The sequence below is a fragment of the Schistocerca piceifrons genome, chromosome 2 (assembly GCF_021461385.2).
Source record: "Schistocerca piceifrons isolate TAMUIC-IGC-003096 chromosome 2, iqSchPice1.1, whole genome shotgun sequence".
Lineage (NCBI taxonomy): Eukaryota > Metazoa > Arthropoda > Insecta > Orthoptera > Acrididae > Schistocerca > Schistocerca piceifrons.
Genome location: NC_060139.1, coordinates 231,824,430 through 231,896,518, shown reverse-complemented (window position 1 = coordinate 231,896,518; position 72,089 = coordinate 231,824,430). Strand labels below are relative to the sequence as shown.

The 72,089-nt window shown below is 42.9% G+C and overlaps 1 protein-coding gene across 1 annotated transcript; it reads right to left on the bottom strand.

Annotated features, from left to right (window-relative positions):
* Positions 1–12,526: 12,526 nt before the first annotated feature.
* On the bottom strand, positions 12,527–71,040 carry LOC124775275 (the record flags this gene model as incomplete). Its single annotated transcript, XM_047250113.1, has 4 exons — positions 12,527–12,952; positions 20,591–20,889; positions 57,659–57,803; positions 70,945–71,040. Coding segments are annotated over 4 exons (966 nt in total), but the record flags the coding sequence as incomplete, so codon positions are not given.
* Between the last annotated feature and the right edge of the window lie 1,049 nt (positions 71,041–72,089).

Sequence of the window (72,089 nt, the reverse complement as noted above, 5' to 3'; positions counted from 1 at the left end):
AATCTAGCATATTAGTGGTTACTACGAAAGATACCTGTTTTAAACAATTTAATAACTGCAGTAATTGCTACTATGCAGTTCAACCTTCTAAGTGTATCTCTAACAAACATGTTTTTCTGGTGTGATGTGAAAAGGAATTGTATCGATATTGTTTATTGCTGATGTCACCAGAACTGAATGAAAATAGCTATTGCTGAATGTGGTTCGCACAAATGGTAGTGGTGGTGGTGGTAAGTTCCTATGGGACCAAACCGCTGAGGTCATCGGTCCCTAGGCTTACACACTACTTAATCTAACTTAAACTAACTTACGCTAAGGACAACACACACACACACGCGCACGCACACACACACACACACACACACACACACACACACACACACACACGAACGCATGCCCGAGGGAGGACTCGAACCTCCGACGGGGGAGGCGCGCGAACCGTGGCAAGGCCCTCATAGACCGCGCGGCTACCCCACGCTCCGGTTCCTACAAAAAGGGGTCTAGCTGTCTGCAAACAGTATAGGTTACTATAAGTGTCACCTAATTCATTAGGACGGTCCCTTATAGAATTACGCACTTATTCGTAACTGATGAAAGAAGTAAACAAAACATCCTGAGGAAGACGATCTGAAACTGTGGCCGAAATGTCGGAGAATTTCAGGTAGTGACAGTGTGGTCACACGCCTTGAAGAATTTTATGGACAGAAGGAATATTTTGTTTATCTGGAAATTTTCTTCCTTTTCGTGTCAGTAACGCGGTATTGCTGTTGGTTAACGTGTATTTACGCACACCGAAGCTGGTCTTATAACATTCCTGCTTACAGAAGCACAACAATATTACCATAATTTCAGAATAGCTGTCCAACTTCATTGTCCGTTACTTTGGACTGGCGACCAGCCATTTTTGCATCGAGATTGAATAAATATATGTGCGAGAGCTTATGTATTGCTCGTGCTTGACTACTCGTCTCGATCGTTATACTTGTCTATGGCAGTGGTTTACCCTAATCTTAGGTGGGTGATGAATAATAAAATGGCATGTCATATTTTACGGACAATATTACACTACTGGCCATTAAAATTGCTACACCACGAAGATAACGTGCTACAGACGCGAAATTTAACGGACAGGAAGAATATGCTGTGACATGCAAATGATTAGCTTTTCAGAGCGTTCACACAAGGTTGGCGCCGCTGGCGACACCTACAACGTGCTGACATGAGGAAATTTTCCAATTGATTTCTCATACACAAACAGCAGTTGACCAGCGTTGCCTGGTGAAACGTTGTTGTGATGCCTCGTGTAAGGAGGAGAAATGCGTACCATCACGTTTCTGACTTTGTTAAAGGTCGGATTGTAGCTTATGGCGATTGCGGTTTATGGTATCGCGACATTGCTGCTCGCGTTGGTCGAAATCCAATGACTGTTAGCAGAATATGGAATCAGTGGGTTCAGGAGGGTAATACGGAACGCCGTACTGGATCCCAACGGCCTCGTATCACTAGCAGTCGAGATGGCAGGCATCTTACCCGCATGGCTGTAACGGATCGTGCAGCCATGTCTCGATCCCCGAGTCAACAGATGAGGACGTTTGCAAGACAACAACCATCTGCACGAACAGTTCGACGACGTTTGCAGCAGCATGGACTATCAGCTCGGAGAACATGGCTTCGGTTACCCTTGACGCTGCATCACAGACAGGAGCGGCTGCGATGGTGTACTCAGCGACGAACCTGGGTGCACGAATGGCAAAACGTCATTTTTTCGGATGAATGCAGGTTCTGTTTACAGCATCACGATGGTCGCATCCGTGTTTGGCGACATCGCGGTGAACGCACATTGCAAGCGTGTATTCGTCATCGCCTTACTGGCGTATCACCCGGCGTGATGATATGGGTTACATGTCTCGGTCACCTCTTGTTCGCATTGACAGCACTTTGAACAGTGGACGTTACATTTCAGATGTGTTACGACCCGTGGCTCTACCCTTCATTCGATCCCTGCGAAACCCTACATTTCAGCAGGATAATGCTCGACCGCATGTTGCAGGTCCTGTACAGGCCTGTCTGGATACAGAAAATGTTCGACTGCTGCGCTGGCCAGCACATTCTCCAGATCTCTCACCAGTTGAAAAGTGGTCAATGGTGGCCGAGCAACTGGCTCGTCAGAATACGCCAGTTACTACTCTTGATGAACTGTGGTATCGTGTTGAAGCTGCATGGGCAGCTGTACCTGTACACGCCATCCAAGCTCTGTTTGACTCAATGCCCAGGCGTATCAAGGCCGTTATTACGGCCAGAGGTGGTTGTTCTGGGTACTGATTTCTCAGGATCTATGCACCCAAATTGTGTGAATATGTAATCACATGTCAGTTCTAGTATAATATATTTGTCCAATGAATACCTGTTTATCATTTGCATTTTTTCTTGGTGTAGCGATTTTAATGGCCAGTAGTGTAGTATTAAAAAGGTTTTTCTTTCAGACGTATGAACTCTGTCTTTAGTCTTACGACTTTTGAAATTTCTGTAGAACGCCACTCTCCTTTCCCAGAATATCAGACGACGTTCAAGTTTCCCTTTACGATTATTGCCGCAGGTATCTCGCGTTCCTTGCATGACGCCGTGCGAAGCAAGGGAAGAAGAGCAGAGATCGTTAGATACAGCGGCAATGGCTACGACGAGTAATACCTGTGTAAAGGACTTGCTGAAATGAGAACATCTTTTTTTAAAATGATTCTTTTTTATTAAGCAGTACACGATTTTCTCAAAACAGAAAATATTTGTATTCATTCTTAATTATGTAGAGCCATTTGCTTAGCAAATACAGAGGTCTCTTATGAATAATTATTTACAAAATCCATAAGGCATTTCGCCACTTTAATGTCATTAAATATGCACCTTAAGGAATTAGAACACAGTGGCAGCGTACAATTTTCAAAAATAGTGAGAAGAAAAAAAACTCGGTTAAAGAACAACGTTGGACGATTGTCAGTAACTTTACGACTGGTGCAACATCTGTAACTCTAGTCACTAAAGTGGGTTGGAAATAATATGCTACACATATCGAAAACTGGAGCGTAATAGATCTTCCTGATGAGGTGGCCTAATTATTACAGCCATGGACTCGTTTTTTATTTTAGCGGCGTTTGTCAGTAAATCGCCCTGATAGGGTCCTGAGTGGTATTTGTGAAAAATAGAGGAATGCAGGTAGATTATTCATGTGCGCTTCCTCTTCTGTGTCTGTCAAGTGAAATTTTCCTCTATAGTGATCATTTTGTCCAGGAGATATTACATTCTCCCTCTGAGCGAATACTGAGAATCAGATAACTCGCTGTACACTAGAACGTCATATACCATCCAGATGGACCACACAAATGGTCAGTACTTGTCATTACGTAATCTCCTCTTATCTTTACTGTATCACACAGAGTAGTTATATTTTCAGTGAAGTTCATGATATACCGGTAAAATCCTCCAAACCCTAAAACGATGAGGGAGCTGGTGGTGTGGTTCAAGTGGCATTCTCACAGAATGCACAGTTTTCGCAGCAGCGCATTGTTTAGCTGTGGCATATACAGTGGATAGTCAAAATAATGTGAACAGTGGTAGTTACGGGATGGTTGTGTTTAACAGTCAACAGTGCAGGTAAGGCACGTGTCGCGCTGGAGTGTGCGTGTTCAGTACGGACTAGGCGTCAGTGCAGGTTCTTTACGAATAGTGCACACTTCGTATTTGCATTTAGAGGCCAAGGTCGACGGGCAATGAAAGACGTAACAGAGTTCCAAAGAGGGCAGATTGTGGGGGCCCGATTAGCTGGAGCAACCGTAACTAAGACAGCCAACTTCTTGAGCGTTTCAAGAGCAACTACTTCAACACTCTTGACAGCCTACACAAAACATGGAAAGACATCATCGTGTAAATGTAATAGTGGGTGCAAATCGAAATTAAATGGCACAGATCGTCATACGCTAACACGAATTGTGTCAAAACAATACAAAACTATGGCGGCTAAAGTGACTGCAGAGCTCAATAGCCATCTTCGAGACCCTGTATCTATCAACATATAGCGACCATTCATGGATAAGTAAGTTGTTGTACCGAAGCCATTAGTGTCGACAACCAACCCAAAGAAGCGTAAAAAACTGTGTCAGGAGCATAAATCCTGGACGACTGATCAGTGGAAACACGTCGTATGGTCCGACGAGTCAACGTTTTCGTTATTTCCAACATCGGGCCGGGTTTAGTCTGGAGAACGCCAGAAGAAACCTACAATCCTGATTGCTTGATTCCAACGGTTAAGCATGGAGGTGGGAGAGTGATGGCGTGGGAAGCCATATCATGGTATTCTACTGGTCCCATCATTACTCTCAAAGGCCGTGTTACAACCAACGATTATGTGAACATTTTAGGTGATCAGGTGCACCCTATGATTCAGATGTTGTTCCCCAACAACGATGCCATATCCCAGGACGATAATGCATCCATTCACACAGCCAGGACAGTACAATAGTGGTGTGAGGGACATGCAACTGAACTGCAGCGGCTTCCCCGACCAGTACAGCCCCCGGATTCGAACAGTATCGATCCCTTGTGGGCGGTATTGGAGCGCAGACTCTGGGGCAGATTTCCTCCTCCCTCGTCATTACAGGAGTTAGAAGAGGTTCTGATCGAAGAGTGACACAACATACCACTGGAGACTATTCAATCATTATATGCCCTTATTCCAAGAAGAATCGCAACTGTATTACGTGCAAATAGGGGTCCACCCCCTATTAATAAACCATTCCCAAGTAAGTGCAGGTGTTTACATTATTTTGCCTATCATCCGTAAGTTTACAAGCATACCGTGCTCTATGAATATCACTAAAAATGATTCATATTAACACATACAAAATGATTCTGAAAATTTATGAGTAGTTTTTGTGTGACTTACAGAAACTGGTGACCTCAGTTTTCACCCTCTCAGAAGTCTAAATATTCTGCAAAAATATGGCACCGTACGTTTCATGTGGATTCCGTGGTTATGTATATCGATACATACGTCCGAACGTACAATCTACGAACCACAAGGCTATTTGATATGCGTTTTAGCAAAGGCTGGGTCAAATGCCTTCCGAAAGACGTTGCCTTTTAAGTAAAAAAAAAAAAAAAGCGCACACACCTTTTAATCTACGCAGCCCAATTTATAAGAACAATTTTCGTCCCTCGCTTTTACATTCAGTAGATTTCGTCCCAAAAGTGCGATTGTGGAACGTGCTCGAAATACACACATACGACGGCCATATCCTCTTCATCGGAGGCAATATGTTCTCCAGCTACAAAGTCCTTCAGTTATGGGAGCAGTTTTTGAAAGCAATAAGTCTCCTGCATTGCGCATTTCTTTCAAAAGTTTATCGTGGTTGTGAACCCAGTTGCAACTAAATTATCTGGGAGTAGTCACGAGGGCAACAAACCGCTCATTAATCCTGTATGTTTCAAACTGAGAAAGTACCTTCCGCAACCGATACATTCTCCTTGAAGGTAGATGATTCTTTTGTTTTCTTTTGTAACTCATTTATCTTTTCAAGTATTTCATCACTCAGTTGCCCCAGCAGACTTACACACTACTCACCAGTTATGGATTTACCTTTGAAAAGCAATAAATGACAAGAATCCCTTCTACACCCCAGAAAAATATAACAATAACCTTCCTGACAGATGCAATCGACTTCTTTTTTTCTCTGTAGATCCACCGGCTTCCGCCCACTGTCTTGATTTTCGTCTCGCGTTCAGTGTGACTTGATGGACCAACGTCTCACGGTATTAAATCAGCGTACGAAGTTAGAAACCTTTTAATTGTTGGCGCACATATCACTCACCGATCCGTTTTCACATTTGCCGTTCTTTACTCAAATTTTGACAACTTCGGCAGCCAACTCGCACAAAACTTTCACATAGTAAATTCACGCAGACTGAAGCGTGCTCTTCTTTTATGTGTGTCGGTAGTGTCAGCTATTTCATACATCTTTAAAAGCAGATTCACCAAAACAACGTTGTACACTTTCACGGTGTTTTCGTCTGTGGTTGTAGTTCTTCCAAATTAATTAGCGTCAAGTACGGCCACACTGAAATTCCCTCACTGAAAATGAAGGAATATACTTCTTATAAAACTTCACCGACTTTGACTGGATTACCACTGGGAATAAAACGCCGGAGAAAAACTAATTTTTGCCTGCGCTGTATTTCTGTATATTCATTTGATCGAAACACGCAAATCTGACTACTACAATCAGTCGTATAAACAATACTATATCGGAGTTCAAGGGGGACACTCGATTTATAATATTGTACAACGCGTCCCAAGAGCATAAAAACGATGTTTCAAGCATGCCAACCCCATCTCCGTGCAAGACCAGAAAACTGTACGTTGTTCTGCATGTCATCTGTCGTTATTTTTCTGGACTTTAAGCTCTAATTTTCCTTTTCTTCCCACAAACTTTTCAGTTGACTGTTGTTGCGAGCGACGAACTTGCCCTGAAACGCTAATTTACTTGTAAAGTATTTCTCTTTGTCTGTGTTGTGTCTGTGCCATGCATATGTTAGGAAAAATAATAAATTGTTTGAATAATCTTTAAATACGATTTAATAAAATGAAGAGCTTGCAGTGCCCGACGACTTCATTGTTAGGTTACCCATTTGAAGGAGTGGAGTATTTCGGTAATGGTGACCTATAAGTCACACTGAGCCGGCACAGACTGCGCATTTCTTGATCATTCGTAACAGAGCTGCGTACCAACCTTGTGCTTCTATCACGCCTATCGGGCGCTACGTTCTTCTCACTAAACCTTTAGAGCTAGTCACGAACACTTCGACTTTTCATTGACACTCTTCCGACACTGCAGCACTTCTTGGTATATGTTTGGTCAAATGTTTTAACAGAACGAAAACAAGACTCCTAATAAATTATACAACGGATTTTTGTCCTTATTTTCATAGCCAATCAAAGAGCGGAAAACGGAGAAAAAAATGGTTCAAATGGCTCTGAGCACTGTGGGACTCAACTGCTGAGGTCATTAGTCCCCTAGAACTTAGAACTAGTTAAACCTAACTAACCTAAGGACATCACAAACATCCATGCCCGAGGCAGGATTCGAACCTGCGACCGTAGCGGTCTTGCGGTTCCAGACTGCAGCGCCTTTAACCGCACGGCCACTTCGGCCGGCGGAAAACGGAGAAACGGGGTGTTAAGTAGACCAGGGTGAGCCCGAGTTTTTCTTTTTTAAGGGTTTATTTGCTTGAATAAGAAGCCATTTAAGAGAGGTAGGACGTCAAACGGGCCGACTTGGAGCAGGAGAGGCATCACGGGACATTTTAATTTAATTTCCACTGTCTATACTTTTACAAATAAATTCATAAAACTTTGTCAGCATGACCAGGAAGGATTCAGAATTTACACTCACAGCAGTGAAAGTTCGAAAACATAACAAAATAAATTTTTTACGTGTGAAATTTCATCATTTTTTTCACTTACTAATGGCAGCATTTGTTGCTATAGGTACACTTTTCTTCATAAGTAAGAGAGATTCTTCGATGAATTTTGCACAGCATACAAACCATACTCAAAGGTGTATGAAACTCTAGAATTTTACAAAACTATTAAAAGCTGTGGTAAAAATTGAGGTAATTAACTAGAAAATTTGTGTTTTTTCTAAACATGAAGTTTAAAATATAACAGCTCATTCGTTATTTCACAAATTAAATAAATTCTAGAGTTTCATACACCTGTAAGTATGGTTTGTATGCTGTGCAAAATTCATCGAAGAATCTCTAACTTATGAAGAAAAGTGTACCTATAGCAACAAATGCTGCCAATAGTAAGTCAAAAAATTGATGAAATTTCACACGTAAAAAAATTTTATTTGTTATGTTTTCGATCTTCCACTGCAATGAGTGTGAATCCTGAATCCTTCCTGGTGATGCTGACAAAGTTTTATGAATTTATTTGTAAAAGTATAGACAGTGGAAATTAAAATGTCCTGTGATGCCTCTCCTACTCCAAGTCGTCCCGTTTGACGTCCTACCCCACTTAAGAAAGAATTAATGAGTGATTGAAGGAAAAATTTTGTCCGAATTTTCGTAGCCAAACGAAGAGTGGAAAATAGAAAAATAAAGAATCAAATTGAGCAGCGTGTGGTCTAGTTTCGCAAAAAATATTTAGTTGCTTTAAAGTACTCAAGGTAATTAAGCAAAAGTGAGGGAAAAGTGAAATATTTGACGAACGCTGCCAGCTAGCTACGTGAATAAAACATCAAGAAATTCATTTCTTCAAGGCCTTAGCGATTGTGTGCATAAAAAGTTACACTGATGTGATATTCAGCTGTCAAAAAGGCTTCCTTCGAACCAAATTCTAAATTTAGGACATTTCAAGAACAATAGGCACTAAGAAGGCAAATTATGGGTCAAAAATTTCATCTGTTCAAGGTGTAGCTATGTTGCGTAAAAAAGTTGCTTTGGAGTGATATTTGATTTTTAAAATGACTTCCTTCGAATCAAGTACTAAATACAAGACATTTTGAGAACGACAGACTCTAGGGAGACAAATGAGATGTCAAAACGTTTTCATTTTTAAGACCTAGTCATTTTGCACATACAAAGTTGCATTGCTGTGATATTTAACTATCAAAGTGGTTTCCTTAGAAACAAGCACTAAATTAAGCACATTTCGAGAACAGAAGACGCTAGGAAGGTAAATTATGTGTCAGTAGTATCATGCGTTTTGAACAAAAAGTTGGAAATTAAAAAAATGAAAAGGCCATCTGTCAAATTTTTCACTAAATAATTTGTCTAAGAGTAAGAAATAAAATAGATTAGAGAAATATTTTTCGCGCTTTTGAATGCCGCTCGAAATCATTACATTCGTCAAATGTTTCCTTGATCTGTTTTAGTTCTTACTTTTATACAAATCACTACACGAAACATTTGACCGACCTATTTTTTATTTTTTTGCTATTGAGGGGTGGCAAGGGTTCCAGCCAGTCTAGCAATAGTCAAAAGTGGTGTAAACGAGTTGCACACTACGTCTTTCGCCAATATACTACTTCCACTCAGAATCATCCCAATGAATGGTATGCCTTTGCCAGCCTCAGAGACACATGATTATATCACGTGTTTCCGAGCGTAGTAATTCCAAAATACGCGAAAGATGTTGAAGAGTGACTGGATGGTTTTATCTGTCTGCATACACATTAGCTTACACTTAGCATTAATTTTCTGCAAGTTTTCCTCGATATCACAAGCGCTGTTAAAGTCCACAAGATTGCTGATACGTCCGCAAAGCAGTACAGTACTGGTTTGTCCATTACGTATGTGCAACTGCGCGAACATATATGAGAGACTGTCGAGCATCGGCAGTTATGAGTAAATCAGTTGCTGTGTGGCATCCGATAGTGTGGGTTGTCTGGCTGTGGTGTACTAAGCTTAAAATAGAGAAGATGGGGACTAATCATACACTGCCTCCCCAGGTGCTTTTCAGGCAACGCATCACATATATGCAACAGATTTACGGCCCTCTTCTTTACATACAGAGGAACGCCAATGACGTGTCTTCTGCTGGCTACCAGGGCATATAAAAATTCGGGGCAATGAAGCAGCTAAGCATGCCTATATGGAACATACAAGTTCCCATTGTTCTTTTCCCATACATGAAACAGGATCATGCGTTTGTGGGACGAGTTGTAGTTGAGGAACAACAAACTGCAACAAGCGAAACAAACAACGTGACGTTTCTCTTTCCGGCCGCTGATGTGTGAGGGAATACTTTTAACATGTCCTCTCATAGGGCTCACCGGTGTGCAGAGCTTTCGGTGTACAGATCCCTGTACACGGCATTCAAACAGAATGTGTTTCATATGAAGATATAAGAGAGCTGTAACCGGCCTACCAGCTGGTCTGCCCTCTACTTCAGGTGACGAAGAAACGAATGTGATTTGCTATCTAAGATTCTGTGTAGGCTCTGACCTACTTATGTTATTAGATATAAGATTTTAATGCCTTTTCAGAAAGACTGCTTCATCTGTTTTCCCAGTGATCAGCAAGTCACAACTCCTCGTTGTATTATTTTAGCTATTTTTTAGTTTTAGTCTGGGTATTTCAATAATGGATTTTACCAACTGCCAGTAGATTGAGAGTGTAAGAGGAGAGCAGAGTTATCAAATTTCTGTTTCGTATTTCATCTTTTCAAACACAATTTTAACATTTTAGTAACATACCTCTCAAATTAGCTTGGTAATTACGCTCTTGATCTGACTGAGAGACCAACCAAGAAACCAATCATATGCGAATACATGTTGTCACTTGCTTCCTCAATGACGAAACACATGCGGCCATTTGACATTCATTGGCACCTTGTAGAAATGAATGGAGGTCATTGGATAGTGTGGTGTTTGTGAACCAGGCCCACTTATAAGTCTGGGATACTCTCACAGTGCATCCATCGCTGCTGCCATTACTACCTAGAAAGATAACGCAATAATTAAAACACTGGACTCTCATTTTTGAGGACTGAAATTCAAATGATTGTCCAATTATCCAGATTTAGGTTTTCTTAAGCAGCTGTGGGAAAATGCTGGAATGGTTCCTATAGGTGGCGAACCCAGTATGTGCTAGTGTTGGTGGTGAGCTTGTAAAGTTCGGCACCCTGCGTCCTCCGAGCTGTAAAAGGCTGCATGTGTTCAGGATTTGAGAACATCCTGCAAGATGGCATGTTTCAGTTTTCTCCTAATGGTGCGTTGGAACGTGAGGTCAGCAGTCCCACTGGAGTAGGGAAGGATGGGGAAAGAAGTCGGCCGTGCCCTTTCAAAGGAACCACCCCGGCATTTGCCTGAAGCGATTTAGTGAAATCACGGAAAACCCAAATCAGGATGGCCGGATGCGGGTTTGAACCGTCGTCCTCCCGAACGCGAGTCCAGTGTGCTAACCACTGCGCCATCTCACTCGGTCTTCAGCTTGTGACGAGCCTTTAACATGCGTGAGAGTGACCATAGCTGAAGCAGCTCTTGGTAGAGAATAGGGTGAAACAACCTCTCAAAAGCACTTCACAGCCTGGAGTGCCCCTGTGTAATGGAAGGCGTCACCTGGTACTCGTCTGGGAGTTCTGGTGAGAGACACTATGGGGCTTCTGTGACGTGGAGTTAATGCCTAGAGCAGAGAGGAGAGGGCGTGTTGCAACGTCCTCCTGATGGCTTTTTGGAGCCTGGGCTGCTATAATGCAAGGATAGATATCATCCTGTGCTCTGCTTCGGTGACTGCAACATGGATAAATACCATTTGATGCTGGTGGAGAACAGCACTTTGAAGTCTCTCAGACTTTCATCTTACTGGCTGGAATCAGGCGTGGACAAAGTCTTGGAAGAAGTAGATGCTGCTGTGTCCTGGCTATAGTACTTTGAAGCCTGGGCTGCAAGTGAGCGAGACTGAGTTCTAGGGCTGACTCAGTGATGAGCGACACTCTGGAAGCTCTAAGACATGCATCACCATTAACTGTGATGAAGGCTGGAGCATGTCCTGAGAAATTACTTGCTGCAGTATTCTACTACTGGGTCATCAGTGCCTGGTCTGCCAACAAGTGCGGCTTGTTGTCAAGCCTTCGAAGGAAGCACTGTAATAATGAATTCACAGTATCCAGATACTGATGGTTGAGTATGCTAATATCGATATATCTGCATGTCTATACATGAATTGCATTTGAAGCCTGAAGATGTCGTACTGAAATACTGAAGCTGGGTGTCAAAATAAAATAAACTAACTTCTCAAAATATATGGTAAAGTGAGGCTTGGTGTCAGCTAGTTCTGAAGGTGAATGGAACCCATCAGACCTTCATACCATAACTTGAAGTTGCAATAGGTGAATTTGGATGCCAGATAGCTTGTGGAAGAGGTTGAGAGTTACTGTAAGAGCAACATTCTGAGTCCTCTGAGACCCACACCAGACTGGCTCTGAGTAGGGCTGGAACAATGATGTTTTCTGATTCTGGAGTGGAGGGTGGGGTGAGCGATACTCTGGAGCCTCTGATACCCTTACGACACTGGCTGTGCTTAGGGATGGAGCAGGTCTTGGGGAAAGTGCATACTGCAACGTTCTCCCACCACCACACAACAGCAACCTGGGCTGCCAGCAAGTGATTGAGGATGGGCGTGATGTTATGCTCGAGTTGGGCGATACCCTGAGGCCTGGACCTTAACTGGTTGCCATAAGGACTAAGACGTTACATGCTGCAACGTTCTCCTGTTGGTACATCGGAACTCAGTCTGCCAGCAAGCGAAACTGGTTTCATCTAATGTGGAATTTAGGAATGAGATGAGCTACACTCTTATCTTTGTCTCACTGTTTGTGTTCAGGGATGCATTAGGTTTTGAGGAAAGAAAATGGTGCAGCGTTCCCCTGTAAGTGCATCAGTGCCTGGCCTACCAGCAAGTGAAACTGGACATCAGCAGATTGTGAAGTTGAGTATGCGGTGAGTGATGCTCTGTCGAATCTGAGACCTTTCGTTCAGGTTTGGATCAGGTCGAGGGGAAATACATGCTGTAGTGTTCTCCTAACGGCGCGACGGAGTCTGGGCTGCCAGCGAGAGAGGCTGGGTGTCAGGGGTTGCTGGAGCTGCGCTGGTGGTGATCGACACTCCGGAGCCTCCTGTTGGGGGCAGGCGGCGCGGAAGTGCGCGAGTGCGGCGCGGTGCGGGGGCAGCAGCAGTCTGGAGGCGGGCCTGGAGGCGGCGTGGTGCGCCACGGCCAGCGCGGCGGCGGTGCGCACCAGGCTCTTGGCGGCCGCCGCCCCCGCAGACCAGAAGGCGCCGCCTCCCACCAGGTAGACGTTGCGCGCCGACAGCGACGCGTGGCGCACCAGCACTTCCCTCTGTTCGGACACCAGTTGGGCCAGCAGTCCGCGCCACGACCAGCCGCGTGTCGGCAACCATACCTGCTGGCATCAACATTCGCCACCTCATGTAAGAGTGCAGGATTTCGTGAGCATTGTCATTGAAGGTAACATCCCCCTCTGGTGTGGGATCTTCTTTAGGAGTCACCTGGAGTCCCGAGTTAAGCCAGCAGGGGACCCCTGAAGATTTTAGAAGAAGATCCTATCAGGGCAGTGGATATGTGGAATGTTGAAGAAGTAGTTTGACAAGAAGCGTGGCTCAGCCAAATCACCCAGTAGTGTTTATCTTCAATTCGTCATTTAAGGTTCTTCCTGGATGATTCAGTCACTGACAAAGAGAATGAAGAACGTTGGTATCTTTTATTAGGATAACCAGTTTCGACTTTAGATAAAGGTAATCGTCGTTTATGTATATCGCTTTACTGTGAGACACAGCTTGTGAGCAGGTTGGAGGTTGTGAAAACCACACAACTTCCATAATTTTAACTGAATCTTCATCCTACTGATAAGCTGGGTTTCACAGTAATTAGGTGTACATTTATCTATGAATGCTTGGTGTCTGTTCTTTCGGACAGCCGACAGCAATGATCCCTTTCCTATCCTTTCTCCCCCTCTTATCATCAGTTTACATAGATGTATGTATTTGAGGATAACCTGTACCGAAAGTCCAATTCGCTTTCCCAATAAAACGTAATAAGCAACCCAGACGGTGTCATCCTACATTATAAGTGGTTACAGTTTTCTGAGACGTCTTGTCTTGACTTGGAGGATAATAGTCTATTTCCTCTAATGAACCCATAATGGTTTCATGTGGCAACAGCGGTCAGTGCAAAATACGAAATTCACGAAGAAAAGTTCTTCGACTTCTACTGAGTGCTAATTGGCCAAGTATTTCTGCTTTTCATACGACCATCGAGTGATGATGTTTTGCTGTCGATGACAATATTGCCGGTGAAGAATCTTATACTGGTGCCGATTCTATATGATAAATCGTATGTGTATTAGGGTCATTCAAATAAAAACGAACCGGAAGCTGTAGAATGAAAACTGCTAAACGGACCGTAATGCCGTTATTTACGGAAGAAATGTGGTTCGTTTAAGAGAGAAGTGGCTCCAGAATCCCCGCTCGTGGGACGCGGACCCACATGCCCGTGACGATAGAGCGAGCTCGCGCAAGCGCCGTCTGCCCATTGTACTTAGTCGTGCTGGAAACAGGGAACTGAAGGCTTCAAAAGAACGGCAAAAGAATGTAGTGCGTTTTCTTACAGCAGGGGGAGTGCGGGGAACGGAAATTCTTCGAAGAATAGCAGAAATGTAGGGAGAGTACTTAATGTCTGTTACAAAGGTGAAGGCGAGACACAGGCGATTCAACAAAGGACGGATGTCGTTGACCGATGGTGCACGATGTGAAACATCACACCGCGTTACCGATACCACGGTCCAGCAGGTGGATGCACTCATTACTGAAGACCGGCGAGTTGCGGAGACAGCCATTGCCTCAAAGGTCGGACTGAGCATCGGAATTACAACCAACATTCAGTGCTTTCGGTATAGTTGTGTCATTCTTAGACGAATTTCCGTTCCCCGCGCTCGTTCAGCTGTAATATAAAGCACAACATCCCTTTTCTCTTCTTTTGAAGCCTCCATTTCTCTGTGAGACCCGAGTTTCTCCTGGCGTATACAATTTTCAAACAACTTAGGGGAATCCAGCCAGGTACTATATTTAAGCGACCGCCGATATTTCGGCAGGAGTACGCCCCGCCATTTTCAAGGGACAAACTGCGACGGACAGGCGATGTACAGGTAAATTTAAAACCTCGGTTCTTGCAGTAATTCAGGAAAGATAACACACTCACACTGAACACTAGTGCCACCAAAGATGCCCGAAGTCAGAGGCATCGATAGTGAAAGACTACGAACTAGCCAAGTGAGGTAACATTGACTCCGTCCCTCTGTTTTTTGACAAAGGAGAGAGCAGGATTCCATCCCTGTTTACAAGATTGCTCTCCTAATTTAATTTCGACAGACTCCTTAATAACATTGTCAAAAGCTGGACGTGCATGCCAATATCAGCAGGAGTTGCGATGGGTAGCCAGTTGTCTCCTGTGTTTGCAAATTTGTTTATGGAAGAGTTCGAGGAGCGTGCATTGGAGTCGGCGCCTTTGGAACCCGCCTGTTTCTTCAGATATGTTGATGATACTTTTGTTGTTTGACCTCATGGTAGGGAGAATTTGAATGCCTTTTTAGAACATCTGAACTCAAACCACCCGAACATTCGTTTTACGATGGAGGTGGAAGAGGATGGTTGTCCTCCCTTTCTTGTGGTTTTGGTGGGAGGAAGGTTGATGGATCATTGGGACGTGCAGTACTCACGTACTCACACTGACTTTTATTTTCAGGCTGATAGTTGTCACCATCCGGCTCAGCGTGAAGGGTTACTTCGTATCTTGGTGCACAGGGCACATGTCATTTCCGACACAAAGACTTTGCCAGCTCAGCCGACCCAAAGCTACATTTCGTCAAAATGGTTATCGTGAAAAACAGATTGAACGTTCGTTGCGCTATCGACCAACTGTGCATCGGGTGATTGATGATGATACTGAGGCAACACCTAAGTCTACTGCCTTTTTAACTTTACGTAGGAAGCACTTCCAACAAGATCGATCGTGTATTACGGAATTACGATGTGAAATGTGTTTTCCGACCTCCATCTAAAATTAGAGTGCTTTTGGGTTCTGTTAAGGATGATCTTGGTTTGCGTAAGGGCAGTGTATATCGCATTCCTTGTAGCTGTGGCATGGCATACATTGGACACACCTTCAGGACCGTGGAGGACCGATGCACTGAGCATGAACGGCACACACGATTACATCAGCCAAGTAGATCTGCCATTGCCGAACATTGTTTGGATACTGGTTCAAAAATGGCTCTGAGCACTATGGGACTTAACATCTGTGGTCATCAGTCCCCTAGAACTTAGAACTACTTAAACCTAACTAACCTAAGGACATCACACACATCCATGCCCGAGGCGGGATTCGAACCTGCGACCGTAGCAGTCGCGCGGTTCCGGACTGAGCGCCTAGAACCGCTAGACCACCGCGGCCGGCTTGGATACTGGTCACCCTGTGTTATGTAACAATACCAAGATATTGGTATGCACGTCCAGCTATTGGGACAGAGTTATTAAGGAGGCTGTTGAGATTAAATTACCGAGCAATCTTGTAAACAGGGACGGAGGTTTTTGTTTAAACTCTGCTTGGAATCCTGCTCTCTCCCTTGTCAAAAAACAGAGGGACAAAGGCGATGTTACCTCACTTTCTAGTTCGTAGTCTTTCACTATCGATACCTCTGACTTTGGGCATCTTTGGTGGCACTAGTGTTCAGTGTGAGTGTGTTATCTTCCCTGAATTACTCCAAGAACTGGGATTTTAAATATGCCTGAACATCGCTTGTCCACTGCAGTTTGTGCCTTGAAAATGGCGGGTTGTACTTCCGCCGAAATATCGGCGGTCGCTGTAAATATTATCTGGCTGAATCCCGTAAGTTGCTCCAGTTGGTGTTTTCAGCACAACTCAGTGCGGTGGACTGTCGACGACTGAACGTTGCACCTGCTAACCCTCTGATCGCGTCCGAGTGCCCTTTAGCGCCTAGTTTGGGACTTCAGCGCTGTCGTAGGGACTACACTTTCTTCCTCAGAAAAATGGCATTACCTTCTCTTCAACAGTTTTCATTTTACAGCCTCGGGCTCGTTTCTTGCCAAATGACCCTAATATACAGAAGAACGGAAAAGAAAATTGAGGATATGTTACATGACGATCAGTTTGGCTTTAGGAAAGGTAAAGGCACCAGACCAGAGAGGCAATTCTACATCTACATCTACATGGTTACTCTGGCAGACGGTTCAGCGAACCATTTTCATTCTACTTCTCTACAATTACACTCTCGAATGGCGTGTGGGAGAAAGGAACACCTAAATCTTTCCTTTCCAGCTCTGATTTCTCTTATTTTATTATTATGATCATTTCTCCCTACATAAATGGGTGTCAACAAAATATTTTCGCATTCGGAAGAGAAAGTTGGTGATTGAAATTTTGTAAATACGTAGATCTCGCCGCAAAGAAAACCGCCTTTGTTTCAGTGAGTGCCACCCCAACTCGCGTATCATATCAGTGACTCTCTCACCCCTGTTGCGCGATAACACGAAACGAGCTGCCCTTCTTCACACTTTTTTCGATGTCCTACCTCAGACCTACCTGGTTTGCGGCTGATTATGGAAGCAAGACTAAAGAAAATTCAAGACACGTTCATAGGATTTGTCGACCTGGAAAAACCGTTAGACAATGTAAAATGACGCAAGATGCTCTAAATTCTAAAAAACTAGGGTCAGAAATAGGAAGAGATGGGAAATATACAATATACATATATGAGACAAGAGGGAATAATAAGGGTGAACGACGGAGAATGAAGCGCTCGGATTAAAAAGGGTATAAGACAGGGATGTAGTCTTTCGCCCGTATTGTTCAATCTGTACATCGAAGAAGTAATGATGGAAATACAAGAAAGGTTCAGGAATGGAATTAAAATTTAAGGTGAAAGGCTGTCAATGTTACGATTCGCTGGTGACATTGCTATTCTGAATGAAAGTGAATAAGAATTACCTGAGCTTCTGAGTGGTATAAACAGTCTAATGAGTACAGAATATGCATTGAGAGCAAATCGAAGAAACACGAAAGTAATGAGATGTAGCAGAAATGAGAATAGCGAGAAACGTAACATCAGGATTGCTGGTCACGAAGTAAATGGAGTTAAAGAATTTAGCTACCTAGGCAGTAAAATAACCAATGACGGACGGAGCAAGGTGGACATCAAAAGCAGGCTAGCAATAGCAAAAATAGCAATCTTGGCCAAGAGAAGTCTACTAGTGTCAAACATAGGCCTTAATTTGAGGAAGAAATTTCTGACAATGCACATTTGGAGTTCAGCATTCATAGACTGTCGGAAAACAGCAGCGGAAGAGAGTTGACGCATTGGAGACATGGTGGTACAGACGACTGTTGAAAATTAGGTGGACTGATAAGGTAAGGAATGAAACAGTTCTACGCAGAATCGGGGAGGAAAGGAATATGTGGAAAACACAGATAAGGAGAAGGGACAGTATGAGAGGACATCTGTTACGACATCAGGGAACGACTTCCATGGTACTAGAAAGAGAGCTGTAGAGGACGAAAACTGTAGAGGATGACACAGATTGGAATAAAGCCAGCAAATAATTGAGGACGTAGGCTGTAAGCGCTACTTTGAGATGGAGAGGTTTGGCACAGGAGAGTAATTCGTGTCGGGCCTCATCAAACCAGCCAGAAGACTGTTGACAAAAAGAAAGAAAAATATATACCAAAAACATTAAGGGTCCTATTACAAATTCTTAGAATAAACGTGACGTTCCTTTCGGTTCTGTCGAATACTCCCTGTACACTGTGGTTTAGCGGGTTCTGTTAGCCATTCAACGAGCCAATGGCAAGATATTCTGTATATCAGTATCTAGTATCAGTTTTAGATATCAGTAATGTGAATGTTAAAACTGAAGCAACTGCAAAAAGGTGGAAATTTAAGGAGATGGGACCTGGATAAACTGAAAGAACCAGAGGTTGTACATAGTTTCAGGGAGAGCATAAGGGATCAATTGACAGGAATGGGGGAAAGAAATACAGTAGAAGAAGAATGGGTAACTCTCAGGGATGAAGTAATGAAAGCAGCAGAGGATCAAGTAGGTAATAAGACGAGGGCTAGTCGAAATCCTTGGGTAACAGAACAGATAATGAATTTAATTTACGAAAGGAGAAAATACAAAAATGAAGTAAATGAAGCACGCAAAAAGGAATACAAGCGTCTCAAAAATGAGATCGACAGGAAGTGCAAAATGGCTAAGCAGGGATGGCTAGAGAGGATTATCTCACTAGGGGTAAGATAGATACTGCCTACAGGAAAATTAAAGAGACCTTTGGAGAAAAGAGAACCACTTGTATGAATATCAAGAGCTCAGATGGAAACCCAGTTCTAAGCAAAGAAGGGAAAGCAGGAAGGTGGAAGGAGTATATAGAGGGTATATACAAGGGCGATGTACTTGAGGACAATATTATGGAAATGGAAGAGGGTGTAGATGAAGATGATATGAGAGATATGATGCTGCGTGAAGAGTTTGACAGAGCACTGAAAGACCTGAGTCGAAACAAGGCCCCGGGAGTAGACAACATTAGAACTACTGACAGCCTTTGGAGAGCCAGTCGTGACAAAACTCTACCATCTAGTGAGCAAGATGTATGAGACAGGCGAAATTCCCTCAGACTTCAAGAAGAATATAATAATTCCAATCCCAAAGAAAGCAGGTGTTGACAGATGTGAAAATTACCGAACTATCAGTTTAATAAGTCACAGTCACAAAATACTAACACGAATTATTTACAGACGAATGGAAAAACTTGTCGAAGCCGACCTCGGGGAAGATCAGAAAATGTTGGAACACGTAAGGCAATACTGACCCCACGATTTTTCTAAGAAGAAAGATTAAGGAAAGGCGAACCTACGTTTCTAGCATTTGTAGACTTACAGAAAGCTTTTGACAATGCTGACTGGAATACTCTCAAATTCTGAAGGTGGCAGGGCTAAAATACAGGAAGCGAAAGGCTATTTACAATTTGTACAGAAAGCAGATGGCAGTTATAAGAATCGAGGGGCATGAAAGGGAAGCAGTGATTGGGAAGGGAGTGAGACAGTGTTGTAACCTCTCCCCGATTCTATTCAATCTGTATATTGAGCAAGCAGTAAAGGAAACATAAGAAAAGTTTGGAGTAGGTATTAAAATCCATGGAGAAGAAATAAAAACTTTGAGGTTCGCCGATGACATTTTAATTCTGTCAGAGACAGCAAAGGGCTCGGAAGAGCAGTTGAACGGAATGGTCAGTGTCTTGTAAGGACGGTATAAGATGAACATCAACAAAAGCATAAATAGGATAATGGAATGTAGTCGAATTAAGTCGGGTGATGCTGAGAGAATTAGATTGGGAAATGAGACACTTATAGTAGTAAAGGATTTTTGCTATTTGGGGAGCAAAATAACTGATGATGGTCGAAGTAGAGAGGATATAAAATGTAGACTGGCAATGGCAAGGAAAGCGTTTGTGAAGAGGAAAAATTTGTTCACATCGAGTATAGATTTAAATGTCAGGAAGTCGTTTCTGAAAGTATTTGTATGCATTGTAGCCATGTATGGAAGTGAAACATGGATGATAAATAGTTTGGACAAGAAGAGAATAGAAGTTTTCGAAATGTGGTGCTACAGAAGAATGCTGAAGATTAGATGGGTAGGTCACATAACTAATGAGGAGGTATTTAATACAATTGGGGAGAAGAGGAGTTTGTGGCACAACTTGACTAGAAGAAGGGATCACCAATTTAGTATTGGAGGACAGCCTGGAGGGTAAAAATCGTAGAGGGAGACCAAGATATGAATACACTAAGCAGATTCAGAAGGATGGAGGGTACAGTAGTTACTCGGAGATGAAGAAGCTTGCATAGGATAGAGTAGCATGGAGAGCTGGATCAAACCAGTCTCAGGACTGAAGACCACAACAACAATGTGAATGTTAATAAGATACTGTGCTGTTACTTGGCGTGACGTACTTCATCGATGTCGAGCGGCAGGATGAACCGGAAGCGCTCGAGGTTGGAGTAGAGGCAGTGGTTGTAAGCGAGGACCTCCATGCGGCGCTTCCGCAGTAGCGTCGCCGTGGGGGAGGTGGCGCCCCTGGCGTCGCCGGGCAGAACGAGGCGCTGCGCTGTCAGTAGACCGCGAGCCTGGTAGTGGCGCAGCACGCGCTGCGCGGCCACGCCCACTGCCGACACGTGCGCGAACACGTGCTGCGCGCCCAGCAGTCGCAGCACCTCCACCCACCACACCAGCCGGCCCGACACCTCCCTGTCTGCGCAGCGAGGGCAGAAGTACATCAAGGCGGAAAGGCATAGCCAGCTGAACGAGAGTATATGACGTTTTGCTATATCTGGGTCAGAATGGCAAAGTAATTGACAGCTATCTGTTTTGTTTGCCATTGTCATATAGCTCGGCAGGCGAAAATTACGGCCACTAACATAGCTGTTGTGGTTCGTTTTCGCTATATACTTTAAGTAAATTAAAATATTATGGCATCACTGGTAGTGCTGGAAAATGGTTTCAGTCATCTTACTAATAGAAAACAAAGGGTGTCATTACGTAACACTTCAGCAGCAGGCAATCAGACATCATCTGACTGGGAAGAAATTACATGTGGTGTTCCTCAAGGTTCCATACTAGGCCCACTACTTTTTCTTGTGTATATTAATGACCTGTCATCTGTTACTATACCAGATGTCCAGTTTGTCTTATTTGTAGATGATACAGACATTGCAATAGATAGTAAATCAAATATAAATTTAGAAAGGGCAGCTATTGAAATGTTTACTGACATTAATAAGTGGTTCATAGCTAATTCACTGTCATTAAACTTCGAAAAGACCCACTATATGCAGTTCAGAACGTCTAAGACATTTCCTTCTAGTGTGTGTATAAAATATGATGACATGGAAATAGGAGAAGTTGAGAGTGTAAAATTCTTGGGATTACTGATAAAAAATTCAGTTGGGAGCGACATACTAACGAACTCCTAAAGTGCCTAAAGAAGTCTGTGTTTGCAATGCGAATGATGTCAGACATAGGAGGTATAAATATAAAAAACTGGCATATTTTGCTTATTTTCACTCCATTATATGGTATCATATTTTGGGGTAACTCCACAAACCGAGAAAAATTTTTTAGAGTACAGAAGCGTATAATAAGAGTAATGTGTAATGTAAATCCAAGAAGATCATGTCGAAACCTATTCAAAGAATTGGACATACTAACCACAGCTTCTCAGTATATTTATTCCTTAACGAATTTTGTTGTAAATAATACATCTCTTTTTCCAACTCACAGCTTAGTACACACTATAAATATTAGGAATAAGAACAATATACATAAAGATTTAAAATCACTTACTCTTGCCCAGAAAGGAGTCCACTAGTCAGCAACGCATATTTTCAATATGTTACCAGCAACCATTAAGAGTCTAGTTTCAGATAAGGCACAGTTCAATCATAATTTAAAAGAAATTTTGGTGGCCAACTCCTATTCCATCCATGAATTCCTCAACAAGTGCAGTAGACCATTTTAATGAAAATTTATTATACTTTAATTTTTGGCAATACTTGGTTGTATCAGCCAGGTGACTACCTACTGTGTGAATGATGAAGGTATGGAAAGCAGATAAAAGTCTTAAGTCTGTAAATAGTGGAAGTTTAATTTTAAATCTTGTACATGATTTGACTGTTCTTAAGTAAGGATCATTGAAATGAATAATTCAGTTTAATTTTTGACAATACTTGGTTGTAATAGCCAAGTAACTAGTTACTGTGTGAAAAAATGGATTTAATGAAAGCTGATGTAAGTATTAAACCTGTAAATATTAGAAGTTTAATTTTAATTCATGAACATAATTTTACTGTTTATTGGCTGAGGATCATTAAAATCAATGAAACTCAAATTTTTCTAGTTAAATTTTTGTAATGTGTTGTCTGACATGTTCCACACCCAGGAGGATCCCTTCCTTTGTGGGTCTATCGAATGAATAATTAATCTAATGATACACAAAAGAATGTCTCCAGCTGACAGTGATCTGAGTTCTGTAATTTGCTGGGAATTGTACTGTTATGGCAGCACTGTCATTACAGACTTCCCAACTTATTAAGAAACTGTCAGGCGAGCTGCCTATGGAATTCTTCTGCAGGTATCAGAGAACCGCTGGCACAACGCGGTGCAAGACCCCATCCATCGCAGTGCAGAGCTAAATTTTCACATGTTGTGGTCCAATATTGCGCTGCGCATTGTGCTAGCAGCAGTGGCCTGACATTCATTGTCCGGGAAGGAAAATGAAGCACATGTTGCACCTATCGTGGCATCAGTGATCGTTATTCCAATGTCTGAATGCAGCAGGATTAGCAATACGTGTGCCACTCGTCACGCTACCACTGACACCACACCGCCAAATATAGCTATTCTGGTGTCGTGAAAGAGTAGACTGGAATGGAGAGTGGAATGGCGCTCTGATGTCTTCAGTGACGAGAGTAGGTTCTGTCATGCGTGTTGCATAGACCTGGTGAGCTGCCTCTTCCAGAGTGCTTTCGCCAATTACGCACAGGTCCCCTGCAACCTTCATTGTGTGGGAGGGGGTGGGGTGGCATCAGTAACAGTTCGTGGTCATTTTTAGTGTTACTGCAGGGTAAAGTAACCAGTGCATACTACACTACTGGCCATTAAAATTGCTACACCAAGAAGAAATGCAGATGATAAACGTGTATTCATTGGACAAATATATTACACTAGAACTGACATGTGATTACATTTTCACGCAATTTGGGTGCATAGATCCTGCGCCTCTGGCCGTAATAACGGCCTTGATACGCCTAGGCATTGAGTCAAATAGAGCTTGGATGCCGTATACAGGTACAGGTGCCCATGCAGCTTCAACACGACACCACAGTTCATCAAGAGCAGTGACTGGCGTATTGTGACGAGCCAGTTGCTTGGCCACCATTGACCAGACGTTTTCAGTTGGTGAGAGATCTGGAGAATTTGCTGGCCAGGGCAGCAGTCGAACATTTTCTGTATCCAGAAAGGCCCGTACAGGACGTGCAACATGCGGTCGTGCATTATCCTGGTGAAATGTAGGGTTTCGCAGGGATCGAATGAAGGGTAGAGCCACGGGTCGTACCACATCTGAAATGTAACATCCACTGTTCAAAGTGCCGTCAATGCGAACAAGAGGTGACCGAGACGTGTTACCAATGGCACCCCATACCATCACGCCGGGTGATATGCCAGTATGGCGATGACGAATACACGCTTCCAATGTGCATTCACCGCAATGTCGCCAAACACGGATGCGACCATCATGATGCTGTAAACAGAACCTGGATTCATCCGAAACAATGACGTTTTGCCATTCGTGCACACAGGTTCGTCGTTGAGTACACCATCGCAGGCGCTCCTGTCTGTGATGCAGCGTCAAGGGTAACTGCAGCTATGGTCTCCGAGCTGATAGTCCACGCTGCTGCAAACGTCATCGAATTGTTCGTGCAGATGGTTGTTGTCTTACAAACGTCCCCATATGTTGACTCAGGGATCGAGACGTGACTGCACGATCCGTTACAGCCATGCAGATAAGATGCCTGTGATCTCGACTGCTAGTGGTACGAGACCGTTGGGATCCAGCACGGCGTTCCGTATTACCCTCCTGAAACCACTGATTCCATATTCTGCTAACAGTCATTGGATCTCGACCAACGCGAGCAGCAATGTCGCGATACGATAAACCGCAATCACGATAGGCTACAATCCGACCTTTATCAAAGTCGGAAACGCGATGGTACGCATTTCTCCTCCTTACACGAGGCATCACAACATTTCACCAGGCAGCGCCGGTCAACTGCTGTTTGTGTGTATGAGAAATCGGTTGGAAACTTTCCTCGTGTCAGCACGTTGTAGGTGTCGCCAGCGGCGCCAACCTTGTGTGAATGCTCTGAAAAGCTAATCATTCGCATATCACAGCATTTTCTTCCTGTCGGTTAAGTTTCGCGTCTGTAGCACGTCATCTTCGTGGTGTAGCAATTTTAATGGCCAGTAGTGTATATAGTACATGTTATGTGAGCTGCAGTGTTTGGATGTCTCCATTCGTTTTTCGCATAGGGCCTTATGATGACGCCAATGATGCATCGAAACTGGCTGCTTAAATAATAAATATTTTAGGAAGAGTTACGGTTGTTGGTATCCTTTTTCTTCGAGTCACTTATCAGCCACAGTAAGGCATCCACATCTGTATGATGGATTTTTTCTGTTTTTTTTGTTTTTTTTTCGAGTTGTTAATCTTCTGACTGGTTTGATGCCGCCCGCCACGAATTCCTCTCCTGTGCCAACCTCTTCATCTCAGAACAGCTCTTGCAATCTGCGTCCTCAATTATTTGCTGGATTTATTTTAATATCTGTCTTCCTCTACAGTATTGCCCTCGGCAGGTCCCTCTAGTATCATGGAAGTCGTTCCCTGGTGTCCTAACAGTTGTCCTATCATCCCGTCCCTTCTCCTTATCTGTGTTTCCCACATATTCCTTTCCTCTCCGATTCTGTGCAGAACTCCCCCATTCCTTCCCTTATCAGTCCACCTAATTTTCAACATTCGTCTGTAGCACCACATCTTAAATGCTTCGATTATCTTCTGTTCTGGTTTTCCCACAGCCCATGTTTCACTACCATACAATGTTGTGCTCCAAATGTACATTCTGAGTAATTTCTTTCTTAAATTAAGGCCTATATTTGATCCTAATAGACTTCTCTTGGCCAGGAATGCCGCTTTTGCCAGTGCTAGTCTGATTTTGATGTCCTCCCTGCTCTCTTCGTCACTGGTTATTTTAGTGCCTAAGTAACAGAGTTACTTAACTTCATCTACTTCGTCGCTATCAACCCTGATCTTAAGTTTCTCGCTGTTCTCATTTCTGCTACTTCTCATTACTTTCGTCTTTCTTTGATTTACTTTCAATACATATTCTCTACTCATTAGACCATTCAATTCAGGAGATCATGTAATCTTCTTCACTTTCACTCAGGATAGCAATGTCATCAGCGAATCTTGTCATTGATATTCTTTCATCTTGAATTTTAATTCCGCTCCTGAATCATTTTTTTACTTCCATCATTAGTTCTTCGATGTACACACTGAACAGTAGGGGTGAAAGACTACATCCCTGTCTTACTTCTGAGCACTTCATTCTTGGTTGTCCACTCTTATTATTCCCTACTGGCTCTAATACGTATATTACCCATCTCTCCCTATAGCTTACTCCTATTTTTCTCAGAATTTCGAACATCTTGCACCATTTTATATTTTCGAACGCTTTTTACATGTCGATAAAGCCCATGAACTTGCTTGATTTTTCTTCCATTATCAACCGCAGAATTTGTTTACAGCTTCTGTGATTGCTACTGAGTTATTCCTTATTGCTGTATCTATAGCCTAAAAGAACTTCAAGCGTATCTCGTCATTACTTAATACTTCCGTATCACAATTCATTGCTTATTGATTCTTCTTGACTAAGCTCTTAAACTTCAGCGTGCTCTTCATCATTGCTACATCTGAGACTATATCCGCTCCTGGGTACGCCTTTTAATCCAGTATCTCATTTCGGAATCTCTGTCTGACCATAACGTAATCTAACTGAAATCGTCCCGTATCACCCGGCCTTTTCCATGTATACCTTCTCCTATTGTGATTCTTGAACAGAGTATTCTCTATTACCAGCTGAAATTTATTACAGAACTCAATTAGTCTTTCTCGTCTCTCATTCCTCGTCCCAAGCCCATATTCTCCAGTAAGCTTTTCTTTTACTATATCCCCTACAACTACAAGGTGTACAACTTTGCTTCCGCGTTTGCCGATAGTTGGCGACAACGGTAAGTAGCGGTCGAAAGAAACAGATCGCAGACGTCAGGCAGTTAGCTTGGACCTCGGTCAACATAACCTCATTCAAACATCAGTCGATTTGTCTCTGCATCATAAAGTTGTTCTTGATTGAAAATGTCAGTTTACGAGCCTAATTCTCGTCATTTGCGGGAGGTGTTACTGTTTTGTTCCAGTATGAAGAAAACAACGGCTGAGTCTCATCGAATGCTATCAAGTACGTAAGGTAAGGACGCTGTTAGTGAAAGAACGTGTCGTGGGTGGTTTCAACGCTTCAAGAACGGTGATTTTAAAGTCGTAGACCGGCATAGTGATGGAAGAGAGATTTTTTCGAAAATGCAGAATTTGTGACATTTTCTGAGTGAAAACTCGCGTCAGAGTCAAGAAGAATTGGTAAGATTAGTGGGAGTGACACAGCAAGCCTTTTCAAAACGTCTCAAGGCTATAGGCGTAATTCAGAAAGGAGGAACTTGGGTCCCTTGTGAGCTGAAACCAAGAGACGTTGAACGACGTTTGTGTGTTTGTGAACAGTTGCTTCAGAGGCAAAAACGGAAGGGATTTCTGCATCGCATTGTGACCGGGGACAAAAATGGGTTCATTACGATAACCCTAAACGCAAAAAATCATGGGGATATCCAGGCCATGCTTCCACGTCGACTGCCAAACCGAATATTCACGGCTCCAAGATAATGCTCTGCATTTGGTGGGACCAGCTCGGCGTCGTGTACTATGAGGTGTTAAAACCAAGTGAAACAATAACAGGTGCTCGTTATCGAACGCAATTAATGAGTTTGAGCAGAGCATTAAAAGACAAACGGCCGCAACACAGCGAGAGGCACGATAAAGTGATTTTGCATAAACAACGCTCGACCCCACTCTGCAAAAGAGGTCAAAACGAACTTGGAAACGTTAAAACGGGAAGTCCTACCCAACCCGCCGTGTTGTCCAAACATTTCTCCTTCTGACTATCTCCTGTTTAGATCAATGCCGCATGACCTGACTGACCAACACTTCCGATCTCATGAAGAAGTCACAAACTGGATTGATTAGTGGATCGCTTCAAAAGATGAACTATTTTTTCGACGTGGGGTTCGTTCACTGCCCGAAAGATGGGAGAAAGTAGTGGCCAGCGATGGAAAATACTTTGAATGATACATGTGTAACTAATTTGTTTCATTGAAGCCTCAAATGTTGGGGAAAAAAGGGGAGAAGCAAAGTTGTATACCCTGTACATTCCAGTCCTCCATGACTATTAGATTTTCATCTCCCTTTGCGTACTGTACTACGCTTTCAATATCCTCATAAACTTTCTCCATCTCTTCATCTTCAGCTTGCGACGTCAGCATGTATAACTATTGTTGTTGGTGTTGGTTTGCTGTTGATTGTGATTAGAACAACCCTGTCACTGAACTGTTCACAGTAACACACTCTTTTCCTTACCTTCCCATTCATAACAAATCCTATTCCCGTTCTACCATTTTCTGCTGCTGTTGATATTACCCTATTCTCGTCTGACCAGAAATCCTTGTCTTCTTTCCATTTCAATTCACTGACCCCTACTATATCTATATTGAGCCTTTGCAATCCCCTTTTCAGATTTCTTAGCTTCCCTAGCACGTAAGAGCTTCTTGCATTCCACGCCTCGATTCTAGGACGTTATCATTTCGTTGGTGATTCAATCTATTTCTCATGGTCACCTCTCCCTTGGCAGTCCTCTCCTGAAGATCCGAATGGGGGACAATTTCGGAATCTTTGGTCAATGGAGAGATCATCATGACACTTTTTTTTTCAATTACAGGTCTCATGTCCTGTGTATGCACGCTATGTGTCTTTAATGCAGTCGTTTCCATTGCCTTCTGCATCCTCATGCCGTCTTCCGACTTTAGGGGCAGTTTCTCACCCTAAGGACAAGAGATTGTTCTGAAACTCTGTCCGATCCTCTGCCCTCTTTGACAAGGCCGTTCGCTGGGTGAGAGTGACTTTTTATGCTGGAAGTCTTCGGCTGCCAATGCCGATCATTAATGAAAATTTAAACAGCGGGAGGTTTCGAACATGGGACCGAGGGAATTTTGATTAGTAATCAAAGACGCTACCTTTTTTAAAAAAAAATCTCATTTTGTTCGCTTTTGTTCGTTGTATCTGCTCGGGGCGGACGTTGTAAGACATCTGTTTTAAGTTCGTCATTGATCGATTAACTCATTTTTTTTTTAATTACAGAGGGCACCGAGCACGCTGAGCTAACATGCCGGCTCATTGCTGATTCTTTCGACTTTAGGGGAGGGTGTCTTCATATGCCCGTCTGGGCAACTCCATGAGGTCCTTGGTACGACGCCTGGACGTCCGTGCATCTGTCCACCTACTGAGAGCGTCCAACCATTCACCGTAGGCCGTCGCCTGCCGGGCACCTGCAAACTGCTTTGCATCTGCAAGGTTACACCAGCTGCTGCTAGTACTTCACACAGCCAGCTCACAGCCACACAGCCACCGCTGTGAAATCGCACTGCCAGATCCAAGGGCACTGCTGTATGCTGTGTTGACGTAACAATCGCTGCCTAGGAGACTACACAGGCTGACAAGCCGCTGCCGTTGCAACCGTTGCCTCACTTAAATGGCGTCACCGAAGATGCGGGTGGAGAGTTCCAAAGTCCTGAGGCACCACACGACAGAGGTCACTTTAAGACATGCCACAAAAGTTGAAAACGCTTTAACTTTGAAATGCAACTTTCCCTCTCCCACCACAAATTATCATCAGAAGGAAGCGTTATCTTTGAGGCTAACATGGCGTATTTGATAGTTTTCATATTTAAACTTGTATATTACAGAAATATGTTCTTTCCGTGATACACTACATTAGATTACATTAATACTTGTTCCGTAGATCATGAATACGACATTTCATAATGATGTGGATCATGTCATTTTAACATAAGGGTTTTTTATTTTTATTTTTTTGCAGTTACCACTTCATATCTAAAAATTCATCTCTTAAGTAGATGGAGTTATTATTCAGAAATTCTGTTAATTTGTTTTTAGATGTTGTTTGGCTATCTGTCAGACTTTTAATGCTGTCGACAAATGACCAAAGATTTTTGTTGCAACATATTTCACCCCTTTCTGTGCCAAAGTCAGATTTAACTCAGAATAGTGGAGATCATCCTTTTTTCCAGTGTTGTAGCTACGCACTTTCGTTATTTTTAAATTGGGATTGGTTATTAATAACAAATTTCACAAGTGAATATATGTACTGCGAAGGTACTATGAATATCTCGAGTTCCTTAAATAAATATCTGAAAGGTGACCTTGGATAGGCTCCAGCTATTATTCTCATTACACGCTTTTGTGCAACGAATACTTTCTCTCTTAATGATGAATTACCGCAAAATATGATGCCATATGAAAGCAGTGGATGAAAATAGGCATAGTAGGCTAATTTATTAGTATGTTTATCACCATAATTTGCAATAACCGTAACAGCATAAGTAGCTGACCCAAACTGTTTCAGCAGATTATCAATGTGTTTCTTCCAGTTCAATTTCTCATCAATGCACACACCCACAAATTTTGAATATTCTGCCTTAGCAACAGACTTCTGCTCAGAGACCATATTTATCAATCGTGTCATGCCATTTACTGTGCAGAATTGTATATACTGTGTTTTCTCAAACTTTAGTGAGAGTTCATTTGCCGAGAACCTCTTTATAATTTTCTGAAAGACATTATTTAGAATTTTATCAGCTAATTCTTGTTTGATGGGTGTGACTGCTATACTTGTATCATTAGCAAAAATAGTCAGCTTTACCACTTCATGAATATAGAGTGGCAAGTCATTAATATATATGAAAGCAATAAGGGACTCAAGACTGAATCCTATCGGACATCATTCCCAAATAGAGGACTCTGCTGATTTTTGCAGACTATCTGCACTGTTAATTTCAACCTTCTACATTCTTCCAGTTAAATATGAATCAAAACATTTGTGCACTGTCCCACTCATAGCACAAGACTTAAGCTGCATTGAAGTTCTCTCCAAATTGAATCGTTCTGAATATGTTTTATTAAGGCCACAATGGTAGGATGTGCAACTTTTGTACATAAATGTTTATGCCATTGTAGTTATGAGCACGTAATGGCTGATTTACGTGGTGAAAGTATGTGAAGTTTATACTGTATGATACATGGATAAAATCAGTGGGTGAGTAATCAAGTATTGTTTAATTACTGGAAGGTGATTTATGCTTTCACAGTAGCTCACTTTATTTTAAAAATGTTGAAAATTAATTCAGTGCTGGCAGTATATTCAGACAATCAGATTCTAGTACTGGAAACTGTAACGATGTTTAAACTCTTGAGCAGCGTATTTGAGAAAGGAAGTAACAAGATTTCTGATGGAAGTATTATTTCAGATTGAGTGTAACTTTTAATAAAGGAAATCAATTATATTACATTGTCTTTTAGTGCATTCACATGAAGTGTGGCTCCAAAATTGGGTGTAAAGTTAATAATTCGTCATACTTAACTGATATGTGGTGCAAGAGTTTTTTATTTATTTATTTATTGTTCCGTGGGACCACATTTAGGAGAAGTCTCCATGGTCATGGAACGAGTCAATACATGAAATTATAACACGATTGTAGAAACAGATAAAATGAAATATAAGAAACATATTCAGGCGACAAGTCGTTAGTTTAAATAAAGAAAATCAAGAATGTAACACTGGAATTTGCTTAATTTTTTATCTCTTCCAGGAGCTCCTCGACAGAATAGAAGGAGTGAGCCATGAGGAAACTCTTCAGTTTAGACTTAAAAGTGTTTGGGCTACTGCTAAGATTTTTGTGTTCTTGTGGTAGCTTATTGAAAATGGATGCAGCAGAATACTGCACTCCTTTCTGCACAAGAGTCAAGGAAGTGCATTCCACATGCAGATTTGATTTCTGCCTAGTATTAACTGAGTGAAAGCTGCTAACTCTTGGGAGTAAGCTAATATTGCTAACAACAAACGACATTAAAGAAAATACATACTGTGAGGGCAATGTCAAAATTCCCAGACTATTGAATAGGGGTCGACAAGAGGTTTTCGAACTTACACCATACATAGCTCGAACAGCCGGTTTTGAGCCAAAAATACCCTTTTTGAATCAGAAGAATTACCCCAAAAAATAATACCATATGACATAAGCGTATGAAAATATGCGAAGTATACTACTTTTCGTGTTGAAATGTCATTTATTTCAGATACTGTTCTAATGGTAAATAAAGCGGCATTTAGTTTCTGAACAAGATCCTGAACATGGGCTTTCCACAACAGCTTACTATCTATCCGTACGCCTAGGAACTTGAACTGTTCCGTCTCGCTTATAACATGCCCATTCTGTCTAATTAAAATGTCAGTTCTTGTTGAATTGTGGGTTAGAAACTGTAAAAACTGAGTCTTACTGTGATTTAGCATCAAATTATTTTCCACAAGCCACGAACTTATATCATGAACTACATTATTTGACAATGTTTCAATATTACACACAAGATCCTTCACTACCAAGGTGGTGTCATCAGCAAACAGAAATATTTTTGAATCACCTGTAATACTAGAAGGCATATCATTTACATAAATAAGGAACAGCAGTCGTCCCAGCACCGACCCTTGGGGAACGCCCCATTTAACAGTGCCCCATTGGGACTGAACATCATTACCACTCTCAATATTGCGGAGGATTACCTTCTGCTTTCTGTTCTTAAAGTAGGAGGCGAACCAATTGTAAGCTACTCCCCTTACTCCATAATGTTCCAACTTCTGCAGTAATATTTTGTGGTCAACACAGTCAAAAGCCTTCGTTAAATCAAAGAAAACACCTAACGTTCGCAACCTTTTATTTAATCCGTCCAAAACCTCACAGAGAAAAGAGACTATAGCATTTTCAGTTGTTAAGCCATTTCTAAAACCAAACTGTACATTTGACAGCAAATTATGTGAATTTAAATGCTCCAGTAACCTTGTATATACAACCCTCTCGATAACTGTAGCAAACACCGATGGCATAGAAATAGGTCTATAATTGTCAACATTATCCCTGTCTCCTCTTTTATAAAGTGGCTTCACTACCGAGTACTTTAATTGGTCAGGGAACCGACCACTCCTAAAGGACAAGTTACAGATATGGCTAAGTACTGGGCTAACATACATAGAACAATACTTCAGTATTCTGCTAGATACCCCATCATATCCACGAGAGTTCTTGGTCTTTAGTGATTTAATTATTAACTCAATCTCCCTCTTGTCAGTATCATGGTTTTATCGTTTTAACTTTATCCTGAGACTTAGCTATTCTATCTGCATACCACATACTTTTTGCCTTCCTAATAACTTTTTTAAGCACCTTACAATACTGTTTGTAATGGGCTGCTGCATTTAGATTTTGACTGTTTCTAACGTTTTGATATAATTGCCACTTTGTTCTACAAGATATTCTTATCCCTTTAGTCAGCCACCCAGGCTGCCTGTTTGTGCTAGTACCCTGTTTTGAACGTTCTAACGGAAAGCAACTTTCAAAGAGCACGAGAAAAGTCTTGAGGAAAGCATTATATTTATCGTCTACTGTATCAGCACTATAAACATCTTGCCACTCTTGTTCCTTGATAAGGTTTACAAAAGTCTGTACAGCAACTGGATCAGCTTTCCTAAAGAGTTGGTAACTATATTTAACATGTATTGCAGCACAAAAATCTTTTAGACTTAAAATTTGTGCATCATGATCTGAAAGGCCATTCACCTTTTTGCTAACAGAATGCCCTTCTAATAATGACGAATGAACAAAAATATTGTCTATGGTTGTTCTACTGTTCCCTTGCACTCTCGTTGGAAAGAATACGGTTTGCATAAGATTATATGAATTAAGGAGGTCTACCAGCATCCTTTTCCTTGCACAATCACTTATACAATTAATATTGAAGTCACCACATATAACTAACTTTTTGTATTTCCTATAAAGTGAACCAAGAACCTCCTCTAGCTTTAGCAAAAATGTTGTGAAATCGGAGTCTGGGGATCTATAAATAACAACAGTAAGAAGTTTAGCTCCACTAAATTTAACCACACCTGCACAACATTCAAACACCTTTTCAGTGCAGTACTTTGAAACATCAATTGACTCAAATGGGATACCGTTTTTCACATACATGGCTACTCCCCCACACCGCAAAGAGCTCCTAGAAAAGCTGCCAGCCAACCTGTATCCTGGTAAAGGAAGCCTCTGAATTATCTCCTTATTTAAGAAGTGTTCAGATATACCAATAATTTCAGAGTCAACATCTATAAGCAGTTCACTAACTTTATCTCTAATACCTTGTATATTTTGATGAAATATACTAATTCCCTCATTAATCGGATACCCAAGCTTTGTAGAAAGTGGTTTCTTTGTTAGAGAGACTTCCCTTAAGCAGGAATACCTATCAGCTGACTTCAATCTAAAAAAGGTACAGCTCTAACATCCACAACTACCGGAATTTTCCCATGAGTGATCCCACCACCCCCACCTATGCTGTCACCTATAAGTTTTGCCAACCTCCCCTTCCCATACCTGTTGAGGTGCAGGCCATGTCTAGTGAAACCCGTCCTACTGATAGACTCCACCGACACCACTGAAATGTGACTCATGCCTTCTGTCATCAGCGCACCCCCAAGTCTCATGTTATTACGCCTGACGGCTGTATTAAGATGAGGCCGATCGTGACGCTGAAACAGTTCCACGAAATGCACATTCGTGTTGCCAGTCTGAGTGGCTATCTTTTCCAGGTCACCATCTATGTCATACTCCCCATCGCTATCAATACTATTACCAGCCCCACCCACAATCACTACCTGATCCTCTTCAGTAAAATCCCTACATAACCCCCCTATGTTAAAAGTCACCTGAGCCAATCCTGCATTAGGCTTCACAGTGCTGGTGACCTGGTACTCACTCCCCAAAACTTCCTGCAACTGCTGGCCTACACCTCTACCATGAGAACTACCTAACAGCAGAACCTTCTTCTTTCTCTTAGACTTTGCAACTGTCCTACCCACCGTAACTGCTGAGGTCTGCTGCATACTTCCTACATCTACAGCTACTAGAGATTCCTCTCCACTAGACTCTGACAGTTGGTCATATCTATTACAAACACCAATAGTAAAACTATCTGAAAATCTCCTTCTCCTAGCAGATCTCTTGCCAACAGCCAGCTCCCATTCCCCAACCCCCTTCTCCCTCCTCATCCTATCTAGCTCCTCCTGTGCGTTTTTCAACTGCACCTGAAGGGCACAGATCTTACGCTCCTGCTCCTCTATCAACTTACTCTTGCTACATAACCTACAGTTCCAGGAGAGGATCTCACCAGAATGCCCACTGGCTTCCCCACTGCATTCCCCCCAGTGAAAATACTTCGAACAAGTCTCACACCGCAATCCACTACTCACGAACCTACGGCAAAGCCCACACTTCTCACTCGTGGTAAAATTTTACAATTATTGAGACAAGAAAACAACTTTATCTAAGTTCCGCTACTACAATAAGAAGATGTTAAAAACTGACTACAATTATCACAAACTTGCTCTACAAGGGAAGTAACTACTATTATTGACAGTATTAATCAACAACAAATGAGAATATAACAAAATACTAACACAGAAAGAAAATCAAACGTCTAATGACAGTAACGAAACTGAAAGCAGTTCGCAAAAATTTCTTCTGAAGTTATTTCACCGGAAAACACCAAGAACACCGGTTGAAGACTACTAAAGTTCCTAAATAAACTACTATACACAAACAATTAATTAGTACTCAGCTTTCGATGCGCCGCTACAGCTGCAACTGGTCAGCGCGGAATGTAAACACGGGTAAGAGGTTAAGTTGCTCGATACGAAACACTCACAAATATCAGGCCACAACACAAGAAATGCAGAGGTGAATGAAGAAACCACTAATAAGTCACTTATATAGTAAATATTATCACAAAAACAGTTAAAATATATATCTAAAACCAAAAATAGATGAAAACTTAGAGAGCGATCTCACACGCAGTCACGCGCTTATGACCCATATATTAGCTTTTAAATGAGTCTTAAGGGCACCATAAATAGCATTCAGAATATCGCACAAAATTTTTCAAATTGTAGTTTTGAGAACGTGTTATAGGAATAAATATTTGAAAGATGTAATCACCAGATGTCAAATATCGGTCACTTCTACTTTCGCTTGTGTCAGGACTTCATCTTTAACCCATTCAGACACGAAATATTAACAATTAAATTTTTTGAATTATCTTGTTGTTACTGGGTTCTTAGACATACACTGAGACAGAACAATGTGAAAAACAAGTGTTTCATACATAAACTGAACACATACAGCTTGATTTAAAATCGAGCCACTGTGCATGAAAACCCGTTACTTTTGGTGGTAAGCAAAAACGCAGTTGCTTTCTGGAGTTAGTCCTAGGACTGCTTGACAGGGTGCTCTTCCATTTGCTTCTGTTCCTTCTTTACACCACAGGCTACACACTGCCTTGACGTGCCACATACTGGTAGATGTTTTGCTTGTGTTGTATGTTTTTCAATTGAAAAAACAATTTTTTATTTTATTTTTATTTTTATTTTATTTTATTTTATTTTATTTTTTTTTTTTGCTTATGGTTCCTTGCTCTCATTCTCTGAAATAATGCAAGACAACAATGATTGTTTCGTTCGAAAACCGAGGTCACCGTCTTCAGGTAACACCTCATCTCCATTTTCAATGCTAGTGTCATATGTATCGACAACAAAAGAGAGCCCTTCCGAAAGGCACGCCAGAATTTCCTCTTCCGTTATTCCGCTGGAGTACATCGTGTGAAACTGAAAGTACAATAACCTGTCACAGCTACACCTGCTGTCCTTAGAGCCACAGCGGTTTCGAAAGGAACCACCAAAATAATCACGAAAATAACTACATGAATTTAATTATTATTGCAATACACAGTGCATAAATTTGAACAGGACAGTTTTCTGTACCTAATCCATGCGAAAAACATGCCTTATACTCATAATTTCAATCAAGATTTAAAAACTAAGACGATCATGCACAGCATACAAAAATGGCTCCTACATTTGCTCCTCTAATTCCTAAGCTTCGAAACATATGAAGTCATTCAATCTGGAGCCACTATGGATAGCATCTATTGGAGAGGTGAACGGTACATATACCAGGAAATGGTCAAATCCTAGGTGGCTTCAAATGAAACCACTTCGTCTCGAAAGGTTAGTGTTATTATCAAATTTTTTAACAGAGATCGAATCACAGATTTACGAGTACTCGAAGTTAGCTTTCGTTACAAAAAAGTGTTTCATATATGGGTCTTCGTTTATGAGTGCTACGTCCATTAGTTTCATGCCACTGTGTTATCTGTGCGTAAATTCAATTTCCAAATCCAACATTGGTGGTCCTTTCTCTTCTTATTGGATTCTTGCTCAGTTCTGATATCATAACCCGAATGACAACACCAATGCCTGTGTGAATTATCCTAGCTGTCGACATACTGAAAACAGTGTCACGACAATTTGACAGCAGTGTGTGGAAACAGCGGCACATGGCGCCACCACCGTATTAGTCGTCATGCCACAGACCCTCCATCGGTTTGAACAGTCCCCTGCTGACATGCAGGGTCCATCGATTCAAGAGGTTGTCCCGGAACCAAGCTTAAAACTGTCATTGCGCAGGACAAGTTAGCTAACGTTATCGTGGCGATATACGAGTTTTGTAACGTCATTTCCTGCTACTTCACGTGGAGGAGCCATTTCGTCAAGTGAAACACAAAATAAGTTCTTCGATATTTCGGCACAACAATAAGGAGCAAGAACGCTCTTTACGTCAATATGCGGAACTTGCAAGACGCCATACTGTATTTGTCGTGTTAAGCTGAAACCAATATTTGTTGAATTTCATAACTTACACTCCATGAAATTACTATGATTCTAAGCACCAGCTCATTGAATGCCTGGTGAAAGCGTTGTTATTGGTACGGTTGGTTGTAATAAAATGACGGGAAACGTCATATTGATGTTTAATGAGTTTTCGTCTTTAGTTACTTTCTTTTATAACTCGCGTGTTATGGAAGTATGCTGTTTTAAGACAACAGCACATTGAATATTAATCAACAACGTGCTCCTTTTAGGATTTGTTACAATTAAATGTTAGTTAATAAAGTATCGGCAATTAGACCCTTCAGAATACCTTAAGGCAAAATACAAGGTCACTCAATGCAGGACTTCAGTGTAGAAGCTCCACGTTGCTAAACAATGGGTAACGGGATCGTGTTGCGCTCTATCTAATTTTTTTTATCTTAGCGTTTTCTAGGTTGTTGAACTTTCTTATTATACCAACAGAAATAATTTCTGAAATATTTGATGTTATGTAAATATATGCGTGCTCTGTGTCAGGTGTGAGTGTTCGATTTTGTGAACTTTTATAAGCTGATGTATTTACTCACTCGAAGTGTATCTTTCCTTTCTGTCTTACTACACGTTCATGCATACTGAAGTGTTTGTTTATGTGTATTACAGATAGAACAACATGACTAGCATATGGAGAAGGAGGAAATGTGCGTTTTGTGGTGTCACCGCCAGACACCACACTTGCTAGGTGGTAGCCTTTAAATCGGCCGCGGTCCATTAGTATACGTCGGACCCGCGTGTCGCCACTGTCAGTGATAGCAGACCGAGCGCCACCACACGGCAGGTTTAGAGAGACGTACTGGCACTCGCCCAGTTGTACAGCCGACGTTGCTAGGAAAGGTTCACTGACAAATACGCTCTCATTTGCCGAGACGATAGTTAGCACAGCCTTCAGCTACATTTGCTACGACCTAGCAAGGCGCCGTATTCAATTGATAATTAAATTATGAAGCATGTACCGTAACGAGAGTTGTTCTACAATTGTGGATTAAAGTTAAGTATTACATCATCTACGTACTTTATTTGCAATTCTGTTCCAGACCTCACGCCAGTCAGCGTGTAATTAAACGCGTGCATTTCGGCCTCCTCTAGAAAAACAGTGTTGGCTCTTCTGCCAACACTACACGTTTTAATAGAGCTAATGTAGGAAATCACGTTTTAATAGAGCTAATGTAGGAACTTTCATGTGCGTCCATTTTCGTGAACAAACTGTGTGGTTAGCGAGCCAAACAAAGCCGACAACTGCCGCTGGAGAGCGCCGAGAGCGCAGTATCACGTTAACCAGCTCGTCCAGTGTACCGACAGCACTGTATATCGTAACGTGGGATGTCCCATCCACGCCAACGTTAGCTGCCTCGTGCCGTGTGATGACAGCTTAACCTTTATACGAGCGTCTTATGGAACAAAGAATGTTATTCCCAGTTCTCCTGATTCCATGCCCAATGTTACTCTGATAGTACACAACCCATCATCCTGCACGCCATCCTGGGAAAGAGACGACCATCCTAACATGAATGGTGACCACAACCCTGACATGATTACAGTATGAAGGAATTCAGTACTGAATTGTATAGCTGCTGCTGCTGAGGCAATATTGGGCATCTGGGTAACAGTGAACTGGTAACATTCCCCCTTTACAAGTATAACTACAATCACTTTGTTATTCTGATACAGTTATTCACTGAAGAGCCGAAGAAACTGGAACACCTACCTAATATCGTGTATCGCCATCGCGAGCACGCAGAAGTGGCACAACACTACGTGGCATGGACTAGACTAATGTCTGAAGTAGTGCTGACAACATGGATCCTGCAGGGCTATCTATAAATCAGTAAGAGTACGATGGGTTGGAGATCTCTTCTGAACAGCACGTTGCAAGACATCTCAGATATGTCCAATAATGTTCATGTCTGGGGAGTTTGATGGCCAGCGAAAGTGTCTAAACTTAGAGGAGTGTTCCCGGAGCCTCTCTGTAGCAATTGTAGAAGTGTGAGTTGTCGCATTGTCCTGCTGGAATTGCCCAAGTCTGTCGAAATGCACAATGGACGTGAATGGATGCAGGTGATCAGACAGGATGCTTATGTACGTGTTATGTGTCAGAGTCGTATCTAGACGTATCAGGGGTGCCACATCACTCCAACTGCACACGCCCCACACCACTACAGACCGTCCACCGGCTTGAACAGTCCCCTGCTGACATGCAGGGTCCATCGATTCAAGAGGTTGTCTCCATATCCGTCCGTACACGTCCATCAGCTCGATACAATTTCAAACGAGACTCGTCCGACCAGGCAACATGTTTCCTGTCATCAGCAGTCCAATGTCGGTGTTGATGGGTCCAAGCGAGGCGTAAATCTTTGTGTTGTGCAGTCATCAAGGGTGCTCTAGTGGGCCTTCGGCTCCGAAAGCCCATATCGATGATGTTTCGTTGAATGGTTCACAGGCTGACACTTGTTGATGGCCCAGCACTGAAATCTGCAGTAACTTGCGGACTTCTGTCATGATGAACGATTCTCTTCACTCGTCATTGGTCCATTTCCTGTAGTATCTTTTCCCAGCTGCTGCAATGTCGGAGATTCCATGTTTTGCAAGATTCCTGATATTCACGGCGCACTTGTGAAATGGTCGTACGGGAAAATCCCACTTCATCGCTACCTCGGAGATGCTGTGTGAAATGCTGTGTCCCCTCGCTGCCATTGTAGCAGCAGACTCTTGTTGTCTTACATTGGCGTTGACGGCCGCAGCGACGTATTCTGCCTGTTACATACCTCTGTATTTGAATAAGCATGCCTGTACCAGTTTCTTTGGTGCTTCAGTGTACTTCTTATCTTACAGAAACTATATTTATAGACTAAAATAAGCAAATTAATATGTTTTGAAAGGATTTTGCCTCGAGTAAACACAAAATTTCCTTTTCTCACCCATACATATTCTGGTATGTTTCACAATATTAGTGGGTTCCTTTTATTTTTCTATCAAACAACAAATACCATGTTACATGAGAAGACTCATAGTTTTTGGATTATGGTCCTCTTATTCAAATTGTTTTAACAAAATATACACCTTAGTAGCACGTCCTTTCATAACACACTTACTTGTTGAAGCAACTTGGACACAGAAAGTTAGCTTTTATCTCAGTGTGAAATAAACAATATTTCATGGCAGAACAATCCACAACTTTTTTTTTTGAAAACACATGCAGCTGTTAGTTATCTGTTAATGTATTACTCTGTGGAGCAGGAGAAATTCTCGAGTAAATTTTTCAAGTTCTTCCATCTTCTTCTCCCTTTATTGGTTAATGTGTCTACATTAGATGTACCGGTTTCAGTATATAATGTAACCAGAAATACATATCCTAAGAACAATTAAGTATTATTGGAGCTATGAATAAATCGAGTAAAACGGTATCAGTTGCCAATTACTGGTGGGTGTATGAATGTAGTTTCAGAGATTCAATGTTTTAAACGTAGTACAAAAATTAAATCAACTTTCCTTCTTTCACTTTGCTAGAAACCACTAACAACATTTTAGCATTGATGTAGAAAGAAATGAAACAGAAACAACAATAGCAGACTTTCCTTCATGAGCCCATGTTCAGCTTCTCGAAAACCAGTTACTACTGGTTACTCCCGACAGATTATGACATAATGATCATTCTAAGAATGAAGTAATCAGACTGTAGCAAATAAGATACAGTCGGTGTTCATACAAAATATAGTGGACTTAATGGACGAACGTAACGTGAAATGATGTACTATATGTGACCCAAGGGATCCCTTGGAGTTATTTGGTTCATTACTTTTACTGTTACCCATATTTACAATCTGTTACGACTTGTCAATATATCTGATGCATCTTTCCCGTGCATCTACGACTACATACTTGCCATTCAAACAGATGGAGTTAGACCTCATTATGCTATTATTATGTTCAACTAAATCAAAATTTAGGATTTGCGAGTATATTGTAAGAAAACACATGGTCGCGCGGGATTAGCCGAGCGTTCTGGGGCGCTGCAGTCATGGGCTGTGCCGCTGATCCCGGCGGAGGTTCGAGTCCTCCCTGGGGCATTTGTCTGTGTGTTTTTGATTAGGATAATTAAGGTTAAGTAGTGTTTAAGCTTAGGGACTGATAACCTTAGCAGTTAAGTCCCATAAGATTTCACACACACATTTGAACTTTTATTTTGAAAACACAAGCAGCTATTAGTTATCTGTTAATGTATTACTCTGTGGAGCAGGAGAAATTCTCGAGTAAATTTTTCATGTTCTTCCATCTTCTTCTCCCTTTATTGGTTAATGTGCCTACATTAGATGTACCGGTTTCAGTATATATCTTTCTAGGTTTTTTCGGATTTTGTGTTTACTTTAGGCCAGTAATGAAATGCTGCACATGGTAGCCAGTCCTTAATTGTAGCAGCGCACTTTGTGGCCAGTTCTTTCGATACTTATCAGGTTATTTACTGGACCATTTAATTCTCTTCAGGTTGAATCAGATTACATATACTTTTTAAACATAGATCTACAGCGGGGAGATTCTCAGGCATGTAGAACGTGTCATGAAACAAGAATAAATAAAACACATTTTAAAAAAAAGAGGGATGCTAATGTCGCAACCTCAGATGCTAAGCGAAACGGCTTTGATGGATGTGGAACAAGTGAAAATAAATCTTAAACATATTTAATGTAACAAAAAACGTGTCACAAACTCTGTAAAATGAATAATGCACTGAGGTGCTTATAATGACTTCTGCGATGTTGTCGTTATCATTAAACAGAAAATAAATCCACAACACTTATTTACGTTGATAACATTTCTGCACTGATAATAAATTTTTAATAGCATTCATGTTATTTCATATTATTTATAATATGCATGTCAACTGATTCGGCGTAGAAATTCAACAATCGACTAGAATGAATCGGTTACCAATAAATCTTTTAGGCTCTTCTGAAGCTGAACTTTACTAATAAACTTTTTACAGCTTTGGGAAAGTTATTGAAGAAGGACGTTCCTCAGTAACGGGAATCTTCCTGGATCAAAGTAATTTTAAATTTTTGGAAGGTTATACTTATTTCTAGTATATTGGTTCTATGAACTGAGCTGTTGGTTTCAAAAAGAAATACCCTATTTATGACAAATTTTAATTTAGGAATACACAGGCTGGGAATCAGTAGTTAATACCTCTATCCCGCTGAACAAGCTCCAGCGGACGTTCCTTGCTTAGCACCACAAATATTTCGTATTACTCGCTACTGACTAGAAAACCTTAGTTTCGATTGATGACTTCGTCCAAAAAATGATCCCATACATCATTATGGACTGGAACTAAGCAAAGTAAACCATTTTTTTAAATTTTTAGTTCCTTATGTCTGACAATATGTATGTGACAAAGATGTTTACGAACCTCAGTAGTTCTACCGTATGTTCCTCCAAATTGATTTTACTATAAAATCGTAATCCAAAGAATTTAACGTTATCAGCTCCTCTATCCGTTTATCGTTATGTTTTAAGCTTGTAGTGGGAGGAAACCTGTTCGCCTGTCTGCACCTAATGTGGCTTTACGAAGTTCAGTGACAAATAATTGGCAAGGAATTATTTAACAATGTCCCCAACAATTTCAATCTTCCGAGCACCCATCTTTCGCTACTGTACAATAAAACTGGTAAAGCCGTAACCTCATAGAAAATCAGCAGTCTACGTCTACATCTACGTGATTACTCTGCTATTCACAATAAAGTGCCTGGCAGAGGGTTCAATGAACCAACTTCAAGCTGTCTCTCTACCTTTCCACTCTCGAACGGTGCGCGGGAAAAACGAGCACTTAAATTTTTCTGTGCGAGCCCTGATTTCTCTTATTTTATCGTGATGATCATTTCTCCCTATGTAGGTGGGTGCCAACAGAATGTTTTCTCAATTGTAGGAGAAAACTGGTGATCGAAATTTCATGAGAAGATCCCGTCACAACGAAAAACACCTTTGTTTTAATGATTGCCACTCCAATTCATATATCTTGTCTTTGGCACTATCTCCCCTATCTTGCAATAATACAAAACGAACTGCCCTTCTTTGAACTTTTTCGATGTCATCGAGCAGTCCTATATGATGCGGATCCCACACCATACAGCAATACTCCAGAATTGGGCAGACAAGTCTGGTGTAACCAGTCTCTTTAGTAGACCTGTTGTACATTCTAAGTGTTCTGCCAATGAATCGCAGTCTTTGGTTTGCTCTACCCTCAACATTATCTACGTGATCATTCCAATTTAGGTGCTTTGTAATTGTAATCCCTGAGTATTTAGTTGAATTTACAGCCTTCAGATTTGTGTGAATTATCACATAATCGAAAGTTAGCAGACTTTTTTATTACTCATGTGAATAATTTCACACTTTTCTTTATTCAGGGTCAATTGCCACTTTTCGCACCATTTTGCAATTTGTTTTGGTCAAAAATCAAATGGCTCAAAGCACTATGGGACTTAACAAATGGCTCTGAACACTACGGGACTTAACTTCTAAGGTCATCAGTCCCCTAGAACTTAGAACTACTTAAACATAACTAACCTACGGACATCACACACATCCATGCCCGAGGCAGGATTCGAACCTGCGACCGTAGCGATCGCGCGGTTCCAGACTGCAGCGCCTAGAACCGCCTGGCCACTCTGTCCGGCTGGGACTTAACATCTGGGGTCATCAGTCCCCTAGACTTAGAACTACTTAAACCTAACTAACCTAAGGACATCAGACACATCCATGCCCGAGGCAGGATTCGAACCTGCGACCGTAGCAGCAGCACGCTTCCGGACTGAAGCGCCTAGAACCGCTCGGCCATTGCGAACGGCTCGTTTTGGTCATCTGATGACTTTACAAGATGGTAAATGATAGCATCATCTGCATACAATCTAAGAGGGGACTGAGATTGTCTCCTATGTTGTTAATATAGGCCTGGAACAATAGAGAACCATAACACTTCCTTGGGGAACGCCGGATATTACTTCTGTTTCACGCGATGACTTTCCGTCTATCACTATGAACTGTGACCTTTCTGACAGGAAATCACGAATCCAGTCGCACAACTGAGGTGACATTCCATAGGCATACAGTTTGGTTGGAAGACGCTTGTGAGGAACGGTGTCGAAAGCCTTCTGGAAATCTAAAAATATGGAATCAATTTGACATCCCCTGTCGATGGCACTCATTACTTCATGAGTATAAACAGCTAGTTGTGTTTCACAAGAACAATATTTTCTGAATCATTTTCATCGAGGTAATGCATAATGTACGAACACAGTATATGTTCCAAAACCGTACTGCAAATCTATGTTAGTGATATGGGCCTGTAATTCAGCTGATTACTCCTAATTCCCATTTTGATTATTGGTGTGACTTGAGCAATTTTCCAGTCTTTAGGTAAGGGTATTTCTGTTAGCAAGCGGTTGCATATAATGGATAAAGATGGAGCTATTGTATCAGCAACAAGGATCCTGACTGGTATACGATCTGGTATGGAGGCCTTGCCTTTATTAAGTGATTTAAGCTGCTCTGCTACACCAAGGATATCTACTTCTATGTTTCTCATCTTGGCAGTTGTTCTTCATTGGAATTCAGGGATATTTGCTTCATCTTCTTTGGTGAAGGAGTTTCGGAATATAATATAATATAATGATGGTGCTTTTGAAGAATATATCATAATGGTATGTTGAAGTAGGGTCTTTCTGAGTTATTGTTATTGTTATTGTTATTACATCCCCATTTTTTCCTTGAAATATCTGGGATGTTTCTCTATCCCCCTGTAATGTTACATGTATGGGGACGAGCTATTCGGCAGCCTAGAATTTGTAGGAGGTGAGGCAAATTCGTTTTGTACGGCTGAACGCTAATCGTCAGTCCAAGAGCGCTCCACGGTCGGTCCAGCAAAGCCAGCGTTACGGTCCCGTCCGCCCAGATACAAAGGCGAGCAGCATCCAACAGGCAACGGGTAAAATCCAGCGCAGGGAAACTAAACAACGGTAGTTTGTGTAGTTATTTGAGGAACAGCTTACCATTTTGCCAATAACTTTATTTAAATGTAATCTAAAAGTGGTCTGTCACACGTGTCAGTTGACACCAGAACCGAAAAGAGTGCCAAAGTTGCTCCTATCAGGCACACATAAATAATTGTTTAAACAATATTTAACAAAAATATGTTGTGGTAACATGTCTTATTCAGTAGTGTGAGCGATAGAGTCTGTGCGGTGAACGGCTGCTAAAATACTTTATTTTTTTGATGGGACTAACTATAACGAGGTCTGAATGAACTCCAGTGCAAAACTTTTAACTTTTCCGTTTGTGTGTTGGAACTAAGTATAGACAGAGTATAAGTTTCTGCTCATCATCTCTCATGTATTACGTGTAATTCATTATACCGAGCCCCGAATTATTTTAACTTGGTGAATATTTCGTGTATTGTTGTGACGAAAAGGACTTGGTTTATCACGTGACTGTGATGACTATTTAGTTGGGGATTTTGCTACCATTTTCACAAAAAGCAACTTTACTGTATTTAATAAGATTATCGTTCTGTCTGTAATACAAATCGGTTATCGGAGGACTACTTTCCTTTTAGCTGAAATTTTACTTTTTGAATAAACTTTATTCAAAAGGATTCTCTGATGTCGTGTGCATCAGCTAAGAAGTCAGAATAGAACACTTTTTATTAATTACTCATATATCTTGTATTTAATATTTCTGTATATTTTATTAATTCGTAAGGCTATCCAGTGGTTAGACTATCTGAGTGCAGGATCACAGTTACAGGTTATTATTTGCAGCGAGTTAGCTGTTGGGTGTGAAAGCAGACGTGTGTGGCTCGACCCTACGACATCATCGACCTGTTCTTTTTAAAGCAGGGCCGTGCACACCCCAGTTAACAACGATGCGAGCAACATTAGGTAAAGTCGCAGTTGGTTTTGTCGTATGGGATGCTGGTTAGAGAGTAGCTACTCAGCATTCATTAAGGTACGTCACATCCTGTTGTATCATTCTGTATCCCAAATAATTGAAATGTGTGACTTGGTCTTACGTTTTATTTTGCCCTATGGTCTTTGTCCTATGTTTTTTCCCTGTAGGCTAGGAATCATTTGATAATTTCCATAAAAAATAATTCTTCCAATAACCAAAGTTTCACTACAGTACAGTGAACTTGAAAAGCCATAACCTCATAGAAAATCAGTAATATATGCTTTGTAACTTTTCTTATTACCCTCCCTCACTTTTCCTGAATTTTTTGAGTGTATTTTTCTGTCCCATGTAGTATCTCATCATACCCCAAATATATAAAATGTGTGACTTGGTTTTATGTTTGGTTTTTGAGTATCATATTTGCCCAATGTTTTTTTGCCTCTAAAAGGCATGACTCCAGTAACTTGGACTGAACGTTCTTCATCATATTTCAAAATCTGCAGTCTACAAACAGATCTTTGATCAATATCTATTTATGAGGTATTACACCTTCATCATCAGCATGTACCAGAATGTTGAAGTAATTGCACTTGGGAACTTCATTTTTTGTAACTAGTCCGCCAGAGATAATTTATTTTGAATTTATTACGGCGACCTGTATCTTGCCGTATGCCCGTCCACAGCGGAGCACTGCAAGTATCGTTAGGTCATGTGAACCATTATTGAGATATATACCAACAAACGACAGTATACATGTATTGCATTATGTGCTTCAAGTTGTCAAAAACAAACGGTCACAAACAACAGGAACGTCTACAGAAGAACTGTGGCCAGATAGATGTTTCGGCCAGCAGGCTTAAAACGAAACATCAGACTTTTACAGTGCTGATTTTGGCGGTCGTAAGCAGTGATTATCATGTTTAACAATTAAAATTAACTTTCTTATAATACAGATACAATACTCTAATACGCTCAATGTATCCAGGAGAGCGATGCATATCTACACTCCTGGAAATGGAAAAAAGAACACATTGACACCGGTGTGTCAGACCCACCATACTTGCTCCGGACACTGCGAGAGGGCTGCACAAGCAATGATCACACGCACGGCACAGCGGACACAGCAGGAACCGCGGTGTTGGCCGTCGAATGGCGCTAGCTGCGCAGCATTTGTGCACCGCCGCCATCAGTGTCAGCCAGTTTGCCGTGGCATACGGAGCTCCATCGCAGTCTTTAACACTGGTAGCATGCCGCGACAGCGTGGACGTGAACCGTATGTGCAGCTGACGGACTTTGAGCGAGGGCGTATAGTGGGCATGCGGGAGGCCGGGTGAACGTACCGCCGAATTGCTCAACACGTGGGGCGTGAGGTCTCCACAGTACATCGATGTTGTCGCCAGTGGTCGGCGGAAGGTGCACGTGCCCGTCGACCTGGGACCGGACCGCAGCGACGCACGGATGCACGCCAAGACCGTAGGATCCTACGCAGTGCCGTAGGGGACCGCACCGCCACTTCCCAGCAAATTAGGGACACTGTTGCTCCTGGGGTATCGGCGAGGACCATTCGCAACCGTCTCCATGAAGCTGGGCTACGGTCCCGCACACCGTTAGGCCGTCTTCCGCTCACGCCCCAGCATCGTGCAGCCCGCCTCCAGTGGTGTCGCGACAGGCGTGAATGGAGGGACGAATGGAGACGTGTCGTCTTCAGCGATGAGAGTCGCTTCTGCATTGGTGCCAATGATGGTCGTATGCGTGTTTGGCGCCGTGCAGGTGAGCGCCACAATCAGGACTGCATACGACCGAGGCACACAGGGCCAACACCCGGCATCATGGTGTGGGGAGCGATCTCCTACACTGGCCGTACACCACTGGTGATCGTCGAGGGGACACTGAATAGTGCACGGTACATCCAAACCGTCATCGAACCCATCGTTCTACCATTCCTAGACCGGCAAGGGAACTTGCTGTTCCAACAGGACAATGCACGTCCGCGTGTATCCCGTGCCACCCAACGTGCTCTAGAAGGTGTAAGTCAACTACCCTGGCCAGCAAGATCTCCGGATCTGTCCCCCATTGAGCATGTTTGGGACTGGATGAAGCGTCGTCTCACGCGGTCTGCACGTCCAGCATGAACGCTGGTCCAACTGAGGCGCCAGGTGGAAATGGCATGGCAAGCCGTTCCACAGGACTACATCCAGCATCTCTACGATCGTCTCCATGGGAGAATAGCAGCCTGCATTGCTGCGAAAGGTGGATATACACTGTACTAGTGCCGACATTGTGCATGCTCTGTTGCCTGTGTCTATGTGCCTGTGGTTCTGTCAGTGTGATCATGTGATGTATCTGACCCCAGGAATGTGTCCATAAAGTTTCCCCTTCCTGGGACAATGAATTCACGGTGTTCTTATTTCAATTTCCAGGAGTGTATAAGAGGCGAATTTACATATGACACGTACGTTTGAGGCCTGTCTGCCTTGCACATATGTAGTAACAGTGAGTGTTCTTTACACAACGGCAAGATGTAATTCTGTGAGTAGGAAAATGAGAATTTTAGGAAAGTAAAACGTCGTGCAACTAGGGCCTCCCGTCGGGAGACTGTTCGCCTGGTGCAAGTCTTTCGATTTGACGTCACTTCGACGACTTGCCTGTCGATGGGGGTGCAATGATGATGATTAGAATAACACAACACCCAGTCCCTGAGCGGAGAAAATCTCCGACCCAGCCGGGAATCGAACCCGGGCCCTTGATATTCTGTCGCGCTGACCACTCAGCTACCGGGAGCGGACAGAATTTTAGGTAAGACCATAGGAAAGGTAATGGACGCGAGACTACACCAACTCTCGTTCCCAGACAGAAAGCAGCAAGGAGTCTAATCTTTGCTGTTGTTCCTTATTACATTGTTGAGATACGATCCGTCTCACGGAAAACGGAGGATGGGGGTAGACGAGGATTTGTAGGAACGGGTATAGGTATCAAGTTGAAATTTATGTCAAATACTAAGGTCTATGGTCCCTTGGTAGCGTAAAAACTTTCAATTTCTAAGCCAGAAAAATAAAAAAATACGGCCATTTATGTAACATATTTTGATACTCGCAAACTTACTCATCAAAACCTGCAGATATGCTATCTATATTTATAGTTAAGTATCTACAGAATCCTCAGAGCAAAAGTCCTACTGGCACGTGTGTGGGTTTTTGGTATTATTTATGCTCCAATTTTTGGGTGGCATTTATATACACTTATTAACACCCACATTTAATCCGCTTGCTTTATCCGAACATAATCCTTGAAATATTTATATTACGGTTAATCAGGGTGTTTAGTTGACCTTGCAGTGTGCTGTGAAAATAAATGAAGAAACCTTCATACACTATATGATCAAAAGTATGCGGACACCCTCCACAACATATGTTTTTCATATTAGGTGCATTGTGCTGCCGGCCTACTGCTAGATACTCCGTATCAGCGACCTCAGTAGTCGTTAGACATCGCGAGAGACCGGAATGGAGCGCTCTGTGGAACTCACGGACTTCGAACATGGTCAGGTGATTGCGTGTCACATGTGTCAAACGTCTGTACGCGAGATTTACACGCTCCTAAACATCCCTAGGTCCACTGTTTCCGATGTGATAGTGAAGTGGAAACGTACAGCACAAAAGCGTACAGGCCGACCTCATCTGTTGACTGAGACCGCCGACAGTTGAAGAGGATCGTAATGTGTAATAGGCAGACATCTATCCAGACCATCACACAGGAATTCCAAACTGCATCAGGATCCACTGCAAGTATTATGACAGTTAGGCTGTAGGTGAGACAACTTGGATTTCATGGTCGAGCGGCTGCTCAAAAGCCACACATCACGCCGGTAAATGCTAAACGACGCCTCGCTTGGTGCAAGGAGCGTAAACATTGGACGATTGAACGGTGGAAAAACGTTGTTTGCAGTGACGAATCACGGTACACAATGTGACGATCCGATGGCAGAGTGTGTGTATGTCGAATGCCCGGTGAACGTCATCTTCCAACGTGTGTAGTGCCAACAGCAAAATTCGGAGGCGATGGTGTTATGGTGTGGTCGTGTTTCTCATGGAGGGGTCTTTCACCCTTTGTTGTTTTGCGTGGCTCTATCATAGCACAGGCCTACATTGATGTTTTAAGCACCTTCTTGCTTCCCACTGTTGAAGAGCAATTCGGGGATGGCGATTGCATTTTTCAACACGATCGAGCACCTGTTCATAATGCACGGCCTGTGGCGGAGTGGTTACACGATAATAACATCCCTGCAATGGATTGTCCTACGCAGAGTCCTGACCTGAATCCTATAGAACACCTTTGGGATTTTTGGAACACCGACTTTGCGCCAGGCCTCATCGACCGACATCGATACCTTTCCTTAGTGCAACACTGCGTGAAGAATCGGCTACCATTCCCCATGAAACTTTCCCACACCTGATTGAACGTATGCCTGCGAGAGTGGAAGTTGTCATAAAGGGTGTGGGCCAATGCCACACTGAATTCTAGCATTACCGATGGAGGGCGCCACGAACTTGTAAGTCATTTTCAGCCAGGTGTCCGGATACTTTTGATCACATAGTGTATAAAGTAAAAATTTACTTCAAGCGGAAATTTACCTGCATTATTTTAAGCAATCCAGGTCTTTATGTATTCGATACCTGACATCCTGAATGACATGAACTGCAGCGAACAAACGTAAGAGATAAATATTAACTTTTACATGAGGAACTCAGACTCACATAAAGTGTACCGGAATAAGAACTTGGAATCTTTTTCAAATATGACGATACTGGAAACAGTCACAGTGGTTGGAATTTATATGCTATCGCTCGCCAGTCGAGAAAATGAATGTTTCAAATTGTGCATCCTTATCGGGAAGTGGGCATCTGATACCGCATAGCCGTACGGAATCACACAGCAAGCGCGCGCGCCGCACGCACACAGACACACACTCACACACACACACACACACACACACACACACACACACAAGGACAGTGGAAAGAGAGTGAGGGAGAGAAGAAAGCACGAGACACAAATCATGCACAATCAGTTCACCTGCAGTGATTAACGGATATCATCACGCAAGTCGCTTATTAAGCTTCTGCTATACAATGCGATACCAGGCTTCGTAGAACAATAAACATTTAAGAAGATCTTTATGGCCGCTTTCTTCTACTAATAATGTACATCACCGACTGTAATGCTATCTGAGCGCTGAGATACATTATTAGCAACAATTTTGTTGGAAGAATAAATTATCCGCATCTGCAGCCCATGGTTATTTTCCTAATTTTTCCGGTGTGAATATTACACGCCGCATTTGCCGTCAGGTGAAAATTGCTGCACGAGTTATTATATACGGTAGGTAAAAGACACGCCATAGGAAGCCGTTGATTGTACCCCGACTGTACTCGACTGCTTCTACAAACGAGCAGGTGATGCTGTGGCCACGTGTTACACGGTGTTTCATCGCTTCTCGCAGGTATCACTTATCTAAATTGGAGGTTGGCAGCCAATAGTTACATTCAACTGGAATTTACTGCAGGTAAAAGGAGAGTGTTTATACGTGATGGTTACCCGAGTGAGCGTCTAAGGTACACTGATCCTTGTAGCATTCCTGACTAATCGTACATATTTTTTGTGCGATAATTTACACGATTATCGTCTACAGCAGCTTTTAGTGAACGACAAACAATAAAGATTCATCGTGTTTCAGATATTTTGTCGAAATATAGGTTGCCTTTTATGTGCGTAGCTGATTCAGTTGACATTCCGGAGGTACGAGTTTGCACTTGTGATTTGTACCGAAACATTGACGAAATGCTTTCTGTCAGTCTGTTTCACGCCGTTTTGAGCATGGCCAGTGGCTGAAACAGCAACCGGAAATTAACAAAATATTTGTGGTCAAGGAAAACATACAACTAAATTGTGTAGTTACAACTGTGTCCTTTGGATCTTAGTTTGCGTTTCTGCAATATATTTCCATTTCTGGAGAAAGTTAAAAAGCACATAATTTTCAAGAGGCCCACGACTAACGAAGAAATAAGATGTTGAACCCCTCCTCGCGTTGATGAAGGCGTTAATTTCTTAATAAGACGAGTGTGGCCCACTCATAGGATCCCGATCACCTCATCGCTATGCAGCTGTATCTGATTTGAGTCTGGACAGTATGTTACGGACTTCAATTTGCCGTGGAGTAGAAGAGCTTATCACACAATTCGTGACCTCTACTGGCTTAATCTAAAATCTTTCCAATCCGTCTTACTATAAACTAGCCAATTAATACTGAAGCTAGTTTACTCCCCTTCCAATATTACTTTACTGTTCATCATTCCGCCGGCAGGAGTGGCCGAGCAGTTCCAGGCGCTACAGTCTGGAACCGCGAGACCGCTCCGGTCGCAGGTTCTAATCCTGCCTCGGGCATGGATGTGTGTGATGTCCTTATGTTGGTTAGGTTTAAGTAGTTCTAAGTTCTAGGGGACTGATGACCTCAGAAGTTAAGTCTCATAGTGCTGAGAGCCATTTTTTGTTCATCATTCCCTCTGCACTCGACATGAAATTGAATTATCAAGCCCAATTTTTGAATTCAACTCAAGTTCTCTATTGTTTACCAGTCGCCAAACAGAATTTCTTACCACAAACAGCAACTGTCACACCAGCTTAGAACAATATTCATTTCCGACAGTCCTTGCTGTGTGCAAATCTCAACTTCTCTCTCTCTCTCTCTCTCTCTCTCTCGGAACATCTAGACCACTAATTACGAAAATGTTTAAGCGCTGAAGGCGTGGGAAATCGAAGATACTCTCTAAACCCATCGACTAGCTACAGAAATTTTACAAAACCACACAAAAGACAGTAATATTAGACGAAAAATTCCTATTGGGAGCGGCCACTCGCGGTGTTTCCCTGTAGGATGAGGGCATGAACCACTGTTGCTGACTGAGAACCTATCATCTTCTTTGTATCATGGTTGAAAAACAGTTAAACTCCTGTGATGCACTAAATTTTCAGTATATTGTAAAAGTTATACTTGTCTCTAGCTCTCCTAGATGGCAGTTCATGTTGTCCAGGATGTCCGGAACGAATTCAAGTAGACTGGTAGCAGGAAGCTGTTGTTTGATATCAAACTGCACTTTAGATATCAGTGAGTTATGATGATAGGGGTTAACGTTTCATTATGTTGTCAAATAAAGACCTTCATTATGGTGCGGTCAGTTGTTGTCAACGTACCTGCGAACACTTAGGTTATGATTGTTACACAGTCTGTCACAGGTTGCTCTTCTTCAACACTTGATTGCAAAAAACGGTGATATAAAAACAAATTATAATTACACTGTCTGACAAGAAGACTGAAGCACCTATCGGTTGTTCCTTAGAAATCTGTACTTGATATTGTTTTTATATCAATGTGACATTTTACTTCCATTCTGCAGAGGGTAAAAACTGTAGGAAAAGACAGAGATTGGAATCCATCGAGTAAATAATTGAGGACGAAGGATGCATGTGCTATTCCGAGATGATGTGGTTGTCACAAGAGAGGAATTTGTAGCGGGCCACATAGAATCAGTCAGAAGACTAGTGACCCAAAAAAACTAATGACTGAAAAAAAACTGGCAAATGTGAATAGGACTCGTGCTCCAAGGATTCCGTATAATGGGGTATATTTGCAGGGTGAACATTAGTAAAACCGACAACAGCTGGGACGGATTCCTGGCTGCAAATGGAGGAAAAAAGGTCCTTTGAACATGAGTGTGAAAATGGACAGTGTTCATTCAACGACAACAAATGGTCCTGCAACACAACACAGAGCTGCATCGCATCCACATCACAACAAATATTCGAAGTGGCCTCCATGGGATTATAGGTGATAGGGACAGTAGCGGTTATCATGCAGCACACACATAATCCTACACCATGTTGGCGGCCCTCTTGCCTGCAGCTGGTACTACAGTTGGTCTCAATATCCTGAAGAACCCGGATCTCCAAATCTGATGTACTCACAGTCCACCGTCTCCATGCTCGTTCGTCTGTCTTAAAGGAACCAGGACCACACAAATGCCCAGAGAGGGCAGAGAAAATCTCCAGCTCGGCCAGGAATCGAACTTGGGACCCCGTGATCCAGTGGCACCAACGCTAGTGTATTCTCTTGATGGGGTAGTATACTTGTGCTTATTGTGTTGTGTGGAGTCAGTATTGAGGGGTGTTAGTCGCAATACACGAACGTTGTTTGTTGATTCGTGTATCGGCCAAGGACTGTTCGCATCCTCGATTTCGTAGTTATTTATCGGTTTGGTTGCCACGATTCTGATAGGCGTTCGGTTTTCAAACGATATTCAAGGTCCTCAGTAGGGGCAAGCTCGTGAAATTAGTTTCTTGGTAGTTGTTCTCTTTCCGCGTAGTTCGTTTGATTCATTCGTGTACTGTTGCAATTGGAAGTATCATAATCAACGCTGTTGGTCCGTGTTCTCAGTTGCTGTTTAATGAATTTTTCATTCTGTGACCATTTCCAGTTCACTGGCAGTGTATTTTCATGTATCGATATCGATACGGACAAGATGTCAGACCCGGGAATGAAGACTTATGAATCCTTTAAGTTCAATTTTTTCTGTAATATCGCATTCGGTCTTGTAATTTTGCATTTATTTTTATTAAATTTGGTGCTATTTTAACATGCTATGCCGACTGGCAATTGCAGACGCGTTGACCTTGTCTGCTCTTCTCCTTGTTTCCCTGTAGTTATTACTGGTAAGATTTGTCGGAAGTCTCCGGAGAAGAAAACGGGTATCCTTATTACACAGATGGCAAAACGGATATTTCGTGGGATATCAGAACCTCATCCGAAACAAATGAAGTGCAATCCTGCACCAATTACCAGTATTACTTTACTCTGAATCGTTACAGGTGCAGTCCGTGTTGTAGGCTTGGACTGTCAGGGAGTGTCCGTATGCAGAACGAGTAGTTCGTAAAGGACCTAGCGACGGCGCGGGTCTGCCTTAACGCCCGTTACCGTTAGATGGCAAAGGCATCGTTTCCACAGCGGCAGGGGACTCCACTTTACCATTGCTGAGCCAACTAGCACGAAATATTTGTTAATTGTATACACAAACCCGCTTCGCAAATCACTCTACCTTTTACTGAAAACCGGAACAAAATGACTATCGTACTTTCCGACATTTTTGACGGATTACGCATGTAATGTACGCCTGTAATGGCAGAATATTTTTTATGATATAATTACAAATTAACGCATTTAAGATTTTTTTCTTTACTTGCACTGTGAAATCTTACTTCTTGCCAAATTTCATGATACAAGGTCAACTGGAAGTACCTTATAGGCTTTGATGAATGAGTTTGCGAGTATCAAAAAATGGCTGTACTTTTTGATTACATTGACTTACAAGCTTGAATTTTGTACGCCGCCAAGATGTCAATATGTGACATACGAGGGTAACCCCAAAAGTAAGGTCTCCTATTTTTTATAAGTACATAGACCTGTTTATTTCTACAATGGTTTACATCAGTTTACAGCTTGCACATTTAGCTCTTTTTCGACATAATCACAATTTCTGTCGATGCATTTTTGTAGACGCTGTGGCAGTTTCTGTATGCCGATGTCATTCCAGCTCGCTGCCATGCTGTTCAGAAAATTATGAACTGGCGTGATTGTTACTTGGTCTCAGGTGTATGCCCAGGTTTCGCCACCCGTGACAATTGAGTGCAGAAAGTTGTCCTGTTCGGCTGCAAGGTGGTGAAGAAATGCGCGGGAATCATCAACTCATTGCCGCATGTGGTCCTCAGTCAGCATGCGTGGCACCCATCTTGCGCACACCTTCCGGTAGTTCAATGTTTCCGTTAAAATTTTGTGAGCGGTGCTTCGGGAAACCTCAGGAACTAACGTGCATAGATCATCCAGGGTGAGCCGGCCGGGGTGGCCGCGCGGTTCTAGGGGCTACAGTCTGGAACCGCGCGACCGCTACGGTCGCAGGTTCGAATCCTGCCTCGGGCATGGATGTGTGTGATGTTCTTAGGTTAGTTAGGTTTAATTAGTTCTAAGTTCTAGGGGACTGATGACCTCAGAAGTTAAGTCCCATAGTGCTCAGAGCCATTTGAACCATTCCATCCAGGGTGATCCACCGATTTCAACACTGTCTCCTCAGAAATTGACGGTCTCCCGCTCCCTTGTTCGTGGTGAATTTCGGTCCGACCAGCTGCAAACTCTGTACACCACTTACGAACATTTTTGACATCCATGCACGACTCACCATACACTCCCGCCAATTGGCGATGGAGTTCAATCGGCGCAGTGCCCTTTGCGTTCAAAAACCGAATAACTGCGCGCAATTCGCACTTGGCGGTAAGATCCAACGAGAGCTCCATTCTCAACGGCTGCCAAGCCAAGACTAGGCGCCTCAGCGCGGCGTGTGCTTGTTTACACACAGCACGTGAAGCACTCTTCATAACAGTGTGACCAACTGCCACACAAACAGAGATCTGTACTTACAAAAAAATAGGAGACCTTACTTTTGGGATTACCCTCGTGAATTTTAACTCGACCCTCTATCCATTCTTGAGAAAAAGCGGTCTTAAGGCACAAAGTAATTATAGAGATTAGCTGTCTATGTGCATTGATCTATATTAATGGGGCAAGTTGGAAACTTGTGGAGAACCAGGATTCGAAACCGGGTCTCCTGCTTACCAGGCAGACGCGCGGACCACTGCGGCATCTGCACACAGTGGTCACCACAGCGGCACGGACTACCACAGAACGCCTTCCGTCAGACCGATACCACACACTACTGATTTAGTGCTCCTGCTCATTAACACTTAGAATGCAACATTCATCTGAGAGGCGGATACGTTTGTTCCGCTGGAGACATTGAAAATCGTCCTAAGGTTCTAGTCAGTTGCGGGAGCCGTATTTGGTATTTTGTTGTAGTGTGGTGTCGATTTACCCACGAAAACTTGCTTTCATTCCAGGTCTATACCGCCTCACAGACGGATGTTCCAGGTACGGGGATAACCTCATTATTCGCGGAATCTCACCGATTCTCGTAAGAGTTCAAGCATGATGTGCATCTGCAATGAAGGGATCATTGGACGACATCATACATGGTGTCTGTTCTTTTGGACATGTCCGAAAGAACAGACGTCAGTCACACTACAAAGATTCCATTTTTATCGACTGCGGTCGGAACCCTAAAAATGAGCAGAGAAGGAAGTGTGGCCCCAAACGGAAACATCACACAGTGTTCATCTCACCTGGGAAGTGCAGAGCCTTGAGGCAGACGGCGAAGTCCCTCCTGTTGGCTCCTGGGAGGTCTTCTGGGACGAGTGGTGGCTCCAGAGGAAGCTCTTGGCTGGAGGGTGCGCAGGGTTGGTCAGCAGTCACCGAAACTGACGCCACCTGCACCAGAATACCAAAACCAACTCACTCAGATAGAAAAGACAGCCAAATATATGGCTTACATTATGAAACCATCTCTACATTTGTTTGGATATTTGTGCCTTCGTCATTAAATAAAATTATGAAAGAATGAGCAGCACAGTCCTCGAAGGCTGGAAAGAAATCCCTTATAGGAACATTGCAAGCTAGATGAGTACGTAGCGTTTATTCTAATACCAGATGTAACACTTCTCCCACTCTTGCTCTAAATGATGAGCCAGAACATTATAACCGCCCGTGTAATAGCATCTTGGTCTTCCTTTCGGGCGTAATATAGCAGAGATTCAGTGCGGCATGGATTGGTAGATTTCTGGAGGATTGTGGACCCACACTACCTACGCAAAGATCACGTAATTCCCGTAAATTTGAGCTGGCGGTATGTGGGTGCGAGATGGCATCTGGTAGAGTGCAAGACGTTTTCCACCGGTTCATATCAGACGAATTTGATAGGCAAGACATCACAATTATTTCACTACCATTCTCTCCGAAACACTGTAGCACGATTTGGCTTTGTGACATAGACAGTTAGCCTACTGGAAAATGTCATCGCAGTTACAGAAGACATCAAGCGCACAAGGATGCAGGTGCTGCGCAGTGATGTTGACTTTAGTGTACTGCGGTCATGGTGCCGTCGATTACTACCTCAGGTCCCACGGAAACAGAAGTGAATGGCCCCATATCATAATACTGCTTTCACCATTCTACGTTCGTGGCATAGTGCATCTTCCGAGAAGCTGTCCGACTGGTTGATGGCTTCCCCCGAGACGACCATCGGCTTGGTAGGACAAGAAACGTAATTCATCGGACAGGATGATACGGTTTCATCGATTCACGGACCAATGTTATTGATCTCGTGCGCCTTGGAATAATGATTTACTGTGTCATTGTGCGAACGTGGAAAGACATGGACGTCGTCTGCTTTGAAGCCCCCCGCTGAATGATGTACTCTTAAACACTTAGAGCCTGCACCAATATTCTATTTTGTCGTCAGATCTGCCAGAGATCGCCGCCTATCGTGCTTGGCGTCGAATCTCGCTGTGGACGGCACTCATAATGTTTTGGCTCGTTAGTGTATTTAATTACGTTTATTTAGCAGTCGAAGGTAAATCAAGGTCATCGGATATTATTGTTGTGGATGACGAAGTTACGTACAAGTGAACAAAGGAAGATTAAAAGCTGTTACTTTGTGTCTGTTGCCAATCCTATATCTAGCTTTCGACCTTGGTGTTCCAAAAAGAATATACGTATTTCGAATGCATATATTTATTAAACTTTAAGGCATACGAATTTGAAACTTTACAGACATATTTACGAACTTCTCAAACTCAGATTACAAACGTTCAATATGTCCTCCATCAGCGACACGAACTGTATCACATCGATACTCAAATTCCTCCCATACACGGGCAAGCATGTCCGTCATCACTGATGTTATGGCAGTACGGATCCGGTTCTTCAACTTTTCCAGGTTCTGTGGGAGTGGTGGTACATAAACGAAACCCCACAGGAAGAAGTCAGAGGGTGTCAAATCCGGTGACCGTGGAGCCCAGCTGAGAAATCCTAAGTCGCCAGCTCCATGACGACAAATCCGGCGGTTCGGTAGAGTTTTTCATTCAGATATTCACGCACTTAGCGACTCCAGTGAGGGATGCCCCGTCTTGTTGAAAAACGAAGTTGTCTTCGTGCAGCCACGGGAACAACCAGTTTTGTAACATAGCGAGATACTGCTGACCGTTAACCGTGTTTCCATCAAAGAGGAATAATCCGTAAACAGATGATCGGGATATCACACAAAACACATTGACTATGGGCGAATCTCGTACACGTTCAATGGCTGCCTGTGGGTTCTGTGCGCCCCAAATTCGAACATTGTTTTTGTTTACCATGTGGAAAGTCGCTTCATCACAGAACTCGATGCGTTGTGCGAACGTGTTATCGTTGTCAATAGCATCAAGATTCTCGTTACAAAATGCCACACGTTAGCGTTTGTCAGGAGGACGCAGAGCTTTTAACTTGTACGGCCTCATAACCAATCGCCGTCTCAAAACGCGCCAAATTATTGTTGCAGGCAGTGGTAACTCCCGACTGGCACGACGAGTTGATTTTGAAGGACTACGTTGGAAAGCAGTTTGAATTCGTGCAACAATTTCTTCAGGAACACGAGGGCGGCCAGGAATCTTTCCTTACATACACATCCTGTATCTAGAAACTCTCGATACCATCTGCGAATGTTCCACCTATTCGGAAGATCAATTTGGTACCTCAACCTGAAATGCCTTTGCACTGTAATCACCGAATTGCATTTCGCAATCTCGAGAACACAAAATGATTTCTGTTGCGGAGTAGCCATTTTAAACAAGTGACGGTTACCAAGCGAAACGAAGACAGCTGACATCTATCGGCTATTAATACAAACTAGACTATGTATTCGTTTCTCCAATAGCCGAGCCGAGCCGCAGCGATCGATAGTTTGGACGAAATAATACTTTGTAATACGTATATTCTTTTTGAAACACCCTGAATTTTGCAGCGTTTAACTTTGAAATTCCTACACTGCTGCAAAAAAATTAGTACATCTGCAAAGGCAGCTTGGATTTTGATCCGATGACGGCATTTGGCGTATGGGTAGCAGATGTACTGGTAATGGTTTTAACGCCGTCCGCCAAGGGATAGCATAGTGGCACAGTTACCAGAGCGCGATCTGTATCTACCCTTTAACAGGGAAAGCTCACAGCCAGAAGGCCATGGAGATGCACTCGCGATTCCTACAGCCAACATAGCGAGTTTGAAACGGGTCAAATTGTGGCCTTTCGAGTGGCGGGTTGGTCCTTCCGGAGAATTGCCAGAAGAGTTGGATCCACTGCATCAGTTGTGCAACGCTAGTATCTGTGGTCACGTGAGCGATCTTGCATGTTGTAACCTGAGAACTGGCCGCCTAGAACTGGTAGAAGGTAAGGAGAGCTATGTGCCCCAGCAAAGGGCCGGATGTGGGCAGAGCCCAGTAGGGGGAATTTTGGCGACAGACGGTCACTTTGGACAGACAATGTTCGAAGGAAAGGCGGAGTGTCAGATAGTCTTAAAGAAGGCTAAATTACAACTCTGTGAACTTCGACAGGAAATAAGTTGCACATTAAAGTGAATCTGAATACATCTGCAGTCTCAGAAAAATGAATACGTCCGATGGCACAACAGTATTTTAATATCTTTGAAGCTACAGAATTTAACATTTCACAGCGAATAAACATTTTCACAGTGAACCTCCGAATTAACAACTTTTAAACGCTGCAAGCGATTTCAACATACGATATCTCAGATGATAGCATTGCGCTATAGCTATCATCCCTGAAAGCTATTTATCTGTATCTATTTTATTTGTTGATTACCACGTCTTTTATATCATTTTCGCTATGCAAATGTTTGTCAGAACATCATATCCTCCACAATTACGCAGCAAATGAACACTGAATGAATACTCCATACTTTGTTATGCTTGTGTATTTATTTAACGTCAAGTTTACTATTTTGCCAGTAACCTCATTCAAATGTTGATGGCAAGTGCTGTTAAAAAACTACGATGAGTTAAATTGGTCAGCCGCATGTTTTAGCGGCCACCACTTCTGAAAAGAGAACCAAAAGACGTTTCTGTTAAGAAGGCATAATAATTGAAATAAATGGTTGTAGCTCCATCATAAGTTGCATTGATAAGTATCTTTTTGTATTTCTTGATGGTGACTAGTTTTGGACACCTGTGTCCATTTTCAAAGCATCCATCTGACGAATACATCCAATAGCCTATTTGGAAAAACTGCCCCTACAGTGATGATCAAAGTGACACTATGGCCAACTAAACAACAGTAAATACGCCACATAGGATAGACACCAGAGAACTGATTTTGCTGCATAGGATATCGCCTGTATTTGTCACACATACGATACGGATGTTTTGAAAATGGGTGCAGGTGTCCGAAACTAGTCACCACCAAGAAATGATGGTTCAAATGGCTCTGAGCACTATGGGACTTAACATCTATGGTCATCAGTTCCCTAGAACTTAGAACTACTTAAACCTAACTAACCTAAGGACATCACACAACACCCAGTCATCACGAAGCAGAGAAAATCCCTGATCCCGCCGGGAATCGAACCCGGGAACCCGGACGTGGGAAGCGAGAACGCTACCGCACGACCACGAGCTGCGGACCAAGAAATGAAGACAGATCCTTATCAATGCAACTTATGTCACAGCTACAGACATTTATACCAATCATTAAAAAAGTTGCAGACCTATTTCTCACCTGCAGCATGCTGCTAGTTTTTGCATAAATAATTGTTTAAATAACATTTAGCTATAATCTGTATTCATTTAATGTGAGTGCACTTGTGCAAGAATACTGGCTTATTTATCTGTGAACCAACTATACTTGCATTTATTGTAAATGGTCTGAATGTAATCGAAAGTGTACAACATTTCATTATATAAATATGGTTGCAATATATTAGTTTAATCTGGAAAGTAATCGAGAGGAGTCAAATCATGTCTGTAGCATGTAAGATCGATATATTTTTGGTGGGGATAACCCTCAGCGATTGGAAAAGCAGACAGTAGTGGAACACCCTAGGGAGTCTGTTGGAGACTGGGACTTTTAGAGTGAAGTGCTCATGGAAGCGATTCCGGAACTTTTACGTTTGTGCTGGAAGAAGACAGACCTGCCTGTGGTAATGCACGTGGTTCAGACGTGTAGGTGATAGACTGTGGGTGGTGAACAGCCGTTGTGAGATTTTAACTTTTGACGACACTTTCAGTTAGATCCTCAATGTTCGTTCTGGAAGAAGGCAGACCTGCCTGTGGTGTCGTGTGGTTTTTGATGGAGTGGATGATACATTCTGGGTGGTGGACGTCAGGTAACATACTTTAATTTACATTTCAAGAGGTCTGAATGTGCTCATTAGTACGATTCTAACTGTTGCTGTTTGATTTACGGAACTGGGTATAGACAGAGCATGAGTTACTGTTATTTGTATTGCAAGTGATAATTTGCAAATCATCATGTTGAAACCTCAACTGTTTTGAGCTGGTGAACATTTAGTGTATCGAAATTACGAAATGCACGTAATTTTCGTGTATCTACGACTACAATTTACTTTGAGGATTTTGCTACCATTCTCATACTACCAACGTAACTTTACAGCATTTGGTAAGGGGATTTTCTGTCTGTGTTTTAACATATCGTAGGACCACTTCTGTATTATTTGAGATGTCCTTCCTTGAATAACCATTATTCAACATAATTCTCAGCCGTCTGCATCAATTACAGACGTTATAATTTCATCAATTATAGGCATTAGAACAGAGCCCTTGTTGTTAAATTATTCATTTAACATTTATTTTGTATTTATGTGTATTTTAGCAACTCGCAAGTTTAGCCTATGCATAGACTGACTGCAGGATCACAGCTATAGGTTATTATTTACAGCGAATTAGCTGCAGGGTATGTAAGCTCGACCCTATGACTACATCGAGGAATTCGTTTTTAAACAGAGCCGTGCATAGCCCATGTACCGAAAGTATGAGCAATATCAAGCAAAGGAGGAACTCATTTGCTCGTATGGGATGCTGTTCGGAAGAGCAACTACTCGGCAGTGACTTTTAGTTACAATCGCAACCTATAGACAAGGTTCTGGACGTCCACGCAGCACAGACGCCAGCCAGAATCGTCGTATTGTAAGGACAGCAATGGCAGATCGTACAGCTACCACAGCACGGATAAGAGGGCTTGTGAGCTCAGGTGTGTCAACAGGAACTGTTGTGAACCGGTTATTAGCAGTGGGACTGCGGGCACGCACACTTTTAGCCCGACTTCCCACAGCAATGACGTGCACTGCTTGACTGGTGCTGTCAGAGGATCATTTGGAAGATGGAATGGCACGCCATGGTCTGTTTTGATTCTGACTGTAGGTAAATGACGGTCGTTTGCACATACAACATAGCCCTGGTGAGTACTGTCCTGTAGAGCTCATTCGTCCAAATATACTGGCCCCACACCAGGCCTTATGATCTCATTTACCTTCGGTGTTTCTGGAGGGGACGTTACCCAGCATTCGGTTGATGCAGAATGTTGTTATAAGCGTTCTTTTGCCGCCTACGCACTACTTGTGAAACAACATGCTCTGTAGGACGTGCCACAACTTCCCTGGCCAGTACGATATATGGACTTGTCTCTAGTCGAGCACGTGTATCGAAATTACGAAATGCACGTAATTTTCGTGTATCTACGACTACAATTTACTTTGAGGATTTTGCTACCATTCTCATGATACTACCAACGTAACTTTACTGCATTTGGTAAGGGTATTTTCTGTCTGTATTTTAACATATCGTAGGACCCCGTTCATTACCTTTTTTTTTAATCGCACTTCCACTTCTTACCTTCCAATGGCTTTTATATCACGTTCAATAATCACTATATTCAGTATAAGTCGTTTCATTTGACATTCTCTGTACCGCCTTCGCGCCACATTACCATATTCGACCTTCGGCTCCTAATTTCTGACTCATAATGACTACTTTAACATGCGCAGTTGCTCAGCTCCAAAAAAACTCTCATTTCTGAGATGACAATGGCGCGAGAAATGACTCGTATCAACCATCAAATCTCACAGAACTACATGAACGGGTGGAGCAGACGTGGCATAGCGTAACGCAGGACAGTATCTGCCATCGATCTACTGGATGCCAGAGGCAGCACCTCACTGCCACCCGTGGAGGCTACACCACGTACTGGTAGAGTGTTTCAGCATAGGCCGATACCTGGTATCTCAGAACCCTTTGGCTATTCATCTGTAAATGTAATCATTTCATGTATCCCATATGCACTATTGCAACAGCAAATCTTGAGTGAATTGGAAAGCTCTAATAGGGTGCGCAAATTTTTTGCGGCAGTGTATAATGTGCTTAGTTATAGCTAACAGTTGATAAGTACGAGTAATATTTGCAATTAAAGCCACTATCATACAATTTCAACTTAACAATATTTGAATTCACACTCATATTCGTCATCGTCTTTGTAACACTAGTTTCATTCTGCTTATCGTCGCTCTAGAACATTTACTTAATCTTAAATCACAGGCTATTTCAGACAAGTACCATTTCTCATAACGTGCTTGCGATTGTTAATGTTAAACAAAGGAGGCACTAACCTTCCCATACGGGACGGCCGGTGGTGGCCGAGCGGTTCTAGGCGCTTCAGTCTGGAACCGCACGACCGCTACGGGAAGGTTGGTTCAAATGGCTCTGAGCACTATGGGACTCAACATCTTAGGTCATAAGTCCCCTAGAACTTAGAACTACTTAAACCTAACTAACCTAAGGACATCACACACACCCATGCCCGAGGCAGGATTCGAACCTGCGACCGTAGCAGTCCTGCGGTTCCGGACTGCAGCGCCAGAACCGCACCGCCACCGCGGCCGGCTGTGGATTAAAGTTAAGTATTATATCAACTACGTACTTTATTTGCTACTATTAATTCCCTTAACTGTTCCAGACTTCACGTCTGTCAGCGTGTAATTAAACGCGTGCATTTCGACTTCCTCTAGCAACACAGTGTTGGCTCTTCTGCCAACACTACAACCTGTATGCTGGATTGTGATTATCCAAACCTTTCGGACCACATTTTGTTCCAGTCCGCGCCGACCACGCCTCTCCGCTGACTTTGTTATTATTTGCATACGTGATGTGTTCTGTTAGTGTCCGACAGTAGCTCGGATCCTCTTCCCCGCCTGAATATTGATTTGGAGTATAAGTCGTACTCAGGCTTCGTAGGACGCCTGTATCTCGCTGCCACGGAGGTAATCGAACTCAGTTGCATAAGATGATGATGAGGTCCCATACTCCGTGGAGCGTAGGGGACGATGCGGGAGACCCGCACCGCCGTAGTAGGTAAGGTCCTAGCGGAGATGGTTTGCCATTGCCTTCCTCCGACCGTGATGGGGATGAATGATGATGATGAAGATGACACAACACCACCCAGTCATCTCGAGCCAGGAAAAATTCCTGACCCCGCACGCGGAAAGTGAGAACGCTACCACAAGACCACGAGTTGCGGACCAGTTACATAAAATGGCACGAGAACAACAATGGCAGCAAGTACACATAACAGAAAAGCACATACAGCAAAAAGACGGTTGGTTCGATCGTCGAATTGCTGTCCTTAAAATGGAAGCAACAACTCAGCAGAACACCTGACGACAGTCCATTGATGAACCTATTGGAACTTACAAACGAAGGGAAGGTAAGGCGTGCGAGAACTGAACTATCCCTCCGAGCCGCCAGTTTCCCTGCTCCCTAATATACACTGCTCAAAAGAATTGAACATCAGTCTGAGCATCTGCCATACACCATTGCCCAATAACTGACGACTGGGTACGTTACCAAATTATATCTCTATCTTTCGCAAGTTAAGTACGCAAATAAACATCATTATAAAAACGTCTTAGCCATCTTTGCATCTTCGAGGTACTTAACAAGAACTGAAATATCCGACAGGCGTGTAAAACAAAGGGGAAACAGTCATTTATCCTATCAACCTGGGTGCTTTTCATTGGACTTTGAGAGCGTCAGTATCGTGTAGGCTCTCCGTGAGCGTCTATCATCGCCCGGCACCTACGTAGCACGCTCCGTAAAAGCTTACGGAGGTCACGCTGTGATGTACGTTCCCATTCTTCAACGGGAGACAATGAGAATTCTTGGTGAGTCCGTGGTGGAACAGCAAGACCACAAACACGCCTGTCAGGCATGTACCACATACATACGGTGAGGTTTAAGTAGGGACTCACCGCCAGCCCTTCCATTACTTCAATGTCCAGGCTTGGGAAGACGTCCGTGGTGACGCCCGCAACATGGGCTCTGGCACTGTCATGCATGAGAAGGAATTCAGGGCCTGCCGGCCGGAGGGGTCGAGCGGTTCTAGGCGCTACAGGCTGGAACCGCGTGACCGCTACGGTCGCAGGTTCGAATCGTGCCTCGGGCATGGATGTGTGTGATGTTCTTAGGTTAGTTAGGTTCAAGCAGTTCTAAGTTCTAGGGGACTGATGACCTCAGACGTTATGTCCCATAGTGCTCATAGCCATTTGAACCAATTCAGGGCCACTACAACATGCAGCAGACACCGGGTGGTTTAACAAGTTCTATGTACTGCCTGATGGTAAGGCGACCATGACAAAGGCAAGATCCGTACGACTGTCAAATCTGTTACCTCCCAGAGTAGCGTTACCGAATCTACTTGAATAACGAAAACAAAAGCAGCGCCTGTATTTGAAGCTAACGTCGTTTATTCTTTTCCTCGCATGCTTATCTTCAGGCCCCGAACGTAACCTGTCATCCACAAACGTTTTCATGTGCAATGAACAGCGGGCATACGAAAACCGTGATCTGGTCGGATGAGTCCCGATTTCAGTTGGTAAAAGGTAATCGTAGGGTTCTAGTGGGACGGAGACCCACGAAGACATGAACAAAAGTTGTCGACAAGGCACTGTGCAAGCTGGTAGTGACTCCATAATGGTGTGCGCTATGTTTACATGGAATGGACTGCGTCCTCTGTCCAACTGCATCGATTATTGACAGGAAATGTTTACGTTCGGCTACTTGGAGATCACTTACAGCCATTCATGGACTCCATGTTCCCAAACGACGACGGAATTTTTGTGGATGATTCGAATGGTTCAAATGGCTCTGAGCACTATTGGACTTAACATCGGAGGTTATCAGTCCCCTAGAACTTAGAACTACTTAAACCTAACTAACCAAAGGACATTACATACATCCATGCCCGAGGCAGGATTCGAACCTGCGACCCATAGCAGTCGCGCGGTTCCAGACTGAAGCACCTAGAACCGCTCGGCCACCGCGGCCGGCTTTTATGGATGACAATGTGTCATGTCACTGGGCTTCGTTTGAAGATGTTCTGAACAACTCTAGCGGATGATTTGACCAACCAGATCGTCTGACACGAATCCCATGGAACATTTACAGGACATAATCAAGAGATCAGTTCGTGCACAACATCCTGCACCGGCAACGCTTTCGCAGTTGTGGACGGCTGTAGAGGCAGCATGGCTCAGTATTTCTGCAGGGGACATGTAATGACTTGTTGTGTCCATGCCACGTCTAGTTGCTGCATAACGCCAGGCAAAAGGAGGTCCGAAACGATATTAGGCAGGTATCCCATGACTTTCGTCAGCTCGGTGTACGTGTCCTCTAATTATTTTGAGCAGTGTAGCTACGTTAAGCGGCTAACTACGGTTATTGGGTGGTGCGTCTTTACTTTAAATGTTGAAAGTCCGATATTTCAATGTAAACCTGGGGTCACAAAGCAGCAAGTCAAAAACAACAAAAAACGGACTCCCCCAAGGATCCGTAATCGCTCCACTGCTTTGTAATCTTTACATCAGTTACATGATAGACACTGAGAAAAGTAAGTTTTGCTACGCTGATGACATGGCTATAGTTACTCAAAGCAAATGGCTAGAAGATGGTGAAAGAGCTCTAATTGCTGACCTAGAAGTACTAAACCAGTATTACAAAAAATGGAGACTGTGCCCAAACCCAAATAAAACAGAGACCTGCGCCTTCCATTTTAATAACAGACTAGCGGACAGAGAACTAAATATTACTTTCCGCGGAAAACGAATTAAACATAACAAATTTCCCAAATATTTAGGCATAACTCTTGACAGGTCACGTATCTTCAAGAAACACCTGGAACTAACTAGCCAGAAACTGAAAACCCAAAATATCATCCAGAGTTTAGCAGGTACCACATGGGGAGCGGATGCAAATACACTACGTGTTGCAGCAGTATCACACGTCTATTCCGCGGCAGAGTACTGTGCCTCTGTGTGGAGTAGGAGTGCCCATGTAAAGAAGATTGACGCCCAGATCAATGAAGCCATGAGGACAATAACAGGGACACGAAAGTGAACACCTCTAGAATGGCTTCATGTCCTCTCAAACATCACTCCGCCTGAAATCCGTAGACAGCAAGCAACAATTCAGGAATGGCAAAAAATAAATCATGCAGATAAGGCAAGAGTACTACCGGTACACCAAGTACTAGATGACCGCTGTCGATATCGCCTTAAATCAAGAGCGCCTATATGGGAAGACAGAACACTTGCCCAAGGAAATACCTATGACTGCCACAAATTCTGGAAAACCAAGTGGAACAATAGTGGCGTTAACCGACACAATATAGAGGACCCCAGCCAACAACTCCCAGGAGTGCAGCTTCCTCGTAAAATCTGGTGCCAGCTTAACCGTGTGATAACTGGACACGCGAGAACTAAATCCATGGTGTACAAATGGGGCGCCAATGATAACCCAATGTGTGACTGTGAAACTGATGAACAAACATTACAACATCTAGTGCAAGATTGCCCACTGCGAAGATTCTGTGGTGACTGGAGAGAGACTTCGTGGAGACCAGCCCTGCTGCCATTAAATGGCTGTCACATTTGGACATAACTTTTTGACGAATTGTAGCTGTGATTATATTTCAACTTTGCTCAGATTTAATAATGACTGGTGTTTGTTCTGTTTCTATTATTATGTAGGTGTGTACATGTATATTTGTATTTATACGAGGGCTATCCACAAAGTACATTACGTTTTGGAATTAAAAATAAATAAAGTATTGGGATTTTTTTATATACAGATGAAAGCCACACTTAAATACTACTTTTCTACATAGTTGCCATTTAAATTAAGGCACTTATCGTAGCGATGGACGAGCTTGGAAATTCCTTCGTCGTAAAATTCGGCCGCCTGCGCCTTCAATCACGTGGTTACCTCTTCTTGAAGCTGTGCGTCGTCATCAAAACGCTGAATAGCCAACCACTTCTTCATTGCTGGGAATAAGTGGAAGTCGCTCGGTGCCAGGTCGGAACTGTACGGCGGATGAGGAAACAACTCCCACTTAAAAGATTCGAGAACTTCACGAGTGGCATTTGCCGTGTGGGACCGGGCGTTGTCGTGAATCAGCAAGATCTTTAAGCCCAACTTTCCCCTGCGGTTGTTTTGTATTGCACTTCTGAGGTTGTGCAGAGTTTGGCAATACCTTTGAGAGTTTATTGTAGTGCCTCTTTCCAGGAAATCCACAAAAATCACACCTTTTCTGTCCCAAAAGACAGTCGCCATCACCTTCCTTGCCGACATTGTCTGCATGCATTACTTGGGTTTTTGGGGGGAATTTGTGTGCCCCCACTGCATTGACTGCAATTTTGTCTCGCAGTTCACATGCTGAAACCATGCTTCGTCACCAGTAACGATGCGACCGAGTAATGAGTCGCCATCTTTCTCGTAAGCGTCCAAAAACGTTAACGCTGCAGCCATTCGCTGATTTTTGTGAATCTCTGTCAAAATATTTGGTATCCATCTTGCAGAAAACTTGTGGTAACCAAGCTTTTCGGTAATGATTTCGTGCAACAAACTTCGTGAAATTTGTGGAAAACTCATAGAGAGTTCCGTTATTGTGAAATTACGGTTTTCACGGACCGCGGCATCGACTTTTTCAAGTTCGGCAATCACTATGCTGGGTCTTCCACTTCGCTCTTCGTCGTGAACGTTAGTTCGGCCATTTTTAAATTTTATGACCCATTGACGCACTCCACCTTCAGTGATTATGTTGTCCCCATACACTTCACAAAGCTGCCGATAGATTTCTATCGGTGTACAGTTTTTTGCAGTCAGAAACCTTATTACAGCACGTACTTCACACTTCGTGGCATTTTCAATTAACGCTGACATTTCAAACTGTCACAGTAACTCAACGGAGTACAGCACGAACCTCTCACTAGCACGGCAGGATGCCGACTGAGCGGCGGAATGCCATGACACCAAAATGGCCGCGCTAGCCCCGCCCCTAACGGACACAAACGAAAACGTAATGTACTTTGTGGATAGCCCTCGTATGTTATGTTATGTAAATTTCGATGTCAATACCGCAGTTGCACTGGTAAAGCCATACGATAAATAATAATAGAACTTTAAAAGCCATACGATAAATAATAATAGAACTTTAAATGTAAAGTTAACTCGCAGACGCACCTGGTCGACGGTGAGGTTTGCAGGCAGCGAGCAGGAGAGCAAGTAGGGCTGGGAGTCGGGGTCGCCGTCGCCCCACTGTGCGGGCCAGAGCGCCGTGGGCTGCGCCTCCAGCAGCACGGTGGCCGAGTCCCCGGTCAGCCGCAGCCGGCAGAAGAGGCGCTGCTGCCGGCGGCCGCCCACCGCCAGAAGCCGCAGGTACTGGAAGTCGCGCAGCCGGCGGTCGCCGTGTGCAGACAGCAGCCACGCCCCGCTGCCCGGCACCCTGGCCCACTGGCGAGCCACCGGCCACACAGCTGTCCCCACGTCAGGCGGCAGCCAACCTGGAGCACCACATCTTTCGTCTACAGTCATTCCTTCCAATCGTATATTAATTGCTGTCGTAATGAAATTTACTACCCCAACAATACATGAAACTTCTGCTAAGTGTAATGAGAAAATAGCTAAATCTAGTGATTAGGGTCTAGTGACGCATAGACGATGCTGTCATTAGGGGAACAGAACGCGCTAGGATTGCTGAAGGACGGGCCTTGCCTTTTCAAAGAACCTTCCGGGCATTGTAGCAATATACACTGTGTGATCAAAAGTATCTGGACACCTGGCTGAAGATGACTTACAAGATCGAGGCGTCCTCCATCGGTAATGCTGGAATTCAGTAGGATGTTAGCCCACACTTGGCCTTGATGACAGCTTCCACTCTCGTAGGCATACGTTCAATCAGGTGCTGGAAGATTTCGGGGGGAATGGCAGCCCATTCTTCACGGAGTGCTACACTGAGGAGAGGTATCGATGTCGGCCGGTGAGGCCTGGCACGAAGTCGGTGTTCCTAAACATCCCAAAGGTGTTCTATAGGATTCAGGTCAGGACTCTGTGCAAGCCAGTCCGTTACAGGGATGTTATTCAAAAATGGTTCAAATGGCTCTGAGCGCTATGGGACTTAACATCTGAGGTCATCAGTCCCCTAGAACTTAGAACTACGTAAACCTAACTAACCTAAGGACGTCACACACATATATGCCCGAGGCAGGATTCGAAACTGCGCCCGTAGCGCTCGAGCGGCTCCAGACTGAAGCGCCTAGAACCGCTCGGCCACAACGGCCGGCGGGGATGTTATTGTCGTGTAACCACTCCGCCACAGGGCGTCCATT